The sequence below is a fragment of the Pseudophryne corroboree genome, unplaced genomic scaffold (assembly GCF_028390025.1).
Source record: "Pseudophryne corroboree isolate aPseCor3 unplaced genomic scaffold, aPseCor3.hap2 scaffold_1106, whole genome shotgun sequence".
Taxonomy (NCBI): domain Eukaryota; kingdom Metazoa; phylum Chordata; class Amphibia; order Anura; family Myobatrachidae; genus Pseudophryne; species Pseudophryne corroboree.
Window position 1 is genome coordinate 128,358 of NW_026967732.1, and position 61,491 is coordinate 189,848.

The window sequence follows — 61,491 nt, forward strand, 5'->3', positions numbered from 1 at the left end:
GCACTAACAGGAGGCTTTAAAATGTTCATTCTAGTGTCTTTCGTTTGGGAGAAAAATGCAAAGGTACAATACAGTTTTTCCTTGCCGATATCTCTCTTTTGCAAAGAGATAGGCATTGGAAAATTCAGGGCTATAACGTGTAGATGAAGCACTAACAGGAGGCTTTAAAATTTTCATTCTAGTGTCTTTCGTTTGGGAGAAAACTGCAAAGGTACAATACAGCTTTTCCTTGCCGATATCTCTCTTTTGCAAAGAGATAGGCATTGGAAAATTCAGGGCTATAACGTGTAGATGAAGCACTAATAGGAGGCTTTAAAATTTTCATTCTAGTGTCCTTCGTTTGGGAGAAAAATGCAAAGGTACAATACAGCTTTTCCTTGCCGATATCTCTCTTTTGCAAAGAAATAGGCATTGGAAAATTCAGGGCTATAACGTGTAGATGAAGCACTAATAGGAGGCTTTAAAATTTTTATTCTAGTGTCCTTCGTTTGGGAGAAAAATGCAAAGGTACAATACAGCTTTTCCTTGCCAATATCTCTCTTTTGCAAAGAGCTAGGCATTGGAAAATTCAGGGCTATAACGTGTAGATGAAGCACTAACAGGAGGCTTTAAAATTTTCATTCTAGTGTCTTTCGTTTGGGAAAAAAATGCAAAAGTACAATGCTGCTTTTCCTTGCCGATATCTCTCTTTTGCAAAGAGATAAGCATTGGAAAATTCAGGGCTATAACGTGTAGATGAAGCACTAACAGGAGGCTTTAAAATTTTCATTCTAGTGTCTTTCGTTTGGGAGAAAAATGCAAAGGTACAATACCGCTTTTCCTTGCCGATATCTCTCTTTTGCAAAGAGCTAGGCATTGGAAAATTCAGGGCTATAACGTGTAGATGAAGCACTAATAGGAGGCTTAAAAATTTTCAATCTAGTGTCCTTCGTTTGGGAGAAAAATGCAAAGGTACAATACAGCTTTTCCTTGCCAATATCTCTCTTTTGCAAAGAGCTAGGCATTGGAAAATTCAGGGCTATAACGTGTAGATGAAGCACTAACAGGAGGCTTTAAAATTTTCATTCTAGTGTCTTTCGTTTGGGAAAAAAATGCAAAAGTACAATGCTGCTTTTCCTTGCCGATATCTCTCTTTTGCAAAGAGATAAGCATTGGAAAATTCAGGGCTATAACGTGTAGATGAAGCACTAACAGGAGGCTTTAAAATTTTCATTCTAGTGTCTTTCGTTTGGGAGAAAAATGCAAAGGTACAATACAGCTTTTCCTTGCCAATATCTCTCTTTTGCAAAGAGCTAGGCATTGGAAAATGCAGGGCTATAACGTGTAGATGAAGCACTAACAGGAGGCTTTACAATTTTCATTCTAGTGTCTTTCGTTTGGGAGAAAAATGCAAAGGTACAATGCTGCTTTTCCTTGCCGATATCTCTCTTTTGCAAAGAGATAGGCATTGGAAAATGCAGGGCTATAACGCGTAGATGAAGCACTAACAGGAGGCTTTAAAATTTTCATTCTAGTGTCCTTCGTTTGGGAGAAAAATGCAAAAGTACAATACAGCTTTTCCTTGCCAATATCTCTCTTTTGCAAAGAGCTAGGCATTGGAAAATTCAGGGCTATACCGTGTAGATGAAGCACTAACAGGAGGCTTTTAAATTTTCATTCTAGTGTCCTTCGTTTGGTAGAAAAATGCAAAGGTACAATACAGCTTTTCCTTGCCGATATCTCTCTTTTGCAAAGAGATAGGCATTGGAAAATTCAGGGCTATAACGTGTAGATGAAGCACTAACAGGAGGCTTTAAAATTTTCATTCTAGTGTCCTTCGTTTGGGAGAAAAATGCAAAGGTACAATAAAGCTTTTCCTTGCCGATATCTCTCTTTTGCAAAGAAATAGGCATTGGAAAATTCAGGGCTATAACGTGTAGATGAAGCACTAACAGGAGGCTTTAAAATTTTCATTCTAGTGTCTTTCGTTTGGGAGAAAAATGCAAAGGTACAATACAGCTTTTCCTTGCCGATATCTCTCTTTTGCAAAGAGCTAGGCATTGGAAAATTCAGGGCTATAACGTGTAGATGAAGCACTAACAGTAGGCTTTAAAATTTTCATTCTAGTGTCTTTAGTTTGGGAGAAAAATGCAAAGGTACAATACAGCTTTTCCTTGCCAATATCTCTCTTTTGCAAAGAGCTAGGCATTGGAAAATTCAGGGCTATAACGTGTAGATGAAGCACTAACAGGAGGCTTTAAAATTTTCATTCTAGTGTCTTTCGTTTGGGAGAAAAATGCAAAGGTACAATACAGTTTTTCCTTGCCGATATCTCTCTTTTGCAAAGAGATAGGCATTGGAAAATTCAGGGCTATAACGTGTAGATGAAGCACTAACAGGAGGCTTTAAAATTTTCATTCTAGTGTCCTTCGTTTGGGAGAAAAATGCAAAGGTACAATACAGCTTTTCCTTGCCAATATCTCTCTTTTGCAAAGAGCTAGGCATTGGAAAATTCAGGGCTATACCGTGTAGATGAAGCACTAAACAGGAGGCTTTTAAATTTTCATTCTAGTGTCCTTCGTTTGGGAGAAAAATGCAAAGGTACAATACAGCTTTTCCTTGCCGATATCTCTCTTTTGCAAAGAGATAGGCATTGGAAAATTCAGGGCTATAACGTGTAGATGAAGCACTAACAGGAGGCTTTAAAATTTTCATTCTAGTGTCTTTTGTTTGGGAGAAAAATGCAAAGGTACAATACAGTTTTTCCTTGCCGATATCTCTCTTTTGCAAAGAGATAGGCATTGGAAAATTCAGGGCTATAACGTGTAGATGAAGCACTAACAGGAGGCTTTAAAATTTTCATTCTAGTGTCTTTCGTTTGGGAGAAAACTGCAAAGGTACAATACAGCTTTTCCTTGCCGATATCTCTCTTTTGCAAAGAGCTAGGCATTGGAAAATTCAGGGCTATAACGTGTAGATGAAGCACTAATAGGAGGCTTTAAAATTTTCAATCTAGTGTCCTTCGTTTGGGAGAAAAATGCAAAGGTACAATACAGCTTTTCCTTGCCAATATCTTTCTTTTGCAAAGAGCTAGGCATTGGAAAATTCAGGGCTATAACGTGTAGATGAAGCACTAACAGGAGGCTTTAAAATTTTCATTCTAGTGTCTTTCGTTTGGGAGAAAAATGCAAAAGTACAATGCTGCTTTTCCTTGCCGATATCTCTCTTTTGCAAAGAGATAAGCATTGGAAAATTCAGGGCTATAACGTGTAGATGAAGCACTAACAGGAGGCTTTAAAATTTTCATTCTAGTGTCTTTCGTTTGGGAGAAAAATGCAAAGGTACAATACAGTTTTTCCTTGCCGATATCTCTCTTTTGCAAAGAGATAGGCATTGGAAAATTCAGGGCTATAACGTGTAGATGAAGCACTAACAGGAGGCTTTAAAATTTTCATTCTAGTGTCTTTCGTTTGGGAGAAAACTGCAAAGGTACAATACAGCTTTTCCTTGCCGATATCTCTCTTTTGCAAAGAGATAGGCATTGGAAAATTCAGGGCTATAACGTGTAGATGAAGCACTAATAGGAGGCTTTAAAATTTTCATTCTAGTGTCCTTCGTTTGGGAGAAAAATGCAAAGGTACAATACAGCTTTTCCTTGCCGATATCTCTCTTTTGCAAAGAAATAGGCATTGGAAAATTCAGGGCTATAACGTGTAGATGAAGCACTAATAGGAGGCTTTAAAATTTTCATTCTAGTGTCCTTCGTTTGGGAGAAAAATGCAAAGGTACAATACAGCTTTTCCTTGCCAATATCTCTCTTTTGCAAAGAGATAGGCATTGGAAAATTCAGGGCTATAACGTGTAGATGAAGCACTAACAGGAGGCTTTAAAATTTTCATTCTAGTGTCTTTCGTTTGGGAAAAAAATGCAAAAGTACAATGCTGCTTTTCCTTGCCGATATCTCTCTTTTGCAAAGAGATAAGCATTGGAAAATTCAGGGCTATAACGTGTAGATGAAGCACTAACAGGAGGCTTTAAAATTTTTATTCTAGTGTCTTTCGTTTGGGAGAAAAATGCAAAGGTACAATACAGCTTTTCCTTGCCAATATCTCTCTTTTTCAAAGAGCTAGGCATTGGAAAATGCAGGGCTATAACGTGTAGATGAAGCACTAACAGGAGGCTTACAATTTTCATTCTAGTGTCTTTCGTTTGGGAGAAAAATGCAAAGGTACTATGCTGCTTTTCCTTGCCGATATCTCTCTTTTGCAAAGAGATAGGCATTGGAAAATGCAGGGCTATAACGTGTAGATGAAGCACTAACAGGAGGCTTTAAAATTTTCATTCTAGTGTCCTTCGTTTGGGAGAAAAATGCAAAAGTACAATACAGCTTTTCCTTGCCAATATCTCTCTTTTGCAAAGAGCTAGGCATTGGAAAATTCAGGGCTATACCGTGTAGATGAAGCACTAACAGGAGGCTTTTAAATTTTCATTCTAGTGTCCTTCGTTTGGTAGAAAAATGCAAAGGTACAATACAGATTTTCCTTGCCGATATCTCTCTTTTGCAAAGAGATAGGCATTGGAAAATTCAGGGCTATAACGTGTAGATGAAGCACTAACAGGAGGCTTTAAAATTTTCATTCTAGTGTCTTTCGTTTGGGAGAAAAATGCAAAGGTACAATACAGCTTTTCCTTGCCGATATCTCTCTTTTGCAAAGAGATAGGCATTGGAAAATTCTGGGCTATAACGTGTAGATGAAGCACTAACAGGAGGCTTTAAAATTTTCATTCTAGTGTCCTTCGTTTGGGAGAAAAATGCAAAGGTACAATACAGCTTTTCCTTGCCGATATCTCTCTTTTGCAAAGAAATAGGCATTGGAAAATTCAGGGCTATAACGTGTAGATGAAGCACTAATAGGAGGCTTTAAAATTTTCATTCTAGTGTCCTTCGTTTGGGAGAAAAATGCAAAGGTACAATAAAGCTTTTCCTTGCCGATATCTCTCTTTTGCAAAGAAATAGGCATTGGAAAATTCAGGGCTATAACGTGTAGATGAAGCACTAACAGGAGGCTTTAAAATTTTCATTCTAGTGTCTTTCGTTTGGGAGAAAAATGCAAAGGTACAATACAGCTTTTCCTTGCCGATATCTCTCTTTTGCAAAGAGCTAGGCATTGGAAAATTCAGGGCTATAACGTGTAGATGAAGCACTAACAGTAGGCTTTAAAATTTTCATTCTAGTGTCTTTAGTTTGGGAGAAAAATGCAAAGGTACAATACAGCTTTTCCTTGCCAATATCTCTCTTTTGCAAAGAGCTAGGCATTGGAAAATTCAGGGCTATAACGTGTAGATGAAGCACTAACAGGAGGCTTTAAAATTTTCATTCTAGTGTCTTTCGTTTGGGAGAAAAATGCAAAGGCACAATACAGTTTTTCCTTGCCGATATCTCTCTTTTGCAAAGAGATAGGCATTGGAAAATTCAGGGCTATAACGTGTAGATGAAGCACTAACAGGAGGCTTTAAAATTTTCATTCTAGTGTCCTTCGTTTGGGAGAAAAATGCAAAGGTACAATACAGCTTTTCCTTGCCGATATCTCTCTTTTGCAAAGAGCTAGGCATTGGAAAATTCAGGGCTATACCGTGTAGATGAAGCACTAAACAGGAGGCTTTTAAATTTTCATTCTAGTGTCCTTCGTTTGGGAGAAAAATGCAAAGGTACAATACAGCTTTTCCTTGCCGATATCTCTCTTATGCAAAGAGATAGGCATTGGAAAATTCAGGGCTATAACGTGTAGATGAAGCACTAACAGGAGGCTTTAAAATTTTCATTCTAGTGTCTTTTGTTTGGGAGAAAAATGCAAAGGTACAATACAGTTTTTCCTTGCCGATATCTCTCTTTTGCAAAGAGATAGGCATTGGAAAATTCAGGGCTATAACGTGTAGATGAAGCACTAACAGGAGGCTTTAAAATTTTCATTCTAGTGTCTTTCGTTTGGGAGAAAACTGCAAAGGTACAATACAGCTTTTCCTTGCCGATATCTCTCTTTTGCAAAGAGCTAGGCATTGGAAAATTCAGGGCTATAACGTGTAGATGAAGCACTAATAGGAGGCTTTAAAATTTTCAATCTAGTGTCCTTCGTTTGGGAGAAAAATGCAAAGGTACAATACAGCTTTTCCTTGCCAATATCTTTCTTTTGCAAAGAGCTAGGCATTGGAAAATTCAGGGCTATAACGTGTAGATGAAGCACTAACAGGAGGCTTTAAAATTTTCATTCTAGTGTCTTTCGTTTGGGAGAAAAATGCAAAAGTACAATGCTGCTTTTCCTTGCCGATATCTCTCTTTTGCAAAGAGATAAGCATTGGAAAATTCAGGGCTATAACGTGTAGATGAAGCACTAACAGGAGGCTTTAAAATTTTCATTCTAGTGTCTTTCGTTTGGGAGAAAAATGCAAAGGTACAATACAGTTTTTCCTTGCCGATATCTCTCTTTTGCAAAGAGATAGGCATTGGAAAATTCAGGGCTATAACGTGTAGATGAAGCACTAACAGGAGGCTTTAAAATTTTCATTCTAGTGTCTTTCGTTTGGGAGAAAACTGCAAAGGTACAATACAGCTTTTCCTTGCCGATATCTCTCTTTTGCAAAGAGATAGGCATTGGAAAATTCAGGGCTATAACGTGTAGATGAAGCACTAATAGGAGGCTTTAAAATTTTCATTCTAGTGTCCTTCGTTTGGGAGAAAAATGCAAAGGTACAATACAGCTTTTCCTTGCCAATATCTCTCTTTTGCAAAGAGCTAGGCATTGGAAAATTCAGGGCTATAACGTGTAGATGAAGCACTAACAGGAGGCTTTAAAATTTTCATTCTAGTGTCTTTGGTTTGGGAGAAAAATGCAAAAGTACAATGCTGCTTTTCCTTGCCGATATCTCTCTTTTGCAAAGAGATAAGCATTGGAAAATTCAGGGCTATAACGTGTAGATGAAGCACTAACAGGAGGCTTTAAAATTTTCATTCTAGTGTCTTTCGTTTGGGAGAAAAATGCAAAGGTACAATACAGCTTTTCCTTGCCAATATCTCTCTTTTGCAAAGAGCTAGGCATTGGAAAATGCAGGGCTATAACGTGTAGATGAAGCACTAACAGGAGGCTTTACAATTTTCATTCTAGTGTCTTTCGTTTGGGAGAAAAATGCAAAGGTACAATGCTGCTTTTCCTTGCCGATATCTCTCTTTTGCAAAGAGATAGGCATTGGAAAATGCAGGGCTATAACGTGTAGATGAAGCACTAACAGGAGGCTTTAAAATTTTCATTCTAGTGTCCTTCGTTTGGGAGAAAAATGCAAAGGTACAATACAGCTTTTCCTTGCCAATATCTCTCTTTTGCAAAGAGCTAGGCATTGGAAAATTCAGGGCTATACCGTGTAGATGAAGCACTAACAGGAGGCTTTTAAATTTTCATTCTAGTGTCCTTCGTTTGGTAGAAAAATGCAAAGGTACAATACAGCTTTTCCTTGCCGATATCTCTCTTTTGCAAAGAGATAGGCATTGGAAAATTCAGGGCTATAACGTGTAGATGAAGCACTAACAGGAGGCTTTAAAATTTTCATTCTAGTGTCTTTCGTTTGGGAGAAAAATGCAAAGGTACAATACAGCTTTTCCTTGCCGATATCTCTCTTTTGCAAAGAGATAGGCATTGGAAAATTCTGGGCTATAACGTGTAGATGAAGCACTAACAGGAGGCTTTAAAATTTTCATTCTAGTGTCCTTCGTTTGGGAGAAAAATGCAAAGGTACAATACAGCTTTTCCTTGCCGATATCTCTCTTTTGCAAAGAAATAGGCATTGGAAAATTCAGGGCTATAACGTGTAGATGAAGCACTAATAGGAGGCTTTAAAATTTTCATTCTAGTGTCCTTCGTTTGGGAGAAAAATGCAAAGGTACAATAAAGCTTTTCCTTGCCGATATCTCTCTTTTGCAAAGAAATAGGCATTGGAAAATTCAGGGCTATAACGTGTAGATGAAGCACTAACAGGAGGCTTTAAAATTTTCATTCTAGTGTCTTTCGTTTGGGAGAAAAATGCAAAGGTACAATACAGCTTTTCCTTGCCGATATCTCTCTTTTGCAAAGAGCTAGGCATTGGAAAATTCAGGGCTATAACGTGTAGATGAAGCACTAACAGTAGGCTTTAAAATTTTCATTCTAGTGTCTTTAGTTTGGGAGAAAAATGCAAAGGTACAATACAGCTTTTCCTTGCCAATATCTCTCTTTTGCAAAGAGCTAGGCATTGGAAAATTCAGGGCTATAACGTGTAGATGAAGCACTAACAGGAGGCTTTAAAATTTTCATTCTAGTGTCTTTCGTTTGGGAGAAAAATGCAAAGGTACAATACAGTTTTTCCTTGCCGATATCTCTCTTTTGCAAAGAGATAGGCATTGGAAAATTCAGGGCTATAACGTGTAGATGAAGCACTAACAGGAGGCTTTAAAATTTTCATTCTAGTGTCCTTCGTTTGGGAGAAAAATGCAAAGGTACAATACAGCTTTTCCTTGCCAATATCTCTCTTTTGCAAAGAGCTAGGCATTGGAAAATTCAGGGCTATACCGTGTAGATGAAGCACTAAACAGGAGGCTTTTAAATTTTCATTCTAGTGTCCTTCGTTTGGGAGAAAAATGCAAAGGTACAATACAGCTTTTCCTTGCCGATATCTCTCTTTTGCAAAGAGATAGGCATTGGAAAATTCAGGGCTATAACGTGTAGATGAAGCACTAACAGGAGGCTTTAAAATTTTCATTCTAGTGTCTTTTGTTTGGGAGAAAAATGCAAAGGTACAATACAGTTTTTCCTTGCCGATATCTCTCTTTTGCAAAGAGATAGGCATTGGAAAATTCAGGGCTATAACGTGTAGATGAAGCACTAACAGGAGGCTTTAAAATTTTGTTGCTTGCACTAGTTGTTACATTTGGTTTGTTGTTTGGGGGTGCTTCAGTATTAGGCAGCCTTCTGCCCTCCCATGTTCATCTGAAAATATGTGTTCTCCCTGCAGTTGTTGTCCCCAGATGAGAGTTCCCTTGTGCTGCCTCAGTTGAATCTCCTTTACTTGACAGAGATGTGCCTGAGCAGCGGCCCTCCCCAGCCCTATCCCAAATCATACTTATTTTGCATAGGAGATACCATGGTCATGAAGATTGTTCTCCCAGGGTGAGGTTCATTCATTGCATTCTGGGTATGCTGACCCCTGTGATTTCCCCAAATTGGGAAACTCGACTGCATTATTTGTGGTAGTGGGGGACTGTGTTTGTGCTTTCCTCTGGTCAGCTCTGGTAAAATACAGATTTCTTTGTCTCAGATCTTCCTCTAGCCTTGTTCTTTTTTCGAGAGTTTCCTTGTGCTGCCTCTGTTGGATCTCCTTCACTTGACAGGGGGGTGCCCGAGCAGCGACCCTCCCCAGCTCTAGCCCAACTCCTACTTACCTGCCAGGTGAGATACTATGATCAGGAAGGTGCTTCTCCCAGGGCAAGGCTCACCCATTGCACTCTGGGTGTGCTGCTCCTACGATTTCCCCAAATGTGGGACACTTGACTGCATAATTTGTGTTTCCTCTAGTTGGCTACTCGTATAATTCAGATCTCTTTGTCTCAGGTCTCTCTCCAGCCTAGTTTGCTGTCTGTTTCCACTTCTCTTTTCTTGAGCCCCTGCCTTCTATGCCCTTGTGCACTCTCCTGACTTCTCCTGTCTGCTTACTTTGTGCCTTCCAACGCACAATGCGAACTACAGGTAGTGCTGCAGGGCCCACACCCTTTTACTTGCCTTACAGAGCAGCTCTGGAGCTGTTACAGTGCCCAGCTGCTGCAAGAAATCAGCTTGAATACTTCAGGGGCTGGGGCATAGCCAACATGAGCCCCACACCGAAGGAGAATGGAGGTGTTTAATGCGAACTAGGGGTCATCCAAGCACCGCAAAAGGCCGCCATGCCCTGCATAACCCTTTTCTCTTTTCATATGCAGATGAGGGTTCCAGCCAACTTTGGCCCACTGCTTGGATGACATCACCGTATGCAAATCCGTCTTCTGCAGACCTTCTCCCAGGAATGCTTTTACTAGTTGTTGCATTTGGTTTGTTGTTTGGGGGTGCTTCAGTATTAGGCAGCCTTCTGCCCTCCCATGTTCATCTGAAAATATGTGTTCTCCCTGCAGTTGTTGTCCCCAGATGAGAGTTCCCTTGTGCTGCCTCAGTTGAATCTCCTTTACTTGACAGAGATGTGCCTGAGCAGCGGCCCTCCCCAGCCCTATCCCAAATCATACTTATTTTGCATAGGAGATACCATGGTCATGAAGATTGTTCTCCCAGGGTGAGGTTCATTCATTGCATTCTGGGTATGCTGACCCCTGTGATTTCCCCAAATGTGGGAAACTCGACTGCATTATTTGTTGTAGTGGGGGACTGTGTTTGTGTTTTCCTCTGGTCAGCTCTGGTAAAAGTCAGATTTCTTTGTCTCAGATCTTCCTCTAGCCTTGTTCTTCTTTCGAGAGTTCCCTTGTGCTGCCTCAGTTGGATCTCCTTCACTTGACAGGGGGTGCCCGAGCAGCGACCCTCCCCAGCTCTAGCCCAACTCCTACTTACCTGCCAGGTGAGATACTATGATCATGAAGGTGCTTCTCCCAGGGCAAGGCTCACCCATTGTACTCTGGGTGTGCTGCCCCTGCGATTTCCCCAAATGTGGGAAACTTGACTGCAGAATTTGTGTTTCCCCTGGTCAGCTCTCGTATAATTCAGATCTCTTTGTCTCAGGTCTCTCTCCAGCCTAGTTTGCTGTCTGTTTCCACTTCTTTTTTCTTGAGCCCCTCCCTTTTATACCCTTGTGCACTATCCTGACTTCTCCTCCTGTCTGCTTACTTTGTGCCTTCCAATGCACAATGCAAACTACAGGTAGTGCTGCAGGGCCCACACCCTTTTACTTGCCTTACAGAGCAGCTCTGGAGCTGTTTCAGTGCCAAGCTGCTGTAAGAAATAAGCTTGAATGCTTCAGAGGCTGGGGCATTGTCAACATGAGCCCCACACCAAAGGAGGGTGGAGGTGTTTAATGCGAACTAGGGGTCATCCAAGCGCCGCAAAAGGCCGCCATGCCCTGCACGCCCCTTTTCTCTTTTCATATGCAGATGAGGATTGAAGCCAACTTTGACCCACTGCTTGGATGACATCACCATATGCAAATCCATCTGCTGCAGGCCTTCCCCCCGGAATGCTTGCACTAGTTGTTGCATTTGGTTTGTTGTTTGGGGGTGCTTCAGTATTAGGCAGCCTTCTGCCCTCCCATGTTCATCTGAAAATATGTGTTCTCCCTGCAGTTGTTGTCCCCAGATGAGAGTTCCCTTGTGCTGCCTCAGTTGAATCTCCTTTACTTGACAGAGATGTGCCTGAGCAGCGGCCCTCCCCAGCCCTATCCCAAATCATACTTATTTTGCATAGGAGATACCATGGTCATGAAGATTGTTCTCCCAGGGTGAGGTTCATTCATTGCATTTTGGGTATGCTGACCCCTGTGATTTCCCCAAATGTGGGTAACTCGACTGCATTATTTGTGGTAGTGGGGGACTGTGTTTGTGTTTTCCTCTGGTCAGCTCTGGTAAAAGTCAGATTTCTTTTTGTTTCAGATCTTCCTCTAGCCTTGTTCTTCTTTCGAGAGTTCCCTTGTGCTGTTCAGTTGGATCTCCTTCAGTTGACAGGGCGGTGCCCGAGCAGCGACCCTCCCCAGCTCAAGCCCAACTCCTACTTACCTGCCAGGTGAGATACTATGATCATGAAGGTGCTTCTTCCAGGGCAAGGCTCACCCATTGCACTCTGGGTGTGCTGCCCCTGCGATTTCCCCAAATGTGGGAAACTTGACTGCATAATTTGTGTTTCCCCTGGTCGGCTCTCATATAATTCACATCTCTTTGTCTCAGGTCTCTCTCCAGCCTAGTTTGCTGTCTGTTTCCACTTCTTTTTTCTTGAGCCCCTCCCTTTTATACCCTTGTGCACTATCCTGACTTCTCCTCCTGTCTGCTTACTTTGTGCCTTCCAATGCACAATGCAAACTACACACCCTTTTACTTGCCTTACAGAGCAGCTCTGGAGCTGTTACAGTGCCAAGCTGCTGTAAGAAATCAGCTTGAATGCTTCAGGGGCTGGGGCATTGTCAACATGAGCCCCACACCGAAGGAGGGTGGGGGTGTTTAATGCGAACTAAGGGTCATCCAAGCGCCGCAAAAGGCCGCCATGCCCTGCATGCCCCTTTTCTCTTTTCATATGCAGATGAGGGTTCCAGCCAACTTTGGCCCACTGCTTGGATGACATCACCGTATGCAAATCCGTCTTCTGCAGAACTTCCCCCAGGAATGCTTGTACTAGTTGTTGCATTTGGTTTGTTGTTTGGGGGTGCTTCAGTATTAGGCAGCCTTCTGCCCTCCCATGTTCATCTGAAAATATGTGTTCTCCCTGCAGTTGTTGTCCCCAGATGAGAGTTCCCTTGTGCTGCCTCAGTTGAATCTCCTATACTTGACAGAGATGTGCTTGAGCAGCGGCCCTCCCCAGCCCTATCCCAAATCATACTTATTTTGCATAGGCGATACCATGGTCATGAAGATTGTTCTCCCAGGGTGAGGTTCATTCATTGCATTCTGGGTATGCTGACCCCTGTGATTTCCAAAATGTGGGAAACTCGACTGCATTATTTGTGGTAGTGGGGGACTGTGTTTGTGCTTTCCTCTGGTCAGCTCTGGTAAAAGTCAGATTTCTTTGTCTCAGATCTTCCTCTAGCCTTGTTCTTCTTTCGAGAGTTCCCTTGTGCTGCCTCAGTTGGATCTCCTTCACTTCACAGGGGGTGCCCGAGCAGCAATCCTCCACAGCTCTGGCCCAACTCCTACTTACCTGCCAGGTTAGATACTATGATCTTCACTGTTAGGGCAATCAGGATGTGGAATTCCCTGCCAGGGAAGGTGGTAATGGCGGACTCTGTAATTGGATTTAAAAAAGGAATGGATACATTTCTGAATGAAAAAGCTATCCAAGTTTATAATACTTAAAATATCAACATGGTTAATCCGGGGGTAACATGAGTTGTAGTAGCTAACTAGTCATAATACATTATTAAGCAAGTATGTAGAATCATCACAACTTAAAACAGGTTGAACACGATGGGCAATTTGCCTCTATTCAACCTCAAAAACTATGTTACTATATGTTACTATATTACTATGTTACTGTAGTATACAGAACACCACAATGCAATGAGCAGTGATAGTGAGCACTGATGAGGATACTAGAACTGACACTGAGCAGCAAGATGCAGCACTGGACTATTAGTAATGTACTGTAGTATGCTGAGCACAACAATGCAGCACAAGACAATGAGCAGTGATACTGAGCACTGATGAGGATACTACTGAGAACTGACACTGAGCAGGAGAGACACACTACTAGTATTACTGAGCAGCAATAAGTATCCACTGATACTGAGCACTGATATTGAGATTTCCACTGAGAGAACATAGCCACGTCCTCTCCGCTCTCTCTTCAATGCACGAGTAAAAATGGCGGCAACGCGCAGCTCTTTATATGGAATCCGAATCTCGCGAGAATCCGACAGCGGGATGATGACATTTTCCCTTGTTCATAGAATTTGGGAGTCATTTTGATCCCAAAGTATTATTAACCTCAATAACCATAATTTCCACTCATTTTCAGTCTATTCTTAACACCTTACACCTCACAATATTATTTTTAGTCCTAAAATTTGCACCGAGGTCGCTGGATGACTAAGCTCAGCGACCCAAGTGGCCGACACAAACACCTGGCCCATCTAGGAGTGGCACTGCAGTGTCACGCAGGATAGCACTTCCAAAAAACACTCCCCAAACAGCACATGACGCAAAGAAAAAAAGAGGCGCAATGAGGTAGCTGTGTGACTAAGCTCAGCGACCCAAGTGGCCGACACAAACACCTGGCCCATCTAGGAGTGGCACTGCAGTGTCACGCAGGATGGCCCTTCCAAAAAACACTCCCCAAACAGCACATGACGCAAAGAAAAAAAGAGGCGCAATGAGGTAGCTGTGTGACTAAGCTCAGCGACCCAAGTGGCCGACACAAACACCTGGCCCATCTAGGAGTGGCACTGCAGTGTCACGCAGGATGGCCCTTCCAAAAACACTCCCCAAAGAGCACATGACGCAAAGAAAAAAAGAGGCGCAATGAGGTAGCTGTGTGACTAAGCTCAGCGACCCAAGTGGCCGACACAAACACCTGGCCCATCTAGGAGTGACACTGCAGTGTCACGCAGGATGGCCCTTCCAAAAAACACTCCCCAAACAGCACATGACGCAAAGAAAAAAAGAGGCGCAATGAGGTAGCTGTGTGACTAAGCTCAGCGACCCAAGTGGCCGACACAAACACCTGGCCCATCTAGGAGTGTCACTGCAGTGTCACGCAGGATGGCCCTTCCAAAAAACACTCCCCAAACAGCACATGACGCAAAGATAAAAAGAGGCGCAATTAGGTAGCTGTGTGACTAAGCTCAGCGACCCAAGTGGCCGACACAAACACCTGGCCCATCTAGGAGTGGCACTGCAGTGTCACGCAGGATGGCCCTTCCAAAAAACACTCCCCAAACAGCACATGACGCAAAGAAAAATGAAAGAAAAAAGAGGTGCAAGATGGAATTGTCCTTGGGCACTCCCACCCACCCTTATGTTGTATAAACAGGACATGCACACTTTAACCAACCCATAATTTCAGTGACAGGGTCTGCCACACAACTGTGACTGAAATGACGGGTTGGTTTGGACCCCCACCAAAAAAGAAGCAATTAATCTCTCCTTGCACAAACTGGCTCTACAGAGGCAAGATGTCCACCTCATCATCATCCTCCGATTCATCACCGTGTACATCCCCCTCCTCACAGATTATCAATTCGTCCCCACTGGAATCTACCATCTCAGCTCCCTGTGTACTTTGTGGAGGCAATTGCTGCTGGTCATTGTCTCCACGGAGCAATTGATTATAATTCATTTTAATGAACATCATCTTCTCCACATTTTCTGGAAGTAACCTCGTACGCCGATTGCTGACAAGGTGAGCGGCGGCACTAAACACTCTTTCGGAGTACTACTTGTGGGAGGGCAACTTAGGTAGAATAAAGCCAGTTTGTGCAAGGGCCTCCAAATTGCCTCTTTTTCCTGCCAGTATACGTACGGACTGTCTGACGTGCCTACTTGGATGCGGTCACTCATATAATCCTCCACCATTCTTTCAATGGTGAGAGAATCATATGCAGTGACAGTAGACGTCATGTCGTAATCGTTGGCAGGTCCTTCAGTCCGGACCAGATGTCAGCATCAGCAGTCGCTCCAGACTGCCCTGCATCACCGCCAGCGGGTGGGCTCGGAATTCTGAGCCTTTTCCTCGCACCCCCAATTGCGGGAGAATGTGAAGGAGGAGCTGTTGACCGATCAAGTTCCACTTGACTTGATAATTTTCTCACCAGCAGGTCTTTGAACCCCTGCAGACGTGTGTCTGCCGGAAAGAGAGATACAACGTAGGTTTTAAATCTAGGATCGAGCACGGTGGCCAAAATGTAGTGCTCTGATTTCAACAGATTGACCACCCGTGAATCCTGGTTAAGCGAATGAAGGGCTCCATCCACAAGTCCCACATGCCTAGCGGAATCGCTCTGTCTTAGCTCCTCCTTCAATGTCTCCAGCTTCTTCTGCAAAAGCCTGATGACGGGAATGACCTGACTCAGGCTGGCAGTGTCTGAACTGACTTCACGTGTGGCAAGTGGATCTTGATCTTTCCCTAATTTTGGAACCTCAACATTTTTGTTCTCCATATTTTAATAGGCACAACTAAAAGGCACCTCAGGTAAACAATGGAGATGGATGGATTGGATACTAGTATACAATTATGGACGGGCTGCCGAGTGCCGACACAGAGGTAGCCACAGCCGTGAACTACCGCACTGTACTGTGTCTGCTGCTAATATATAGACTGGTTGATAAAGAGATAGTATACTCGTAACTAGTATGTATGTATAAAGAAAGAAAAAAAAACCACGGTTAGGTGGTATATACAATTATGGACGGGCTGCCGAGTGCCGACACAGAGGTAGCCACAGCCGTGAACTACCGCACTGTACTGTGTCTGCTGCTAATATATAGACTGGTTGATAAAGAGATAGTATACTCGTAACTAGTATGTATGTATAAAGAAAGAAAAAAAAACCACGGTTAGGTGGTATATACAATTATGGACGGGCTGCCGAGTGCCGACACAGAGGTAGCCACAGCCGTGAACTACCGCACTGTACTGTGTCTGCTGCTAATATAGACTGGTTGATAAAGAGATAGTATACTCGTAACTAGTATGTATGTATAAAGAAAGAAAAAAAAACCACGGTTAGGTGGTATATACAATTATGGACGGGCTGCCGAGTGCCGACACAGAGGTAGCCACAGCCGTGAACTACCGCACTGTACTGTGTCTGCTGCTAATATATAGACTGGTTGATAAAGAGATAGTATACTCGTAACTAGTATGTATGTATAAAGAAAGAAAAAAAAACCACGGTTAGGTGGTATATACAATTATGGACGGGCTGCCGAGTGCCGACACAGAGGTAGCCACAGCCGTGAACTACCGCACTGTACTGTGTCTGCTGCTAATATATAGACTGGTTGATAAAGATATAGTATACTTGTAACTAGTATGTATGTATAAAGAAAGAAAAAAAAACCACGGTTAGGTGGTATATACAATTATGGACGGGCTGCCGAGTGCCGACACAGAGGTAGCCACAGCCGTGAACTACCGCACTGTACTGTGTCTGCTGCTAATATAGACTGGTTGATAAAGAGATAGTATACTCGTAACTAGTATGTATGTATAAAGAAAGAAAAAAAAACCACGGTTAGGTGGTATATACAATTATGGACGGGCTGCCGAGTGCCGACACAGAGGTAGCCACAGCCGTGAACTGCCGCACTGTACTGTGTCTGCTGCTAATATAGACTGGTTGATAAAGAGATAGTATACTCGTAACTAGTATGACTATAAAGAAAGAAAAAAAAACCACGGTTAGGTGGTATATACAATTATGGACGGGCTGCCGAGTGCCGACACAGAGGTAGCCACAGCCGTGAACTGCCGCACTGTACTGTGTCTGCTGCTAATATAGACTGGTTGATAAAGAGATAGTATACTCGTAACTAGTATGACTATAAAGAAAGAAAAAAAAACCACGGTTAGGTGGTATATACAATTATGGACGGGCTGCCGAGTGCCGACACAGAGGTAGCCACAGCCGTGAACTACCGCACTGTACTGTGTCTGCTGCTAATATAGATTGGTTGATAAAGAGATAGTATACTACTAATATTATATATACTGGTGGTCAGGTCACTGGTCACTAGTCACACTGGCAGTGGCACTCCTGCAGCAAAAGTGTGCACTGTTTAATTTTAATATAATATTATGTACTCCTGGCTCCTGCTATAACCTATAACTGGCACTGCAGTGCTCCCCAGTCTCCCCCACAATTATAAGCTGTGTGAGCTGAGCACAGTCAGATATATATATATATACATTGATGCAGCACACTGGGCTGAGCAGTGCACACAGATATGGTATGTGACTGAGTCACTGTGTGTATCGTTTTTTTCAGGCAGAGAACGGATATATTAAATAAAACAAACAACTGCACTGTCTGGTGGTCACTGTGGTCGTCAGTCACTAAACTCTGCACTCTCTTCTACAGTATCACAGCCTCGGGTCAATCTCTCTCTCTCTCTCTCAACCCTAATCTAAATGGAGAGGACGCCAGCCACGTCCTCTCCCTATCAATCTCAATGCACGTGTGAAAATGGCGGCGACGCGCGGCTCCTTATATAGAATCCGAGTCTCGCGAGAATCCGACAGCGTCATGATGACGTTCGGGCGCGCTCGGGTTAACCGAGCAAGGCGGGAGGATCCGAGTCTGCTCGGACCCGTGAAAAAAACATGAAGTTCGTGCGGGTTCGGATTCAGAGAAACCGAACCCGCTCATCTCTAGTCCTTTCTACACTTTACCACTCTCCACCGGTATTATTATTTCTCCGCTCTCAAGTTCTACATTTCAGTTCATATTTCATCGCTCCCAAGTTCATTTATTATTTAACTGGTTCCAGCCAGTATCCACTACGTGCTAACAACAGTCAGGTTCCAGCCAGTATCCACAGCAGCTGTTTTATCTTCAGCAACCCAGCTTTTCCTGGAACACCAGCTGGCACAATCCTGGGTTATCTCCATTGCTACAGTCGGGCCTGGTAAGGACTTTCCATCTAGAAGATCATAAGAACTATCTCACACTACCAGTGCCCTGTGGCTCCTGCCATCCTGTAGTACCCAGGAACTGTATTTATTCTTTGCTGACTTTTACGTTTTCTTTTACTGCTGCTGTGTTGCGGAGTTGTCATAATAAACATCATTGACTTTTATCCAAGTTGTCGTGGTCACGCCTTCGGGCATTTATTATTTATGTTACTTACATGTCCAGGGGTCTGACACAACCTCCCAGGTTCCGGTACATCTCAGCCCCTACAACTGAGGCTGCATCCCGTCAGCTCAGGCCCTCAGTTGTGACAGCTTCCCCTTGCTATAAACATGGTTTGTACTCTTTTCCATGTGTTCCCAGATCTTTCAAACAATTAGTGTGGTCAAGAAAGTTCTGTTTGAAAAGAAACAAACATTTACTGTCATTTCTATGCAAATGAGCTTACATTAAAGCACACTCGTTCTATCTTTAAACCGATAAAATAAAACCCCAATAAGATGGGGCATGCAAAAATTGAGATAAAACTCAGTTTTGCTCCTCTCCACGGAAATCTTTAGTAAAAGGCGAAAGATTTGTTCGTTCTGAAGAGAAACCACAGCATGACCAAGATTCTACCTGTCGCCTGAGTGCCATGCCAGCAGTCCTCATTCAGCTCAAAGTGAGCACCAACTTTGAAAGAAAGAAAGCAGATTTCTCACCAGGCTTCCCCTTGCTATAAACATGGTTTGTACTCTTTTCCATGTGCTCCCAGATCTTTCAAGCAATTAGTATAGTCAAGAAAGTTCTGTTTGAAAAGAAACAAACATTTACTGTCATTTCTATGCAAATGAGCTTACATTAAAGCACACTCGTTCTATCTTTAAACTGATAAAAGAAACCCCAATAAGACGGGGCATGCAAAAATTGAGATAAAACTCAGTTTTGCTCCTCTCCACGGAAATCTTTAGTAAAAGGCGAAAGATTTGTTCGTTCTGAAGAGAAACCAGAGCATGACCAAGATTCCACCTGTCGCCTGAGTGCCATGCCAGCAGTCCTCATTCAGCTCAAAGTGAGCACCCAATTTGAAAGAAAGAAAGCAGATTTCTCACCAGGCTTCCCCTTGCTATAAGCATGGTTTGTACTCTTTTCCATGTGCTCCCAGATCTTTCAAGCAATTAGTATGGTCAAGAAAGTTCTGCTTGAAAAGAAACAGGCATTTATTGTCATTGTTATGCAAATAAACTTACATTAAAGCTAACAAGAAAGCACACTCGTTCTGTCTTTAATCCGATAAAAGAAACCCCAATAATATGGGGCATGCAAAAATTGAGATAAAACTCAGTTTTGCTCCTCTCCACGGAAATCTTTAGTAAAAGGCGAAAGATTTGTTCGTTCTGAAGAGAAACCAGAGCATGACCAAGATTCCACCTGTCGCCTGAGTGCCGTGCCAGCAGTCCTCATTCAGATCAAAGTGAGCGCCCAATTTGAAAGAAAGCAGATTTCTCACCTGTCTTCTCCTTGCTATAAGCATGGTTTGTACTGTATTCCATGTGCTCCCAGATCTTTCAAGCAAGTAGCATGGTCAAGAAAGTTCTGTTTGAAAAGAAACAAACATTTACTGTCATTTCTATGCAAATGAGCTTACATTAAAGCACACTCATTCTATCTTTAAACCGATAAAAGAAACCCCAAAAAGATGGGGCATGCAAAAATTGAGATAAAACTCGGTTTTGCTCCTCTCCACGGAAATCTTTAGTAAAAGGCGAAAGATTTGTTCGTTCTGAAGAGAAACCAGAGCATGACCAAGATTTTTATCTGAAAATATGTGTTCTCCCTGCAGTTGTTGTCCCCAGATGAGAGTTCCCTTGTGCTGCCTCAGTTGAATCTCCTTTACTTGACAGGGGGATGCTCGAGCAGCGACCCTCCCCAGCTCTAGCCCAACTCCTACTTACCTGCCAGGTGAGATACTATGATCATGAAGGTGCTTCTCCCAGGGCAAGGCTCACCCATTGCACTCTGGGTGTGCTGCTTCTGCGTTTTCCCCAAATGTGGGAAACTTGACTGCATAATTTGTGTTTCCCCTGGTCGGCTCTCGTATAATTCAGATCTCTTTGTCTCAGGTCTCTCTCCAGCCTAGTTTGCTGTCTGTTTCCACTTCTCTTTTCTTGAGCCGCTCCCTTCTATGCCCTTGCGCACTATCCTGACTTCTCCCGTCTGCTTACTTCGTGCCTTCCAACGCACAATGCAAACTACAGGTAGTGCTGCAGGGCCCACACCCTTTTACTTGCCTTACAGAGCGTCTCTGGAGCAGTTACAGTGCCCAGCTGCTGCAAGAAATCAGCTTGAATGCTTCAGGGGCTGGGGCATAGCCAACATGAGCCCCACACCGAAGGAGGGTGGAGGTGTGTAATGCGAACTAGGGGTCATCCAAGCGCCGCAAAAGGCCGCCATGCCCTGCACGCCCCTTGTCTCTTTTCATATGCAGACGAGGGTTGAAGCCAACTTTGACCCACTGTTTGGATGACATCACCATATGCAAATCCATCTGCTGCAGGCCTTCCCCCAGGAATGCTTGCACTAGTTGTTGCATTTGGTTTGTTGTTTGGGGGTGCTTCAGTATTAGGCAGCCTTCTGCCCTCCCATGTTCATCTGAAAATATGTGTTCTCCCTGCAGTTGTTGTCCCCAGATGAGAGTTCCCTTGTGCTGCCTCAGTTGAATCTCCTTTACTTGACAGAGATGTGCCTGAGCAGCGGCCCTCCCCAGCCCTATCCCAAATCATACTTATTTTGCATAGGCGATACCATGGTCATGAAGATTGTTCTCCCAGGGTGAGGTTCATTCATTGCATTCTGGGTATGCTGACCCCTGTGATTTCCCCAAATGTGGGAAACTCGACTGCATTATTTGTGGTAGTGGGGGACTGTGTTTGTGCTTTCCTCTGGTCAGCTCTGGTAAAAATCAGATTTCTTTATATCAGATCTTCCTCTAGCCTTGTTCTTCTTTCGAGAGTTCCCTTGTGCTGCCTCAGTTGGATCTCTTTCACTTGAGAGGGGGGTGCCCGAGCAGCGACCCTCCCCAGCTCTAGCCCAACTCCTACTTACCTGCCAGGTGAGATACTATGATCATGAAGGTGCTTCTCCCAGGGCAAGGCTCACCCATTGCATTCTGGTTGTGCTGCCCCTGCGATTTCCCCAAATGTGGGAAACTTGACTGCATAATTTGTGTTTCCCTTGGTCATCTCTCGTATAATTCAGATCTCTTTGTCTCAGGTCTCTCTCCAGCCTAGTTTGCTGTCTGTTTCCACTTCTCTTTTCTTGAGCCGCTCCCTTCTATGCCCTTGCGCACTATCCTGACTTCTCCCGTCTGCTTACTTCGTGCCTTCCAATGCACAATGCAAACTACAGGTAGTGCTGCAGGGCCCACACCCTTTTACTTGCCTTACAGAGCAGCTCTGGAGCAGTTACAGTGCCCAGCTGCTGCAAGAAATCAGCTTGAATGCTTCAGGGGCTGGGGCATAGCCAACATGAGCCCCACACCGAAGGAGGGTGGAGGTGTGTAATGCGAACTAGGGGTCATCCAAGCGCCGCAATAGGGCGCCATGCCCTGCACGCCCCTTTTCTCTTTTCATATGCAGACGAGGGTTGAAGCCAACTTTGACCCACTGCTTGGATGGCATCACCATATGCAAATCCATCTGCTGCAGGCCTTCCCCCAGGAATGCTTGCACTAGTTGTTGCATTTGGTTTGTTGTTTGGGGGTGCTTCAGTATTAGGCAGCCTTCTGCCCTCCCATGTTCATCTGAAAATATGTGTTCTCCCTGCAGTTGTTGTCCCCAGATGAGAGTTCCCTTGTGCTGCCTCAGTTGAATCTCCTTTACTTGAAAGAGATGTGCCTGAGCAGCGGCCCTCCCCAGCCCTATCCCAAATCATACTTATTTTGCATAGGAGAGACCATGGTCTTGAAGATTGTTCTCCCAGGGTGAGGTTCATTCATTGCATTCTGGGTATGCTGACCCCTGTGATTTCCCCAAATGTGGGAAACTCAACTGCATTATTTGTGGTAGTGGGGGACTGTGTTTGTGCTTTCCTCTGGTCAGCTCTGGTAAAAGTCAGATTTCTTTGTTTCAGATCTTCCTCTAGCCTTGTTCTTCTTTCGAGAGTTCCCTTGTGCTGCCTCAGTTGGATCTCCTTCACTTGACAGGGGGGTGCCCGTGCAGCGACTCTCCCCAGCTCTAGCCCAACTTCTACTTACCTGCCAGGTGAGATACTATAATCATGAAGGTGCTTCTCCCAGGGCAAGGCTCACCCATTGCACTCTGGATGTGCTGCCCCTGCGATTTCCCCAAATGTGGGAAACTTGACTGCATAATTTGTGTTTCCCCTGGTCGGCTCTCGTATAATTCAGATCTCTTTGTCTCAGGTCTCTCTCCAGCCTAGTTTGCTGTCTGTTTCCACTTCTCTTTTCTTAAGTGCCTTCCAATGCACAATGCAAACTACAGGTAGTGCTGCAGGGCCCACACCCTTTTACTTGCCGTACAGAGCAGCTCTGGAGCTGTTACAGTGCCCAGCTGCTGCAAGAAATCAGCTTGAATGCTTCAGGGGCTGGGGCATAGCAAACATGAGCCCCACACCGAAGGAGGGTGGGGGTGTTTAATGCGAACTAAGGGTCATCCAAGCGCCGCAAAAGGCCGCCATGCCCTGCATACCCCTTTTCTTTTTTCATATGCAGATGAGGGTTCCAGCCAACTTTGGCCCACTGCTTGGATGACATCACCGTATGCAAATCCGTCTTCTGCAGAACTTCCCCCAGGAATGCTTGTACTAGTTGTTGCATTTGGTTTGTTGTTTGGGGGTGCTTCAGTATTAGGCAGCCTTCTGCCCTCCCATGTTCATCTGAAAATAGAGATATCGGCAAGGAAAAGCTGTATTGTACCTTTGCATTTTTCTCCCAAACGAAGGACACTAGAATGAAAATTTTAAAGCCTCCTATTAGTGCTTCATCTACACGTTATAGCCCTTAATTTTCCAATGCCTATCTCTTTGCAAAAGAGAGATATCGGCAAGGAAAAGCTGTATTGTACCTTTGCAGTTTTCTCCCAAACGAAGGACACTAGAATGAAAATTTTAAAGCCTCCTGTTAGTGCTTCATCTACACGTTATAGCCCTGAATTTTCCAATGCCTATCTCTTTGCAAAAGAGAGATATCGGCAAGGAAAAGCTGTATTGTACCTTTGCATTTTTCTCCCAAACGAAAGACACTAGAATGAAAATTTTAAAGCCTCCTGTTAGTGCTTCATCTACACGTTATAGCCCTGAATTTTCCAATGCCTATCTCTTTGCAAAAGAGAGATATCGGCATGGAAAAGCTGTATTGTACCTTTGCATTTTTCTCCCAAACGAAGGACACTAGAATGAAAATTTAAAAGCCTCCTGTTAGTGCTTCATCTACACGGTATAGCCCTGAATTTTCCAATGCCTAGCTCTTTGCAAAAGAGAGATATTGGCAAGGAAAAGCTGTATTGTACCTTTGCTTTTTTCTCCCAAACGAAGGACACTAGAATGAAAATTGTAAAGACTCCTCTTAGTGCTTCATCTACACGTTATAGCCCTGAATTTTCCAATGCCTATCTCTTTGCAAAAGAGAGATATCGGCAAGGAAAAGCTGTATTGTACCTTTGCATTTTTCTCCCAAACGAAGGACACTAGAATGAAAATTTTAAAGCCTCCTGTTAGTGCTTCATCTACACGTTATAGCCCTGAATTTTCCAATGCCTATCTCTTTGCAAAAGAGAGATATCGGCAAGGAAAAGCTGTATTGTACCTTTGCATTTTTCTCCCAAACGAAAGACACTAGAATGAAAATTTTAAAGCCTCCTGTTAGTGCTTCATCTACACGTTATAGCCCTGAATTTTCCAATGCCTATCTCTTTGCAAAAGAGAGATATCGGCAAGGAAATGCTGTATTGTACCTTTGCATTTTTCTCCCAAACGAAAGACACTAGAATGAAAATTTTAAAGCCTCCTGTTAGTGCTTCATCTACACGTTATAGCCCTGCATTTTCCAATGCCTATCTCTTTGCAAAAGAGAGATATCGGCAAGGAAAAGCTGCATTGTACTTTTGCATTTTTCTCCCAAACGAAGGACACTAGAATGAAAATTTTAAAGCCTCCTTTTAGTGCTTCATCTACACGTAATAGCCCTGAATTTTCCAATGCCTATCTCTTTGCAAAAGAGAGATATCGGCAAGGAAATGCTGTATTGTACCTTTGCATTTTTCTCCCAAACGAAAGACACTAGAATGAAAATTTTAAAGCCTCCTGTTAGTGCTTCATCTACACGTTATAGCCCTGCAATAGAAACACCTTGGCTGGCGAAAATACATCACATATAGCCCCCAGGGCTATATGGATGAATTTTAACCCCTGGCAGATTCCACAGAAAAACGGGAGAAAAGGCCGCCGAGAAGGGGGCGGAGCCTATCTCCTCAGCACACTGGCGCCATTTTCTCTCACAGCTCCGTTGGAGGGAAACTCCCTGGCTCTCCCCTGCATTTACTACACTACAGAAAGGGGTTAAAAAAGAGAGGGGGGCACTAATTAGGCGTAGTATAACAATACAGCAGCTATAAGGGGAAAAACACTTATATAAGGTTATCCCTGTATATATATATATATATATATATAGCGCTCTGGTGTGTGCTGGCATACTCTCCCTCTGTCTCCCCAAAGGGCTAGTGGGGTCCTGTCCTCTATCAGAGCATTCCCTGTGTGTGTGTGTGTGTCGGTACGATTGTGTCGACATGTATGAGGAGGAAAATGGTGTGGAGGCGGAGCAATTGCCTGTAATGGAGTTGTCACCCCCTAGGGAGTCGACACCTGAGTGGCTGAGCTTATGGAAGGAATTACGTGACAGTGTCAGCTCTTTACAAAAGATTGATGACATGAGACAGCCGGCTACTCAGCCTGTGCCTGTCCAGGTGTCTCAAAAGCCATCAGGGGCTCTAAAACGCCCGTTACCGCAGATGGCAGATACAGACGCCGACACGGATACTGATTCCAGTGTCGACGATTAAGAGACGAATGTGACTTCCAGTAGGGCCACACGTTACATGATTGAGGCTATGGAAAATGTTTTTACACATTTCTGATAATACCAGTACCACTAAAAAGGGTATTATGTTGGGTGAGAAAAAACTGCCTGTAGTTTTTCCTGCATCTGAGGAATTAAATGAAGTGTGTGATGATGCGTGGGTTTCCCCCGATAAAAACTGTTAATTCCTAAAAAGTTATTAGCATCATACCCCTTCCCGCCAGAGGATAGGGCACATTGGGAAACACCCCCTAGGGTGAATAAAGCCCTCACACGCTTGTCTAAACAGGTGGCACTACCGTCCCCGGATACGGCCGCCCTTAAGGAACCTGCTGACAGAAAGCAGTAAAATATCCTAAAATGTATATACACTCACACGGGTGTGATACTGCGACCAGCAATCGCCTCAGCCTGGATGTGCAGTGCTGGGGTGGCTTGGTCGGATTCCCTGACTGACAATATTGATACCCTAGATAGGGACAGTATATTACTGACTATAGAGCATTTAAAAGATGCTTTCTATATATGCGTGATGCACAGAGGGATATTTGCCGACTGGCATCAAGAGTAAGTGCGCTGTCCATTTCTGCCAGAAGAGGGTTATGGACAAGACAGTGGTCATGTGATGCTGATTCCAAAAGGCATATGGAAGTATCGCCTTATAAAAGGGAGGAGTTATTTGGGGTAGGTCTAACAGACCTGGTGGCCACGGCAACGGCTGGGAAATCCACATTTTTACCCCAGGTAGCCTCTCAACATAAGAAGACGCCGTATTATCAGGCGCAGTCCTTTGGGCCCCATAAGGGCAAGCGGGCAAAAGGCTCCTCATTTCTGCCCCGTGGCAGAGGGAGAGGAAAAAGGCTGCAGCAAACAGCCAGTTCCCAGGAACAGAAACGGTGGGGGCCCGTCTCATAAATTTCAGCGTGCAGTGGGCTCACTCACAGGTGGACCCCTGGATCCTTCAGGTGGTATCTCAGGGGTACAAATTGGAATTCGAGACGTCTCCCCTTCGCCGTTTTCCTAAAGTCTGCTTTACCGACGTCTCCCTCCGACAGGGAGGCGGTATGGGAAGCCATTCACAAGCTGTATTCCCAGCAGGTGATAATCAAGGTACCCCTCCTACAACAGGGAAAGGGGTATTATTCCACGCTGTTTGTGGTACCGAAGCCGGACGGCTCGGTGAGACCTAATTTAAATCTGAAATCCTTGAACACTTACATACAAAGGTTCAAATTCAAGATGGAGTCACTCAGAGCGGTGATGGCAAACCGGGAAGAAGGGGATTATATGGTGTCTCTGGACATCAAGGATGCTTATCTCCATGTCCCAAATTACCCTTCTCACCAAGGGTACCTCAGGTTTGTGGTACAGAACTGTCACTATCAGTTTCAGACGCTGCCGTTTGGTTTGTCCACGGCACCCCGGGTCTTTACCAAAGTAATGGCCGAAATGATGATACTCCTTCGAAGGAAGGGAGTTTTAATTATCCCTTACTTGGACGATCTCCGGATAAGGGCAAGATCCAGGGAACAGTTGGTAGTCGGGGTAGCACTATCTCAAGTAGTGTTGCGGCAGCACGGTTGGATTCTTAATATTCCAAAATCGCAGCTGATTCCGACGACACGTCTTCTATTCCTAAGGATGATCCTGGACACAGTCCAGAAAATAAGAATTTACTTACCGATAATTCTATTTCTCATAGTCCGTAGTGGATGCTGGGGACTCCGAAAGGACCATGGGGAATAGCGGCTCCGCAGGAGACTGGGCACAAAGTAAAAGCTTTAGGACTAGCTGGTGTGCACTGGCTCCTCCCCCTATGACCCTCCTCCAAGCCTCAGTTAGGATACTGTGCCCGGACGAGCGTACACAATAAGGAAGGATTTTGAATCCCGGGTAAGACTCATACCAGCCACACCAATCACACCGTACAACTTGTGATCTGAACCCAGTTAACAGCATGATAACAGAAGGAGCCTCTGAAAAGATGGCTCACAACAACAATAACCCGATTTTTGTAACAATAACTATGTACAAGTAATGCAGACAATCCGCACTTGGGATGGGCGCCCAGCATCCACTATGGACTATGAGAAATAGAATTATCGGTAAGTAAATTCTTATTTTCTCTAACGTCCTAGTGGATGCTGGGGACTCCGAAAGGACCATGGGGATTATACCAAAGCTCCCAACCGGGTGGGAGAGTGCGGATGACTCTGCAGCACCGAATGAGAGAACTCCAGGTCCTCCTCAGCCAGGGTATCAAATTTGTAGAATTTAGCAAACATGTTTTCCCCTGACCAAGTAGCTGCTCGGCAAAGTTGTAAAGCCGAGACCCCTCGGGCAGCCGCCCAAGATGAGCCCACTTTCCGTGTGGAATGGGCTTTTACAGATTTTGGCTGTGGCAGGCCTGCCACAGAATGTGCAAGCTGAATTGTACTACAAATCCAACGAGCAATCGTCTGCTTAGAAGCAGGAGCACCCAGCTTGCTGGGTGCATACAGGATAAACAGCGAATCAGATTTTCTGACTCCAGCCGTCCTGGAAACATATATTTTCAGGGCCCTGACTACGTCCAGCAACTTGGAATCCTCCAAGTCCCTAGTAGCCGCAGGCACCACATATGAAAAATTAGGTAAGGGCTTTTATAGGATAAAGCCGCCAATTCTGAGACACGATGTACAGAGAGCCAACGTAAAAAATAACAATGTTTATTAATAAAACATATAAAAAGATTAATTGTCAAATAACCGGTGAAAAATATATATAAATATATATAAGAACATTCTACCTTTGAGAAAGTCACGTGAACGTGACGAAACGCGTCAGGACCCGCCCCTATCCACACTCAGCTCAGGTGAAATCTTCCAGGTGTTCCTTGGTCCCCGCTGCACCCTCCTTCTACAGCATCCGACATCAGCGGCTTCAGCGCACACGCCGCCACGACCGGGTTGTGAGAGAGACGGTCCATTCCTTTCCGCTGCACAGCGTATATGGGCATTGCAGGACATTGAAGCCGAGGACGCTCGGCTCTTACCAGCCCATTTTGGAAAGGTATTGAATATCAATTTCAACTGAGGGACTTTTTTATTCATTAGGATCCTACCAACACACCTGGTATTTATCAACTATCTAACAAGTGAATCACTGAACTTTTCACCCCAATAAGCTGAGTCATTACAATATACCACTAGTTCACGTCTAGTGACTGTTCTTATATATATTTGTATATATTTTTCACCGGTTATTTGACAATTAATCTTTTTATATGTTTTATTAATAAACATTGTTATTTTTTACGTTGGCTCTCTGTACATCATGTTTCGTTCCTGATATTCAGCGCAGCCGTTTGTTCTTTTTCTATGCTATCACCACAATACTACACATAGTATTCCGGCAAGCGCAGACTATCAGGAACATAAAATTGTGATTATTTAATTCTATGAAACACGTATTGGTTTTCACTTTTTATTTTGATGATTAGGCGCTCGTTTGTTGCAGTTTTTTGTTTTGGTCAATTCTGAGACACGCCTGGCTGAAGCCAGGGCTAACAGCATTACCACTTTCCATGTGAGATATTTTAAGTCCACAGTGGTGAGTGGTTCAAACCAATGTGATTTTAGGAATCCCAAAACTACATTGAGATCCCAAGGTGCCACTGGAGGCACAAAAGGAGGCTGTATATGCAGTACTCCCTTGACAAACGTCTGAACTTCAGGAACAGAAGCCAGTTCTTTTTGGAAGAATATTGACAGGGCCGAAATTTGAACCTTAATGGACCCTAATTTGAGGCCCATAGACAGTCCTGTTTGCAGGAAATGCAGGAAACGACCCAGTTGAAATTCCTCTGTAGGGGCCTTCCTGGCCTCGCACCACGCAACATATTTACGCCAAATACGGTGATAATGTTGTATGGTTACATCCTTCCTGGCTTTGATCAGGGTAGGGATGACTTCATCCGGAATGCCTTTTTCCTTCAGGATCCGGCGTTCAACCGCCATGCCGTCAAACGCAGCCGCGGTAAGTCTTGGAACAGACATGGTCCCTGCTGGAGCAGGTCCTTTCTTAGAGGTAGAGGCCACGGGTCTTCCGTGAGCATCTCTTGAATTTCCGGGTACCAAGTCCTTCTTGGCCAATCCGGAGCCACGAGTATAGTCTTTACTCCTCTCCTTCTTATGATTCTCAGTACTTTTGGTATGAGAGGAAGAGGAGGGAACACATACACTGACTGGTACACCCACGGTGTTACCAGAGAGTCCACAGCTATTGCCTGAGGGTCCCTTGACCTGGCGCAATATCTGTCCAGCTTTTTGTTGAGGCGGGACGCCATCATGTCCACCCTTTGGTTTTTCCCAACGGTTCACAATCATGTGGAAGACTTCTGGGTGAAGTCCCCACTCCCCCGGGTGAAGATCGTGTCTGCTGAGGAAGTCTGCTTCCCAGTTGTCCACTCCCGGAATGAACACTGCTGACAGTGCTATCACATGATTCTCCGCCCAGCGAAGAATCCTTGCCACTTCCATCATTGCCCTCCTGCTTCTTGTGCCGCCCTGTCTGTTTACGTGGGCGACTGCCGTGATGTTGTCCGACTGGATCAACACCGGCTGACCCTGAAGCAGAGGTCTTGCCTGACTTAGGGCATTGTAAATGGCCCTTAGTTCCAGGATATTTATGTGAAGTGACGTTTCCATGCTTGACCACAAGCCCAGGAAATTTCTTCCCTGTGTGACTGCTCCCCAGCCTCTCAGGCTGGCATCCGTGGTCACCAGGACCCAATCCTGAATGCCGAATCTGCGGCCCTCTAGGAGATGAGCACTCTGTAACCACCACAGGAGAGACATCCTTGTCCTTGGAGACAGGGTTATCCGCTGATGCATTTGAAGATGCGATCCGGACCATTTGTCCAGCAGATCCCACTGAAAAGTTCTTGCATGGAATCTGCCGAATGGAATCGCTTCGTAAGAAGCCACCATCTTTCCCAGGACCATTGTGCATTGTACTGACACTTGGCCTGGTCTTAGGAGGTTCCTGACTATGTCGGATAACTCCTTGGCTTTCTCCTCCGGGAGAAACACCTTTTTCTGTACTGTGTCCAGAATCATCCCTAGGAACAGCAGACGTGTCGTCGGAATCAGCTGCGATTTTGGAATATTTAGAATCCATCCGTGCTGTCGTAGTACTACTTGAGATAGTGCTACTCCGACCTCTAACTGTTCTCTGGACCTTGCCTGCTTACTTTGTGCCTTCCAATGCACAATGCAAACTACAGGTAGTGCTGCAGGGCCCACACCCTTTTACTTGCCGTACAGAGTAGCTCTGGAGCTGTTACAGTGCCCAGCTGCTGCAAGAAATCAGCTTGAATGCTTCAGGGGCTGGGGCATAGCCAACATGAGCCCCACACCGAAGGAGGGTGGAGGTGTTTAATGCGAACTAGGGGTCATCCAAGCGCCGCAAAAGGCCGCCATGCCCTGCACGCCCCTTTTCTCTTTTCATATGCAGACGAGGGTTGAAGCCAACTTTGACCCACTGCTTGGATGACATCACCGTATGCAAATCCATCTGCTGCAGGCCTTCCCCCAGGAATGCTTGCACTAGTTGTTGCATTTGGTTTGTTGTTTGACCCACTGCTTGGATGACATCACCGTATGCAAATCCATCTGCTGCAGGCCTTCCCCCAGGAATGCTTGCACTAGTTGTTGCATTTGGTTTGTTGTTTGGGGGTGCTTCATTATTAGGCAGCCTTCTGCCCTCCCATGTTCATCTGAAAATTTGTGTTCTCCCTGCAGTTGTTGTCCCCAGATGAGAGTTCCCTTGTGTTGCCTCAGTTGAATCTCCTTTACTTGACAGAGATGTGCCTGAGCAGCGGCCCTCCCCAGCCCTATCCCAAATCATACTTATTTTGCATAGGAGATACCATGGTCATGAAGATTGTTCTCCCAGGGTGAGGTTCATTCATTGCATTCTGGGTATGCTGACCCCTGTGATTTCCCCAAATGTGGGAAACTCGACTGCATTATTTGTGGTAGTGGGGGACTGTGTTTGTGCTTTCCTCTGGTCAGCTCTGGTAAAAGTCAGATTTATTTGTCTCAGATCTTCCTCTAGCCTTGTTCTTCTTTCGAGAGTTCCCTTGTGCTGCCTCAGTTGGATCTCCTTCACTTGACAGGGGGGTACCCGAGCAGCGACCCTCCCCAGCTCTAGCCCAACTTCTACTTACCTGGCAGGTGAGATACTATGATCATGTAGGTGCTTCTCCCAGGGCAAGGCTCACCCATTGCACTCTGGGTGTGCTGCTCCTGCGATTTCCCCAAATGTGGGAAACTTGACTGCATAATTTGTGTTTCCCCTGGTCGGCTCTCATATAATTCAGATCTCTTTGTCTCAGGTCTCTCTCCAGCCTAGTTTGCTGTCTGTTTCAACTTCTCTTTTCTTGAGCCGCTCCCTTCTATGCCCTTGCGCACTATCCTGACTTCTCCCGTCTGCTTACTTTGTGCCTTCCAATGCACAATGCAAACTACAGGTAGTGCTGCAGGGCCCACACCCTTTTACTTGCCGTTCAGAGCAGCTCTGGAGCTGTTACAGTGCCCAGCTGCTGCAAGAAATCAGCTTGAATGCTTCAGGGGCTGGGGCATAGCCAACATGAGCCCCACACCGAAGGAGGGTGGAGGTGTTTAATGCGAACTAGGGGTCATCCAAGCGCCGCAAAAGGCCGCCATGCCCTGCACGCCCCTTTTCTCTTTTCATATGCAGACGAGGGTTGAAGCTAACTTTGACCCACTGCTTGGATGACATCACCGTATGCATATCCATCTGCTGCAGGCCTTCCCCCAGGAATGCTTGTACTAGTTGTTGCATTTGGTTTGTTGTTTGGGGGTGCTTCAGTATTAGGCAGCCTTCTGCCCTCCCATGTTTATCTGGAAATATGTGTTCTCCCTGCAGTTGTTGTCCCCAGATGAGAGTTCCCTTGTGCTGCCTCAGTTGAATCTCCTTTACTTGACAGAGATGTGCCTGAGCAGCGGCCCTCCCCAGCCCTATCCAAAATCATACTTATTTTGCATAGGCGATACCATGGTCATGAAGATTGTTCTCCCAGGGTGAGGTTCATTCATTGCATTCTGGGTATGCTGACCCCTGTGATTTCCCCAAATGTGGGAAACTCGACTGCATTATTTGTGGTAGTGGGGGACTGTGTTTGTGCTTTCCTCTGGACAGCTCTGGTAAAAGTCAGATTTATTTGTCTCAGATCTTCCTCTAGCCTTGTTCTTCTTTCGAGAGTTCCCTTGTGCTGCCTCAGTTGGATCTCTTTCACTTGACAGGGGGGTGCCAGAGCAGCGACCCTCCTCAGCTCTAGCCCAACTCCTACTTACCTGCCAGGTGAGATACTTTGATCATGAAGGTGCTTCTCCCAGGGCAAGGCTCACCCATTGCACTCTGGGTGTGGTGCCCCTGCGATTTCCCCAAATGTGGGAAGCTTGACTGCATAATTTGTGTTTCCCCTGGTCAGCTCTCGTATAATTCAGATCTCTTTGTCTCAGGTCTCTCTCCAGCCTAGTTTGCTGTCTGTTTCCACTTCTTTTTTCATGAGCCCCTCCCTTTTATACCCTTGTGCACTATCCTGACTTCTCCTCCTGTCTGCTTACTTTGTGCCTTCCAATGCACAATGCAAACTACAGGTAGTGCTGCAGGGCCCACACCCTTTTACTTGCCGTACAGAGCAGCTCTGGAGCTGTTACAGTGCCCAGCTGCTGCAAGAAATCAGCTTGAATGCTTCAGGGGCTGGGGCATAGCCAACATGAGCCCCACACCGAAGGAGGGTGGAGGTGTTTAATGTGAACTAGGGGTCATCCAAGCGCCGCAAAAGGCCGCCATGCCCTGCACGCCCCTTTTCTCTTTTCATATGCAGACGAGGGTTGAAGCCAACTTTGACCCACTGCTTGGATGACATCACCGTATGCAAATCCATCTGCTGCAGGCCTTCCCCCAGGAATGCTTGCACTAGTTGTTGCATTTGGTTTGTTGTTTGGGGGTGCTTCAGTATTAAGCAGCCTTCTGCCCTCCCATGTTCATCTGAAAATATGTGTTCTCCCTGCAGTTGTTGTCCCCAGATGAGAGTTCCCTTGTGCTGCCTCAGTTGAATCTCCTTTACTTGACAGAGATGTGCCTGAGCAGCGGCCCTCCCCAGCCCTATCCCAAATCATACTTATTTTGCATAGGAGATACCATGGTCATGAAGATTGTTCTCCCAGGGTGAGGTTCATTCATTGTATTCTGGGTATGCTGACCCCTGTGATTTCCCCAAATGTGGGAAACTCGACTGCATTATTTGTGGTAGTGGGGGACTGTGTTTGTGCTTTCCTCTGGTCAGCTCTGGTAAAAGTCAGATTTATTTGTCTCAGATCTTCCTCTAGCCTTGTTCTTCTTTCGAGAGTTCCCTTGTGCTGCCTCAGTTGGATCTCTTTCACTTGACAGGGGGGTGCCCGAGCAGCGACCCTCCCCAGCTCTAGCCCAACTCCTACTTACCTGCCAGGTGAGATACTATGATCATGAAGGTGCTTCTCCCAGGGCAAGGCTCACCCATTGCACTCTGATTTCCCCAAATGTGGGAAGCTTGACTGCATAATTTGTGTTTCCCCTGGTCGGCTCTCGTATAATTCAGATCTCTTTGTCTCAGGTCTCTCTCCAGCCTAATTTGCTGTCTGTTTCCACTTCTTTTTTCATGAGCCCCTCCCTTTTATACCCTTGTGCAATATCCTGACTTCTCCTCCTGTCTGCTTTCTTTGTGCCTTCCAATGCACAATGCAAACTACAGGTAGTGCTGCAGGGCCCACACCCTTTTACTTGCCTTACAGAGCAGCTCTGGAGCTGTTACAGTGCCCAGCTGCTGCAAGAAATCAGCTTGAATGCTTCAGGGGCTGGGGCATAGCCAACATGAGCCCCACACCGAAGGAGGGTGGAGGTGTTTAATGCGAACTAGGGGTCATCCAAGCGTCGCAAAAGGCCGCCATGCCCTGCACGCCCCTTTTCTCTTTTCATATGCAGACGAGGGTTGAAGCCAACTTTGACCCACTGCTTGGATGACATCACCGTATGCAAATCCATCTGCTGCAGGCCTTCCCCCAGGAATGCTTGCACTAGTTGTTGCATTTGGTTTGTTGTTTGGGGGTGCTTCAGTATTAGGCAGCCTTCTGCCCTCCCATGTTCATCTGAAAATATGTGTTCTCCCTGCAGTTGTTGTCCCCAGATGAGAGTTCCCTTGTGCTGCCTCAGTTGAATCTCCTTTACTTGACAGAGATGTGCCTGAGCAGCGGCCCTCCCCAGCCCTATCCCAAATCATACTTATTTTGCATAGGAGATACCATGGTCATGAAGATTACTCTCCCAGGGTGAGGTTCATTCATTGCATTCTGGGTATGCTGACCCCTGTGATTTCCCCAAATGTGGGAAACGCGACTGCTTTATTTGTTGGTAGTGGGGGGACTGTGTTTGTGCTTTCTTCTGGTCAGCTCTGGTAAAAGTCAGATTTCTTTGTCTCAGATCTTCCTCTAGCCTTGTTCTTCTTTCGAGAGTTCCCTTGTGCTGCCTCAGTTGGATCTCCTTCACTTAACAGGGGGGTGCCCGAGCAGCGACCCTCCCCAGCTCTAGCCCAACTCCTACTTACCTGCCAGGTGAGATACTATGATCATGAAGGTGCTTCTCCCAGGGCAAGGCTCACCCATTGCACTCTGGGTGTGCTGCCCCTGCGATTTCCCCAAATGTGGGAAACTTGACTGCATAATTTGTGTTTCCCCTGGTCGGCTCTCGTATAATTCACATCTCTTTGTCTCAGGTCTCTCTCCAGCCTAGTTTGCTGTCTGTTTCCACTTCTCTTTTCTTGAGCCGCTCCCTTCTATGCCCTTGCGCACTATCCTGACTTCTCCCGTCTGCTTACTTTGTGCCTTCCTACGCACAATGCGAACTACAGGTAGTGCTGCAGGGCCCACACCCTTTTAGTTGCCTTACAGAGCAGCTCTGGAGCTGTTACAGTGCCCAGCTGCTGCAAGAAATTAGCTTGAATGCTTCAGGGGCTGGGGCATAGCCAACATGAGCCCCACACCGAAGGAGGGTGGAGGTGTTTAATGCGAACTAGGGGTCATCCAAGCGCCGCAAAAGGCCGCCATGCCCTGCATAACCCTTTTCTCTTTTCATATGCAGATGAGGGTTCCAGCCAACTTTGGCCCACTGCTTGGATGACATCACCGTATGCAAATCCGTCTTCTGCAGACCTTCACCCAGGAATGCTTTTACTAGTTGTTGCATTTGGTTTGTTGTTTGGGGGTGCTTCAGTATTAGGCAGCCTTCTGTCCTCCCATGTTCATCTGAAAATATGTGTTCTCCCTGCAGTTGTTGTCCCCAGATGAGAGTTCCCTTGTGCTGCCTCAGTTGAATCTCCTTTACTTGACAGAGATGTGCCTGAGCAGCGGCCCTCCCCAGCCCTATCCCAAATCATACTTATTTTGCATAGGAGATACCATGGTCATGAAGATTGTTCTCCCAGGGTGAGGTTCATTCATTGCATTCTGGGTATGCTGACCCCTGTGAATTTCCCAAATTTGGGAAACTCGACTGCATTATTTGTGGTAGTGGGGGACTGTGTTTGTGCTTTCCTCTGGTCAGCTCTGGTAAAAGTCAGATTTCTTTGTCTCAGATCTTCCTCTAGCCTTGTTCTTCTTTCGAGAGTTTCCTTGTGCTGCCTCAGTTGGATCTCCTTCACTTGACAGGGGGGTGCCCGAGCAGCGACCCTCCCAAGCTCTAGCCCAACTCCTACTTACCTGCCAGGTGAGATACTATAATCAGGAAGGTGCTTCTCCCAGGGCAAGGCTCACCCATTGCACTCTGGGTGTGCTGCTCCTGCGATTTCCCCAAATGTGGGAAACTTGACTGCATAATTTGTGTTTCCCCTGGTCGGCTCTCGTATAATTCAGATCTCTTTGTCTCAGGTCTCTCTCCAGCCTAGTTTGCTGTCTGTTTCAACTTCTCTTTTCTTGAGCTGCTCCCTTCTATGCCCTTGCGCACTATCCTGACTTCTCCCGTCTGCTTACTTTGTGCCTTCCAATGCACAATGCAAACTACAGGTAGTGCTGCAGGGCCCACACCCTTTTACTTGCCGTTCAGAGCAGCTCTGGAGCTGTTACAGTGCCCAGCTGCTGCAATAAATCAGCTTGAATGCTTCAGGGGATGGGGCATGGCCAACATGAGCCCCACACCAAAGGAGGGTGGGGGTGTTTAATGCGAACTAGGGGTCATCCAAGCACCGCAAAAGGCCGCCATGCCCTGCACGCCCCTTTTCTCTTTTCATATGCAGATGAGGGTTGAAGCCAACTTTGACCCACTGCTTGGATGACATCACCGTATGCAAATCCGTCTTCTGCAGAACTTACCCCAGGAATGCTTGCACTAGTTGTTGCATTTGGTTTGTTGTTTGGGGGTGCTTCAGTATTAGGCAGCCTTCTGCCCTCCCATGTTCATCTGAAAATATGTGTTCTCCCTGCAGTTGTTGTCCCCAGATGAGAGTTCCCTTGTGCTGCCTCAGTTGAATCTCCTTTACTTGACAGAGATGTGCATGAGCAGCGGCCCTCCCCAGCCCTATCCCAAATCATACTTATTTTGCATAGGAGATACCATGGTCATGAAGATTACTCTCCCAGGGTGAGGTTCATTCATTGCATTCTGGGTATGCTGACCCCTGTGATTTCCCCAAATGTGGGAAACGCGACTGCTTTATTTGTTGGTAGTGGGGGACTGTGTTTGTGTTTTCCTCTGGTCAGCTCTGGTAAAAGTCAAATTTCTTTGTCTCAGATCTTCCTCTAGCCTTGTTCTTCTTTCGAGAGTTTCCTTGTGCTGCCTCAGTTGGATCTCCTTCACTTGACAGGGGGGTGCCCGAGCAGCGACCCTCCCCAGCTCTAGCCCAACTCCTACTTACCTGCCAGGTGAGATACTATGATCATGAAGGTGCTTCTCCCAGGGCAAGGCTCACCCATTGCACTCTGGGTGTGCTGCCCCTGCGATTTCCCCAAATGTGGGAAACTTGACTGCATAATTTGTGTTTCCCCTGGTCAGGTCTCGTATAATTCAGATCTCTTTGTCTCAGGTCTCTCTCCAGCCTAGTTTGCTGTCTTTTTCAACTTCTCTTTTCTTGAGCTGCTCCCTTTTATACCCTTGTGCACTATCCTGACTTCTCCTCCTGTCTGCTTACTTTGTGCCTTCCAATGCGCAATGCAAACTACAGGTAGTGCTGCAGGGCCCACACCCTTTTACTTGCCTAACAGAACAGCTCTGGAGCTGTTACAGTGCCAAGCTGCTGCAAGAAATCAGCTTGAATGCTTCAGGGGATGGGGCATGGCCAACATGAGCCCCACACCGAAGGAGGGTGGGGGTGTTTAATGCGAACTAAGGGTCATCCAAGCGCCGCAAAAGGCCGCCATGCCCTGCATACCCCTTTTCTCTTTTCATATGCAGATGAGGGTTCCAGCCAACTTTGGCCCACTGCTTGGATGACATCACCGTATGCAATTCCGTCTTCTGCAGAACTTCCCCCAGGAATGCTTGTACTAGTTGTTGCATTTGGTTTGTTGTTTGGGGGTGCTTCAGTATTAGGCAGCCTTCTGCCCTCCCATGTTCATCTGAAAATATGTGTTCTCCCTGCAGTTGTTGTCCCCAGATGAGAGTTTCCTTGTGCTGCCTCAGTTGAATCTCCTTTACTTGACAGAGATGTGCATGAGCAGCGGCCCTCCCCAGCCCTATCCCAAATCATACTTATTTTGCATAGGAGATACCATGGTCATGAAGATTGTTCTCCCAGGGTGAGGTTCATTCATTGCATTTTGGGTATGCTGACCCCTGTGATTTCCCCAAATGTGGGAAACTCGACTGCATTATTTGTGGTAGTGGGGGACTGTGTTTGTGCTTTCCTCTGGTCAGCTCTGGAAAAAGTCAGATTTCTTTGTCTCAGATCTTCCTCTAGCCTTGTTCTTCTTTCGAGAGTTCCCTTGTGCTGCCTCAGTTGGATCTCTTTCACTTGACAGGGGGGTGCCCGAACAGCGACTTTCCCCAGCTCTAGCCCAACTCCTACTTACCTGCCAGGTGAGATACTATGATCATGAAGGTGCTTCTCCCAGGGCAAGGCTCACCCATTGCACTCTGGGTGTGCTGCCCCTGCGATTTCCCCAAATGTGGGAAACTTGACTGCATAATTTGTGTTTCCCCTGGTCGGCTCTCGTATAATTCAGATCTCTTTGTCTCAGGTCTCTCTCCAGCCTAGTTTGCTGTCTGTTTCCACTTCTCTTTTCTTCAGCCGCTCCCTTCTATACCCTTGTGCACTATCCTGACTTCTCCTCCCATCTGCTTACTTTGTGCCTTCCAATGCACAATGCAAACTACAGGTAGTGCTGCAGGGCCCACACCCTTTTACTTGCCTTACAGAGCAGCTCTGGAGCTGTTACAGTGCCCAGCTGCTGCAAGAAATCAGCTTGAATGCTTCAGGGGATGGGCATGGCCAACATGAGCCCCACACCAAAGGAGGGTGGAGGTGTTTAATGCGAACTAGGGGTCATCCAAGCACCGCAAAAGGCCGCCATGCCCTGCACGCCCCTTTTCTCTTTTCATATGCAGATGAGGGTTGAAGCCAACTTTGACCCACTGCTTGGATGACATCACCGTATGCAAATCCGTCTTCTGCAGAACTTCCCCCAGGAATGCTTGGACTAGTTGTTGCATTTGGTTTGTTGTTTGGGGGTGCTTCAGTATTAGGCAGCCTTCTGCCCTCCCATGTTCATCTGAAAATATGTGTTCTCCCTGCAGTTGTTGTCCCCAGATGAAAGTTCCCTTGTGCTGCCTCAGTTGAATCTCCTTTACTTGACAGAGATGTGCATGAGCAGCGGCCCTCCCCAGCCCTATTCCAAATCATACTTATTTTGCATAGGAGATACCATGGTCATGAAGATTTTTCTCCCAGGGTGAGGTTCATTCATTGCATTTTGGGTATGCTGACCCCTGTGATTTCCCCAAATGTGGGAAACTTGACTGCATTATTTGTGGTAGTGGGAGACTGTGTTTGTGCTTTCCTCTGGTCAGCTCTGGTAAAAGTCAGATTTCTTTGTCTCAGATTTTCCTTTAGCCTTGTTCTTCTTTCGAGAGTTCCCTTGTGCTGCCTCAGTTGGATCTCCTTCACTTTACAGGGGGGTACCCGAGCAGCGACCCTCCCCAGCTCTAGCCCAACTCCTACTTACCTGCCAGGTGAGATACTATGATCATGAAGGTGCTTCTCCCAGGGCAAGGCTCACCCATTGTACTCTGGGTGTGCTGCTCCTGCGATTTCCCCAAATGTGGGAAACTTGACTGCATAATTTGTGTTTCCCCTGGTCGGCTCTCGTATAATTCAGATCTCTTTGTCACAGGTCTCTCTCCAGCCTAGTTTGCTGTCTGTTTCCACTTCTCTTTTCTTCAGCCGCTCCCTTCTATACCCTTGTGCACTATCCTGACTTCTCCTCCCGTCTGCTTACTTTGTGCCTTCCAATGCACAATGCAAACTACAGGTAGTGCTGCAGGGCCCACACCCTTTTACTTGCCTTACAGAGCAGCTCTGGAGCTGTTACAGTGCCCAGCTGCTGCAAGAAATCAGCTTGAATGCTTCAGGGGATGGGGCATGGCCAACATGAGCCCCACACCAAAGGAGGGTGGAGGTGTTTAATGCGAACTAGGGGTCATCCAAGCACCGCAAAAGGCCGCCATGCCCTGCACGCCCCTTTTCTCTTTTCATATGCAGATGAGGGTTGAAGCCAACTTTGACCCACTACTTGGATGACATCACCGTATGCAAATCCGTCTTCTGCAGAACTTCCCCCAGGAATGCTTGCACTAGTTGTTGCATTTGGTTTGTTGTTTGGGGGTGCTTCAGTATTAGGCAGCCTTCTGCCCTCCCATGTTCATCTGAAAATATGTGTTCTCCCTGCAGTTGTTGTCCCAAGATGAGAGTTCCCTTGTGCTGCCTCAGTTGAATCTCCTTTACTTGACAGAGATGTGCATGAGCAGCGGCCCTCCCCAGCCCTATTCCAAATCATACTTATTTTGCATAGGAGATACCATGGTCATGAAGATTTTTCTCCCAGGGTGAGGTTCATTCATTGCATTTTGGGTATGCTGACCCCTGTGATTTCCCCAAATGTGGGAAACTTGACTGCATTATTTGTGGTAGTGGGAGACTGTGTTTGTGCTTTCCTCTGGTCAGCTCTGGTAAAAGTCAGATTTCTTTGTCTCAGATTTTCCTTTAGCCTTGTTCTTCTTTCGAGAGTTCCCTTGTGCTGCCTCAGTTGGATCTCCTTCACTTTACAGGGGGGTACCCGAGCAGCGACCCTCCCCAGCTCTAGCCCAACTCCTACTTACCTGCCAGGTGAGATACTATGATCATGAAGGTGCTTCTCCCAGGGCAAGGCTCACCCATTGTACTCTGGGTGTGCTGCTCCTGCAATTTCCCCAAATGTGGGAAACTTGACTGCATAATTTGTGTTTCCCCTGGTCGGCTCTCGTATAATTCAGATCTCTTTGTCTCAGGTCTCTCTCCAGCCTAGTTTGCTGTCTGTTTCAACTTCTCTTTTCTTGAGCCGCTCCCTTCTATGCCCTTGCGCACTATCCTGACTTCTCCTCCCGTCTGCTTACTTTGTGCCTTCCAATGCACAATGCAAACTACAGGTAGTGCTGCAGGGCCCACACCCTATTACTTGCCTTACAGAGCAGCTCTGGAGCTGTTACAGTGCCCAGCTGCTGCAAGAAATCAGCTTGAATGCTTCAGGGGCTGGGGCATAGCCAACATGAGCCCCACACCGAAGGAGGGTGGAGGTGTTTAATGCAAACTAGGGGTCAGACAAGCGCCGCAAAAGGCCACCATGCCCTGCACGCCCCTTTTCTGTTTTCATATGCAGACGAGGGTTGAAGCCAACTTTGACCCACTGCTTGGATGACATCACCATATGCAAATCCATCTGCGGCAGGCCTTCCCCCAGGAATGCTTGCACTAGTTGTTGCATTTGGTTTGTTGTTTGGGGGTGCTTCAGTATTAGGCAGCCTTCTGCCCTCCCATGTTCATCTGAAAATATGTGTTCTCCCTGCAGTTGTTGTCCCAAGATGAGAGTTCCCTTTTGCTGCCTCAGTTGAATCTCCTTTACTTGACAGAGATGTGCATGAGCAGCGGCCCTCCCCAGCCCTATTCCAAATCATACTTATTTTGCATAGGAGATACCATGGTCATGAAGATTTTTCTCCCAGGGTGAGGTTCATTCATTGCATTTTGGGTATGCTGACCCCTGTGATTTCCCCAAATGTGGGAAACTTGACTGCATTATTTGTGGTAGTGGGAGACTGTGTTTGTGCTTTCCTCTGGTCAGCTCTGGTAAAAGTCAGATTTCTTTGTCTCAGATTTTCCTTTAGCCTTGTTCTTCTTTCGAGAGTTCCCTTGTGCTGCCTCAGTTGGATCTCCTTCACTTTACAGGGGGGTACCCGAGCAGCGACCCTCCCCAGCTCTAGCCCAACTCCTACTTACCTGCCAGGTGAGATACTATGATCATGAAGGTGCTTCTCCCAGGGCAAGGCTCACCCATTGTACTCTGGGTGTGCTGCTCCTGCGATTTCCCCAAATGTGGGAAACTTGACTGCATAATTTGTGTTTCCCCTGGTCGGCTCTCGTATAATTCAGATCTCTCTGTCTCAGGTCTCTCTCCAGCCTAGTTTGCTGTCTGTTTCCACTTCTCTTTTCTTCAGCCGCTCCCTTCTATACCCTTGTGCACTATCCTTGCAATGGTACAAGACAGCTTTTCCTTGCCAATATCTCTCTTTTGCAAAGAGCTGCGCATTGGAAAATTCAGGGCTATGTCGTGTAGATTATGGCCTAACAGGAGGCTTTAAAATTTTCTTTCTAGTGACCTTCGTTTGGGAGAAAAATGCAAAGGTACAAGACAGCTTTTCCTTGCCAATATCTCTCTTTTGCAAAGAGCTGCGCATTGGAAAATTCAGGGCTATGTCGTGGATTTTTGAAAGAAAACAATACTGTCAATATACTATTAAAACAAATTAAAATGGTAAAAGTTATTGTACTTTAAGTAAAAATAAAAGCTAAAATATCAATCCCAGTTTTGGATTACTTTAATGAACAAAAAAAAATGCATATAGCAAAGGATAGTTTCAATCTGCCTACCTCTGGGTTATGGGCCCAGCATGCTTCCATTGCAGTACTCTGCTGCACATGTAAGTGCAAGAGATCCTGAAGCACTCACTCATCATGCGAAAGTACCAATGTGTTTCTTCATTGGTTGCTGGAAGAAACATCTTACAAACACTCTCCAGATTATTGACTTTTTAAAGTTTTTCTAGGAAACGTTCTAGATGAATGCTTATTAGTCTTTGTCAGTATATACTTTTTGCAAAGTGTCTCTGTGGCGCAATCGGTTAGTGTGTTCAGCTATTAATCAAAAGGTTGGTGGTTCAATCCCACCCAGGGACGTAATTGACCTTGTGATCAGATTTTGGTGATATTTAAGTAGACAAGTCAAAATTGCAAACCCCCTCTTATGGTGTAGGGTACCTGGCCTTCTCTGATGTAATCAGAGTTAGATTTGATTCAGTGATTTTATAAAAACAGCTAGGAAGCACAATTTAGCAGTGGGTTGCAGAGAAAAAGAAATATGCTGGCAGAAAAATCCAATTGAGTGATTAAACAGCTCTTCATTTTCTGGCTTTATTTTTATGCTAACTAATTTGTTCTCTGAAAAGTGTCCACAAAGCCAAGTATCTGATTAACATATTTGTAGTGATGGTTTTTCACCTATTACTAAATTAAACTTGCTTCATTGGAAAGGCAGCAAGATGCATCCTCATTTCAATATCTACTGAAATAATACAGGTTGACACCAGGAAACATTAACGCCACTGCATCCTTGCTGCTTTCTCATGTGGAAGTCTGTTTAATGTGAAAACAAGGTGATATCTAATTAGCACACAGGTAAGGAATTAAGAAAATCTTTATTTAAGGGTGAAGATGTTTCTCACAAAATCGTTGCCCCAATGCATCATTGAAATTCAAGCTGGAAAGATGATTTTAATATATCACTTGTACATTTTGTATTGCTCTTCTGGTGACAATGTAGTTTGTTTTTGTCAATTACCATTTTAATAATCGGGTAAAGAAAATTAATTGGATTTTTGAAAGAAAACAATACTGTCAATATACTATTAAAAAAAATTAAAATGGTAAAAGTTATTGTACTTTAAGTAAAAATAAAAGCTAAAATATCAATCCCAGTTTTGGATTACTTTAATGAACAAAAAAAAATGCATATAGCAAAGGATAGTTTCAATCTGCCTACCTCTGGGTTATGGGCCCAGCATGCTTCCAGTGCAGTACTCTGCTGCACATGTAAGTGCAAGAGATCCTGAAGCACTCACTCATCATGCGAAAGTACCAATGTGTTTCTTCATTGGTTGCTGGAAGAAACATCTTACAAAAACTCTCCAGATTATTGACTTTTTAAAGTTTTTCTAGGAAACGTTCTAGATGAATGCTTATTAGTCTTTGTCAGTATGTACTTTTTGCAAAGTGTCTCTGTGGCGCAATCGGTTAGTGTGTTCAGCTATTAATCGAAAGGTTGGTGGTTCAATCCCACCCAGGGACGTAATTGACCTTGTGATCAGATTTTGGTGATATTTAAGTAGACAAGTCAAAATTTCGAAAACCCCTGTTATGGTGTAGGGTACCTGGCCTTCTCTGATGTAATCAGAGTTAGATTTGATTCAGTGATTTTATAAAAACAGCTAGGAAGCACAATTTAGCAGTGGGTTGCAGAGAAAAAGAAATATGCTGGCAAAAAAATCCAATTGACTGATTAAACAGCTCTTCATTTTCTGGCTTTATTTTTATGCTAACAAATTTGTTCTCTGAAAAGTGTCCACAAAGCCAAGTATCTGATTAACATCTTTGTAGGGATTGTTTTTCACCTATTACTAAATTAAACTTGCTTCATTGGAAAGGCAGCAAGATGCATCCTCATTTCAATATCTACTGAAATAATACAGGTTGACACCAGGAAACATTAACGCCACTGCATCCTTGCTGCTTTCTCATGTGGAAGTCTGTTTAATGTGAAAACAAGGTGATATCTAATTAGCACACAGGTAAGGAATTAAGAAAATCTTTATTTAAGGGTGAAGATGTTTCTCACAAAATCGTTGCCCCAATGCATCATTGAAATTCAAGCTGGAAAGATGATTTTAATATATCACTTGTACATTTTGTATTGCTCTTCTGGTGACAATGTAGTTTGCTTTTGTCAATTACCATCAGGGCTATGTCGTGTAGATGATGGCCTAACAGGAGGCTTTAAAATTTTCTTTCTAGTGCCCTTCGTTTGGGAGAAAAATGCAATGGTACAAGACAGCTTTTCCTTGCCAATATCTCTCTTTTGCAAAGAGCTGCGCATTGGAAAATTCAGGGCTATGTCGTGTAGATGATGGCCTAACAGGAGGCTTTAAAATTTTCTTTCTAGTGTCCTTCGTTTGGGAGAAAAATGCAAAGGTACAAGACAGCTTTTCCTTGCAAATATCTCTCTTTTGCAAAGAGCTGCGCATTAAAAAATTCAGGGCTATGTCGTGTAGATGATGGCCTAACAGGAGGCTTTAAAATTTTCTTTCTAGTGCCCTTCGTTTGGGAGAAAAATGCAATGGTACAAGACAGCTTTTCCTTGCCAATATCTCTCTTTTGCAAAGAGCTGCGCATTGGAAAATTCAGGGCTATGTCGTGTAGATGATGGCCTAACAGGAGGCTTTAAAAAAATTTTTCTAGTGTCCTTCGTTTGGGAGAAAAATGCAATGGTACAAGACAGCTTTTCCTTGCCAATATCTCTCTTTTGCAAAGAGCTGCGCATTGGAAAATTCAGGGCTATGTCGTGTAGATGATGGCCTAACAGGAGGCTTTAAAATTTTCTTTCTAGTGTCCTTCGTTTGGGAGAAAAATGCAAAGGTACAAGACAGCTTTTCCTTGCCAATATCTCTCTTTTGCAAAGAGCTGCGCATTGGAAAATTCAGGGCTATGTCGTGTAGATGATGGCCTAACAGGAGGCTTTAAAATGTTCTTTCTAGTGTCCTTCGTTTGGGAGAAAAATGCAATGGTACAAGACAGCTTTTCCTTGCCAATATCTCTCTTTTGCAAAGAGCTGCGCATTGGAAAATTTAGGGCTATGTCGTGTAGATGATGGCCTAACAGGAGGCTTTAAAATTTTCTTTCTAGTGTCCTTCGTTTGGGAGAAAAATGCAAAGGTACAAGACAGCTTTTCCTTGCCAATATCTCTCTTTTGCAAAGAGCTGCGCATTGGAAAATTCAGGGCTATGTCGTGTAGATGATGGCCTAACAGGAGGCTTTAAAATTTTCTTTCTAGTGTCCTTCGTTTGGGAGAAAAATGCAAAGGTACAAGACAGCTTTTCCTTGCCAATATCTCTCTTTTGCAAAGAGCTACGCATTGGAAAATTCAGGGCTATGTCGTGTAGATGATGGCCTAACAGGAGGCTTTAAAATTTTCTTTCTAGTGTCCTTCGTTTGGGAGAAAAATGCAAAGGTACAAGACAGCTTTTCCTTGCCAATATCTCTCTTTTGCAAAGAGCTACTCATTGGAAAATTCAGGGCTATGTCGTGTAGATGATGGCCTAACAGGAGGCTTTAAAATTTTCTTTCTAGTGCCCTTCGTTTGGGAGAAAAATGCAAAGGTACAAGACAGCTTTTCCTTGCCAATATCTCTCTTTTGCAAAGAGCTGCGCATTAAAAAATTCAGGGCTATGTCGTGTAGATGATGGCCTAACAGGAGGCTTTAAAATTTTCTTTCTAGTGCCCTTCGTTTGGGAGAAAAATGCAATGGTACAAGACAGCTTTTCCTTGCCAATATCTCTCTTTTGCAAAGAGCTGCGCATTGGAAAATTCAGGGCTATGTCGTGTAGATGATGGCCTAACAGGAGGCTTTAAAATTTTCTTTCTAGTGTCCTTCGTTTGGGAGAAAAATGCAATGGTACAAGACAGCTTTTCCTTGCCAATATCTCTCTTTTGCAAAGAGCTGCGCATTGGAAAATTCAGGGCTATGTCGTGTAGATGATGGCCTAACAGGAGGCTTTAAAATTTTCTTTCTAGTGTCCTTCGTTTGGGAGAAAAATGCAAAGGTACAAGACAGCTTTTCCTTGCCAATATCTCTCTTTTGCAAAGATCTGCGCATTGGAAAATTCAGGGCTATGTCGTGTAGATGATGGCCTAACAGGAGGCTTTAAAATGTTCTTTCTAGTGTCCTTCGTTTGGGAGAAAAATGCAATGGTACAAGACAGCTTTTCCTTGCCAATATCTCTCTTTTGCAAAGAGCTGCGCATTGGAAAATTTAGGGCTATGTCGTGTAGATGATGGCCTAACAGGAGGCTTTAAAATGTTCTTTCTAGTGTCCTTCGTTTGGGAGAAAAATGCAATGGTACAAGACAGCTTTTCCTTGCCAATATCTCTCTTTTGCAAAGAGCTGCGCATTGGAAAATTCAGGGCTATGTCGTGTAGATGATGGCCTAACAGGAGGCTTTAAAATGTTCTTTCTAGTGTCCTTCGTTTGGGAGAAAAATGCAAAGGTACAAGACAGCTTTTCCTTGCCAATATCTCTCTTTTGCAAAGATCTGCGCATTGGAAAATTCAGGGCTATGTCGTGTAGATGATGGCCTAACAGGAGGCTTTAAAATGTTCTTTCTAGTGTCCTTCGTTTGGGAGAAAAATGCAATGGTACAAGACAACTTTTCCTTGCCAATATCTCTCTTTTGCAAAGAGCTGCGCATTGGAAAATTTAGGGCTATGTCGTGTAGATGATGGCCTAACAGGAGGCTTTAAAATGTTCTTTCTAGTGTCCTTCGTTTGGGAGAAAAATGCAATGGTACAAGACAGCTTTTCCTTGCCAATATCTCTCTTTTGCAAAGAGCTGCGCATTGGAAAATTCAGGGCTATGTCGTGTAGATGATGGCCTAACAGGAGGCTTTAAAATGTTCTTTCTAGTGTCCTTCGTTTGGGAGAAAAATGCAATGGTACAAGACAGCTTTTCCTTGCCAATATCTCTCTTTTGCAAAGAGCTGCGCATTGGAAAATTCAGGGCTATGTCGTGTAGATGATGGCCTAACAGGAGGCTTTAAAATTTTCTTTCTAGTGTCCTTCATTTGGGAGAAAAATGCAAAGGTACAAGACAGCTTTTCCTTGCCAATATCTCTCTTTTGCAAAGAGCTACGCATTGGAAAATTCAGGGCTATGTCGTGTAGATGATGGCCTAACAGGAGGCTTTAAAATTTTCTTTCTAGTGACCTTCGTTTGGGAGAAAAATGCAATGGTACAAGACAGCTTTTCCTTGCCAATATCTCTCTTTTGCAAAGAGCTGCGCATTGGAAAATTCAGGGCTATGTCGTGTAGATGATGGCCTAACAGGAGGCTTTAAAATTTTCTTTCTAGTGCCCTTCGTTTGGGAGAAAAATGCAATGGTACAAGACAGCTTTTCCTTGCCAATATCTCTCTTTTGCAAAGAGCTGCGCATTGGAAAATTCAGGGCTATGTCGTGTAGATGATGGCCTAACAGGAGGCTTTAAAATTTTCTTTCTAGTGTCCTTCGTTTGGGAGAAAAATGCAAAGGTACAAGACAGCTTTTCCTTGCCAATATCTCTCTTTTGCAAAGAGCTACGCATTGGAAAATTCAGGGCTATGTCGTGTAGATGATGGCCTAACAGGAGGCTTTAAAATTTTCTTTCTAGTGACCTTCGTTTGGGAGAAAAATGTAAAGGTACAAGACAGCTTTTCCTTGCCAATATCTCTCTTTTGCAAAGAGCTGCGCATTGGAAAATTCAGGGCTATGTCGTGTAGATGATGGCCTAACAGGAGGCTTTAAAATTTTCTTTCTAGTGACCTTCGTTTGGGAGAAAAATGCAAAGGTACAAGACAGCTTTTCCTTGCCAATATCTCTCTTTTGCAAAGAGATGCGCATTGGAAAATTCAGGGCTATGTCGTGTAGATGATGGCCTAACAGGAGGCTTTAAAATTTTCTTTCTAGTGACCTTCGTTTGGGAGAAAAATGCAAAGGTACAAGACAGCTTTTCCTTGCCAATATCTCTCTTTTGCAAAGAGCTGCGCATTGGAAAATTCAGGGCTATGTCGTGTAGATGATGGCCTAACAGGAGGCTTTAAAATTTTCTTTCTAGTGCCCTTCGTTTGGGAGAAAAATGCAATGGTACAAGACAGCTTTTCCTTGCCAATATCTCTCTTTTGCAAAGAGCTGCGCATTGGAAAATTCAGGGCTATGTCGTGTAGATGATGGCCTAAAAGGAGGCTTTAAAATTTTCTTTCTAGTGTCCTTCGTTTGGGAGAAAAATGCAAAGGTACAAGACAGCTTTTCCTTGCCAATATCTCTCTTTTGCAAAGAGCTACGCATTGGAAAATTCAGGGCTATGTCGTGTAGATGATGGCCTAACAGGAGGCTTTAAAATTTTCTTTCTAGTGTCCTTCGTTTGGGAGAAAAATGCAAAGGTACAAGACAGCTTTTCCTTGCCAATATCTCTCTTTTGCAAAGAGCTACGCATTGGAAAATTCAGGGCTATGTCGTGTAGATGATGGCCTAACAGGAGGCTTTAAAATTTTCTTTCTAGTGACCTTCGTTTGGGAGAAAAATGCAAAGGTACAAGACAGCTTTTCCTTGCCAATATCTCTCTTTTGCAAAGAGCTGCGCATTGGAAAATTCAGGGCTATGTCGTGTAGATGATGGCCTAACAGGAGGCTTTAAAATGTTCTTTCTAGTGTCCTTCGTTTGGGAGAAAAATGCAATGGTACAAGACAGCTTTTCCTTGCCAATATCTCTCTTTTGCAAAGAGCTGCGCATTGGAAAATTCAGGGCTATGTCGTGTAGATGATGGCCTAACAGGAGGCTTTAAAATTTTCTTTCTAGTGTCCTTCGTTTGGGAGAAAAATGCAAAGGTACAAGACAGCTTTTCCTTGCCAATATCTCTCTTTTGCAAAGAGCTACTCATTGGAAAATTCAGGGCTATGTCGTGTAGATGATGGCCTAACAGGAGGCTTTAAAATTTTCTTTCTAGTGCCCTTCGTTTGGGAGAAAAATGCAAAGGTACAAGACAGCTTTTCCTTGCAAATATCTCTCTTTTGCAAAGAGCTGCGCATTAAAAAATTCAGGGCTATGTCGTGTAGATGATGGCCTAACAGGAGGCTTTAAAATTTTCTTTCTAGTGCCCTTCGTTTGGGAGAAAAATGCAATGGTACAAGACAGCTTTTCCTTGCCAATATCTCTCTTTTGCAAAGAGCTGCGCATTGGAAAATTCAGGGCTATGTCGTGTAGATGATGGCCTAACAGGAGGCTTTAAAAAATTTTTTCTAGTGTCCTTCGTTTGGGAGAAAAATGCAATGGTACAAGACAGCTTTTCCTTGCCAATATCTCTCTTTTGCAAAGAGCTGCGCATTGGAAAATTCAGGGCTATGTCGTGTAGATGATGGCCTAACAGGAGGCTTTAAAATGTTCTTTCTAGTGTCCTTCGTTTGGGAGAAAAATGCAATGGTACAAGACAGCTTTTCCTTGCCAATATCTCTCTTTTGCAAAGAGCTGCGCATTGGAAAATTTAGGGCTATGTCGTGTAGATGATGGCCTAACAGGAGGCTTTAAAATTTTCTTTCTAGTGTCCTTCGTTTGGGAGAAAAATGCAATGGTACAAGACAGCTTTTCCTTGCCAATATCTCTCTTTTGCAAAGAGCTGCGCATTGGAAAATTCAGGGCTATGTCGTGTAGATGATGGCCTAACAGGAGGCTTTAAAATTTTCTTTCTAGTGTCCTTCGTTTGGGAGAAAAATGCAAAGGTACAAGACAGCTTTTCCTTGCCAATATCTCTCTTTTGCAAAGAGCTACGCATTGGAAAATTCAGGGCTATGTCGTGTAGATGATGGCCTAACAGGAGGCTTTAAAATTTTCTTTCTAGTGTCCTTCGTTTGGGAGAAAAATGCAAAGGTACAAGACAGCTTTTCCTTGCCAATATCTCTCTTTTGCAAAGAGCTACTCATTGGAAAATTCAGGGCTATGTCGTGTAGATGATGGCCTAACAGGAGGCTTTAAAATTTTCTTTCTAGTGCCCTTCGTTTGGGAGAAAAATGCAAAGGTACAAGACAGCTTTTCCTTGCCAATATCTCTCTTTTGCAAAGAGCTGCGCATTAAAAAATTCAGGGCTATGTCGTGTAGATGATGGCCTAACAGGAGGCTTTAAAATTTTCTTTCTAGTGCCCTTCGTTTGGGAGAAAAATGCAATGGTACAAGACAGCTTTTCCTTGCCAATATCTCTCTTTTGCAAAGAGCTGCGCATTGGAAAATTCAGGGCTATGTCGTGTAGATGATGGCCTAACAGGAGGCTTTAAAATTTTCTTTCTAGTGTCCTTCGTTTGGGAGAAAAATGCAATGGTACAAGACAGCTTTTCCTTGCCAATATCTCTCTTTTGCAAAGAGCTGCGCATTGGAAAATTCAGGGCTATGTCGTGTAGATGATGGCCTAACAGGAGGCTTTAAAATTTTCTTTCTAGTGTCCTTCGTTTGGGAGAAAAATGCAAAGGTACAAGACAGCTTTTCCTTGCCAATATCTCTCTTTTGCAAAGATCTGCGCATTGGAAAATTCAGGGCTATGTCGTGTAGATGATGGCCTAACAGGAGGCTTTAAAATGTTCTTTCTAGTGTCCTTCGTTTGGGAGAAAAATGCAATGGTACAAGACAGCTTTTCCTTGCCAATATCTCTCTTTTGCAAAGAGCTGCGCATTGGAAAATTTAGGGCTATGTCGTGTAGATGATGGCCTAACAGGAGGCTTTAAAATGTTCTTTCTAGTGTCCTTCGTTTGGGAGAAAAATGCAATGGTACAAGACAGCTTTTCCTTGCCAATATCTCTCTTTTGCAAAGAGCTGCGCATTGGAAAATTCAGGGCTATGTCGTGTAGATGATGGCCTAACAGGAGGCTTTAAAATGTTCTTTCTAGTGTCCTTCGTTTGGGAGAAAAATGCAATGGTACAAGACAGCTTTTCCTTGCCAATATCTCTCTTTTGCAAAGAGCTGCGCATTGGAAAATTCAGGGCTATGTCGTGTAGATGATGGCCTAACAGGAGGCTTTAAAATTTTCTTTCTAGTGTCCTTCATTTGGGAGAAAAATGCAAAGGTACAAGACAGCTTTTCCTTGCCAATATCTCTCTTTTGCAAAGAGCTACGCATTGGAAAATTCAGGGCTATGTCGTGTAGATGATGGCCTAACAGGAGGCTTTAAAATTTTCTTTCTAGTGACCTTCGTTTGGGAGAAAAATGCAATGGTACAAGACAGCTTTTCCTTGCCAATATCTCTCTTTTGCAAAGAGCTGCGCATTGGAAAATCCAGGGCTATGTCGTGTAGATGATGGCCTAACAGGAGGCTTTAAAATTTTCTTTCTAGTGTCCTTCGTTTGGGAGAAAAATGCAAAGGTACAAGACAGCTTTTCCTTGCCAATATCTCTCTTTTGCAAAGAGCTACGCATTGGAAAATTCAGGGCTATGTCGTGTAGATGATGGCCTAACAGGAGGCTTTAAAATTTTCTTTCTAGTGACCTTCGTTTGGGAGAAAAATGCAAAGGTACAAGACAGCTTTTCCTTGCCAATATCTCTCTTTTGCAAAGAGCTGCGCATTGGAAAATTCAGGGCTATGTCGTGTAGATGATGGCCTAACAGGAGGCTTTAAAATGTTCTTTCTAGTGTCCTTCGTTTGGGAGAAAAATGCAATGGTACAAGACAGCTTTTCCTTGCCAATATCTCTCTTTTGCAAAGAGCTGCGCATTGGAAAATTCAGGGCTATGTCGTGTAGATGATGGCCTAACAGGAGGCTTTAAAATTTTCTTTCTAGTGACCTTCGTTTGGGAGAAAAATGCAAAGGTACAAGACAGCTTTTCCTTGCCAATATCTCTCTTTTGCAAAGAGCTGCGCATTGGAAAATTCAGGGCTATGTCGTGTAGATGATGGCCTAACAGGAGGCTTTAAAATTTTCTTTCTAGTGTCCTTCGTTTGGGAGAAAAATGCAAAGGTACAAGACAGCTTTTCCTTGCCAATATCTCTCTTTTGCAAAGAGCTGCGCATTGGAAAATTCAGGGCTATGTCGTGTAGATGATGGCCTAACAGGAGGCTTTAAAATTTTCTTTCTAGTGTCCTTCGTTTGGGAGAAAAATGCAATGGTACAAGACAGCTTTTCCTTGCCAATATCTCTCTTTTGCAAAGAGCTGCGCATTGGAAAATTCAGGGCTATGTCGTGTAGATGATGGCCTAACAGGAGGCTTTAAAATTTTCTTTCTAGTGACCTTCGTTTGGGAGAAAAATGCAAAGGTACAAGACAGCTTTTCCTTGCCAATATCTCTCTTTTGCAAAGAGCTGCGCATTGGAAAATTCAGGGCTATGTCGTGTAGATGATGGCCTAACAGGAGGCTTTAAAATTTTCTTTCTAGTGACCTTCGTTTGGGAGAAAAATGCAAAGGTACAAGACAGCTTTTCCTTGCCAATATCTCTCTTTTGCAAAGAGCTGCGCATTGGAAAATTCAGGGCTATGTCGTGTAGATGATGGCCTAACAGGAGGCTTTAAAATTTTCTTTCTAGTGCCCTTCGTTTGGGAGAAAAATGCAATGGTACAAGACAGCTTTTCCTTGCCAATATCTCTCTTTTGCAAAGAGCTGCGCATTGGAAAATTCAGGGCTATGTCGTGTAGATGATGGCCTAACAGGAGGCTTTAAAATTTTCTTTCTAGTGTCCTTCGTTTGGGAGAAAAATGCAAAGGTACAAGACAGCTTTTCCTTTCCAATATCTCTCTTTTGCAAAGAGCTACGCATTGGAAAATTCAGGGCTATGTCGTGTAGATGATGGCCTAACAGGAGGCTTTAAAATTTTCTTTCTAGTGACCTTCGTTTGGTAGAAAAATGCAAAGGTACAAGACAGCTTTTCCTTGCCAATATCTCTCTTTTGCAAAGAGCTGCGCATTGGAAAATTCAGGGCTATGTCGTGTAGATGATGGCCTAACAGGAGGCTTTAAAATTTTCTTTCTAGTGTCCTTCGTTTGGGAGAAAAATGCAATGGAACAAGACAGCTTTTCCTTGCCAATATCTCTCTTTTGCAAAGAGCTGCGCATTGGAAAATTCAGGGTTATGTCGTGTAGATGATGGCCTAACAGGAGGCTTTAAAATTTTCTTTCTAGTGTCCTTCGTTTGGGAGAAAAATGCAATGGTACAAGACAGCTTTTCCTTGCCAATATCTCTCTTTTGCAAAGAGCTGCGCATTGGAAAATTCAGGGCTATGTCGTGTAGATGATGGCCTAACAGGAGGCTTTAAAATTTTCTTTCTAGTGTCCTTCGTTTGGGAGAAAAATGCAAAGGTACAAGACAGCTTTTCCTTGCCAATATCTCTCTTTTGCAAAGAGCTGCGCATTGGAAAATTCAGGGCTATGTCGTGTAGATGATGGCCTAACAGGAGGCTTTAAAATTTTCTTTCTAGTGTCCTTCGTTTGGGAGAAAAATGCAATGGTACAAGACAGCTTTTCCTTGCCAATATCTCTCTTTTGCAAAGAGCTGCGCATTGGAAAATTCAGGGCTATGTCGTGTAGATGATGGCCTAACAGGAGGCTTTAAAATTTTCTTTCTAGTGACCTTCGTTTGGGAGAAAAATGCAAAGGTACAAGACAGCTTTTCCTTGCCAATATCTCTCTTTTGCAAAGAGCTGCGCATTGGAAAATTCAGGGCTATGTCGTGTAGATGATGGCCTAACAGGAGGCTTTAAAATTTTCTTTCTAGTGACCTTCGTTTGGGAGAAAAATGCAAAGGTACAAGACAGCTTTTCCTTGCCAATATCTCTCTTTTGCAAAGAGCTGCGCATTGGAAAATTCAGGGCTATGTCGTGTAGATGATGGCCTAACAGGAGGCTTTAAAATTTTCTTTCTAGTGCCCTTCGTTTGGGAGAAAAATGCAATGGTACAAGACAGCTTTTCCTTGCCAATATCTCTCTTTTGCAAAGAGCTGCGCATTGGAAAATTCAGGGCTATGTCGTGTAGATGATGGCCTAACAGGAGGCTTTAAAATTTTCTTTCTAGTGTCCTTCGTTTGGGAGAAAAATGCAAAGGTACAAGACAGCTTTTCCTTGCCAATATCTCTCTTTTGCAAAGAGCTACGCATTGGAAAATTCAGGGCTATGTCGTGTAGATGATGGCCTAACAGTAGGCTTTAAAATTTTCTTTCTAGTGTCCTTCGTTTGGGAGAAAAATGCAAAGGTACAAGACAGCTTTTCCTTGCCAATATCTCTCTTTTGCAAAGAGCTGCGCATTGGAAAATTCAGGGCTATGTCGTGTAGATGATGGCCTAACAGGAGGCTTTAAAATTTTCTTTCTAGTGTCCTTCGTTTGGGAGAAAAATGCAATGGTACAAGACAGCTTTTCCTTGCCAATATCTCTCTTTTGCAAAGAGCTGCGCATTGGAAAATTCAGGGCTATGTCGTGTAGATGATGGCCTAACAGGAGGCTTTAAAATTTTCTTTCTAGTGTCCTTCGTTTGGGAGAAAAATGCAATGGTACAAGACAGCTTTTCCTTGCCAATATCTCTCTTTTGCAAAGAGCTGCGCATTGGAAAATTCAGGGCTATGTCGTGTAGATGATGGCCTAAAAGGAGGCTTTAAAATTTTCTTTCTAGTGTCCTTCGTTTGGGAGAAAAATGCAATGGTACAAGACAGCTTTTCCTTGCCAATATCTCTCTTTTGCAAAGAGCTGCGCATTGGAAAATTCAGGGCTATGTCGTGTAGATGATGGCCTAACAGGAGGCTTTAAAATTTTCTTTCTAGTGTCCTTCGTTTGGGAGAAAAATGCAAAGGTACAAGACAGCTTTTCCTTGCCAATATCTCTCTTTTGCAAAGAGCTGCGCATTGGAAAATTCAGGGCTATGTCGTGTAGATGATGGCCTAACAGGAGGCTTTAAAATTTTCTTTCTAGTGTCCTTCGTTTGGGAGAAAAACGCAATGGTACAAGACAGCTTTTCCTTGCCAATATCTCTCTTTTGCAAAGAGCTGCGCATTGGAAAATTCAGGGCTATGTCGTGTAGATGATGGCCTAACAGGAGGCTTTAAAATTTTCTTTCTAGTGACCTTCGTTTGGGAGAAAAATGCAAAGGTACAAGACAGCTTTTCCTTACCAATATCTCTCTTTTGCAAAGAGCTGCGCATTGGAAAATTTAGGGCTATGTCGTGTAGATGATGGCCTAACAGGAGGCTTTAAAATTTTCTTTCTAGTGTCCTTCGTTTGGGAGAAAAATGCAATGGTACAAGACAGCTTTTCCTTGCCAATATTTCTCTTTTGCAAAGAGCTGCGCATTGGAAAATTCAGGGCTATGTCGTGTAGATGATGGCCTAACAGGAGGCTTTAAAATTTTCTTTCTAGTGACCTTCGTTTGGGAGAAAAATGCAAAGGTACAAGACAGCTTTTCCTTGCCAATATCTCTCTTTTGCAAAGAGCTGCGCATTGGAAAATTCAGGGCTATGTCGTGTAGATGATGGCCTAACAGGAGGCTTTAAAATTTTCTTTCTAGTGTCCTTCGTTTGGGAGAAAAATGCAATGGTACAAGACAGCTTTTCCTTGCCAATATCTCTCTTTTGCAAAGAGCTGCGCATTGGAAAATTCAGGGCTATGTCGTGTAGATGATGGCCTAACAGGAGGCTTTAAAATTTTCTTTCTAGTGACCTTCGTTTGGGAGAAAAATGCAAAGGTACAAGACAGCTTTTCCTTGCCAATATCTCTCTTTTGCAAAGAGCTGCGCATTGGAAAATTCAGGGCTATGTCGTGTAGATGATGGCCTAACAGGAGGCTTTAAAATTTTCTTTCTAGTGACCTTCGTTTGGGAGAAAAATGCAAAGGTACAAGACAGCTTTTCCTTGCCAATATCTCTCTTTTGCAAAGAGCTGCGCATTGGAAAATTCAGGGCTATGTCGTGTAGATGATGGCCTAACAGGAGGCTTTAAAATTTTCTTTCTAGTGCCCTTCGTTTGGGAGAAAAATGCAATGGTACAAGACAGCTTTTCCTTGCCAATATCTCTCTTTTGCAAAGAGCTGCGCATTGGAAAATTCAGGGCTATGTCGTGTAGATGATGGCCTAACAGGAGGCTTTAAAATTTTCTTTCTAGTGTCCTTCGTTTGGGAGAAAAATGCAAAGGTACAAGACAGCTTTTCCTTTCCAATATCTCTCTTTTGCAAAGAGCTACGCATTGGAAAATTCAGGGCTATGTCGTGTAGATGATGGCCTAACAGGAGGCTTTAAAATTTTCTTTCTAGTGACCTTCGTTTGGTAGAAAAATGCAAAGGTACAAGACAGCTTTTCCTTGCCAATATCTCTCTTTTGCAAAGAGCTGCGCATTGGAAAATTCAGGGCTATGTCGTGTAGATGATGGCCTAACAGGAGGCTTTAAAATTTTCTTTCTAGTGTCCTTCGTTTGGGAGAAAAATGCAATGGAACAAGACAGCTTTTCCTTGCCAATATCTCTCTTTTGCAAAGAGCTGCGCATTGGAAAATTCAGGGTTATGTCGTGTAGATGATGGCCTAACAGGAGGCTTTAAAATTTTCTTTCTAGTGTCCTTCGTTTGGGAGAAAAATGCAATGGTACAAGACAGCTTTTCCTTGCCAATATCTCTCTTTTGCAAAGAGCTGCGCATTGGTAAATTCAGGGCTATGTCGTGTAGATGATGGCCTAACAGGAGGCTTTAAAATTTTCTTTCTAGTGTCCTTCGTTTGGGAGAAAAATGCAAAGGTACAAGACAGCTTTTCCTTGCCAATATCTCTCTTTTGCAAAGAGCTGCGCATTGGAAAATTCAGGGCTATGTCGTGTAGATGATGGCCTAACAGGAGGCTTTAAAATTTTCTTTCTAGTGTCCTTCGTTTGGGAGAAAAATGCAATGGTACAAGACAGCTTTTCCTTGCCAATATCTCTCTTTTGCAAAGAGCTGCGCATTGGAAAATTCAGGGCTATGTCGTGTAGATCATGGCCTAACAGGAGGCTTTAAAATTTTCTTTCTAGTGACCTTCGTTTGGGAGAAAAATGCAAAGGTACAAGACAGCTTTTCCTTGCCAATATCTCTCTTTTGCAAAGAGCTGCGCATTGGAAAATTCAGGGCTATGTCGTGTAGATGATGGCCTAACAGGAGGCTTTAAAATTTTCTTTCTAGTGACCTTCGTTTGGGAGAAAAATGCAAAGGTACAAGACAGCTTTTCCTTGCCAATATCTCTCTTTTGCAAAGAGCTGCGCATTGGAAAATTCAGGGCTATGTCGTGTAGATGATGGCCTAACAGGAGGCTTTAAAATTTTCTTTCTAGTGCCCTTCGTTTGGGAGAAAAATGCAATGGTACAAGACAGCTTTTCCTTGCCAATATCTCTCTTTTGCAAAGAGCTGCGCATTGGAAAATTCAGGGCTATGTCGTGTAGATGATGGCCTAACAGGAGGCTTTAAAATTTTCTTTCTAGTGTCCTTCGTTTGGGAGAAAAATGCAAAGGTACAAGACAGCTTTTCCTTGCCAATATCTCTCTTTTGCAAAGAGCTACGCATTGGAAAATTCAGGGCTATGTCGTGTAGATGATGGCCTAACAGTAGGCTTTAAAATTTTCTTTCTAGTGTCCTTCGTTTGGGAGAAAAATGCAAAGGTACAAGACAGCTTTTCCTTGCCAATATCTCTCTTTTGCAAAGAGCTGCGCATTGGAAAATTCAGGGCTATGTCGTGTAGATGATGGCCTAACAGGAGGCTTTAAAATTTTCTTTCTAGTGTCCTTCGTTTGGGAGAAAAATGCAATGGTACAAGACAGCTTTTCCTTGCCAATATCTCTCTTTTGCAAAGAGCTGCGCATTGGAAAATTCAGGGCTATGTCGTGTAGATGATGGCCTAACAGGAGGCTTTAAAATTTTCTTTCTAGTGTCCTTCGTTTGGGAGAAAAATGCAATGGTACAAGACAGCTTTTCCTTGCCAATATCTCTCTTTTGCAAAGAGCTGCGCATTGGAAAATTCAGGGCTATGTCGTGTAGATGATGGCCTAAAAGGAGGCTTTAAAATTTTCTTTCTAGTGTCCTTCGTTTGGGAGAAAAATGCAATGGTACAAGACAGCTTTTCCTTGCCAATATCTCTCTTTTGCAAAGAGCTGCGCATTGGAAAATTCAGGGCTATGTCGTGTAGATGATGGCCTAACAGGAGGCTTTAAAATTTTCTTTCTAGTGTCCTTCGTTTGGGAGAAAAATGCAAAGGTACAAGAAAGCTTTTCCTTGCCAATATCTCTCTTTTGCAAAGAGCTGCGCATTGGAAAATTCAGGGCTATGTCGTGTAGATGATGGCCTAACAGGAGGCTTTAAAATTTTCTTTCTAGTGTCCTTCGTTTGGGAGAAAAACGCAATGGTACAAGACAGCTTTTCCTTGCCAATATCTCTCTTTTGCAAAGAGCTGCGCATTGGAAAATTCAGGGCTATGTCGTGTAGATGATGGCCTAACAGGAGGCTTTAAAATTTTCTTTCTATTGACCTTCGTTTGGGAGAAAAATGCAAAGGTACAAGACAGCTTTTCCTTGCCAATATCTCTCTTTTGCAAAGAGCTGCGCATTGGAAAATTTAGGGCTATGTCGTGTAGATGATGGCCTAACAGGAGGCTTTAAAATTTTCTTTCTAGTGTCCTTCGTTTGGGAGAAAAATGCAATGGTACAAGACAGCTTTTCCTTGCCAATATTTCTCTTTTGCAAAGAGCTGCGCATTGGAAAATTCAGGGCTATGTCGTGTAGATGATGGCCTAACAGGAGGCTTTAAAATTTTCTTTCTAGTGACCTTCGTTTGGGAGAAAAATGCAAAGGTACAAGACAGCTTTTCCTTGCCAATATCTCTCTTTTGCAAAGAGCTGCGCATTGGAAAATTCAGGGCTATGTCGTGTAGATGATGGCCTAACAGGAGGCTTTAAAATTTTCTTTCTAGTGACCTTCGTTTGGGAGAAAAATGCAAAGGTACAAGACAGCTTTTCCTTGCCAATATCTCTCTTTTGCAAAGAGCTGCGCATTGGAAAATTCAGGGCTATGTCGTGTAGATGATGGCCTAACAGGAGGCTTTAAAATTTTCTTTCTAGTGTCCTTCGTTTGGGAGAAAAATGCAAAGGTACAAGACAGCTTTTCCTTGCCAATATCTCTCTTTTGCAAAGAGCTGCGCATTGGAAAATTCAGGGCTATGTCGTGTAGATGATGGCCTAACAGGAGGCTTTAAAATTTTCTTTCTAGTGTCCTTCGTTTGGGAGAAAAATGCAATGGTACAAGACAGCTTTTCCTTGCCAATATCTCTCTTTTGCAAAGAGCTGCGCATTGGAAAATTCAGGGCTATGTCGTGTAGATGATGGCCTAACAGGAGGCTTTAAAATTTTCTTTCTAGTGACCTTCGTTTGGGAGAAAAATGCAAAGGTACAAGACAGCTTTTCCTTGCCAATATCTCTCTTTTGCAAAGAGCTGCGCATTGGAAAATTCAGGGCTATGTCGTGTAGATGATGGCCTAACAGGAGGCTTTAAAATTTTCTTTCTAGTGACCTTCGTTTGGGAGAAAAATGCAAAGGTACAAGACAGCTTTTCCTTGCCAATATCTCTCTTTTGCAAAGAGCTGCGCATTGGAAAATTCAGGGCTATGTCGTGTAGATGATGGCCTAACAGGAGGCTTTAAAATTTTCTTTCTAGTGCCCTTCGTTTGGGAGAAAAATGCAATGGTACAAGACAGCTTTTCCTTGCCAATATCTCTCTTTTGCAAAGAGCTGCGCATTGGAAAATTCAGGGCTATGTCGTGTAGATGATGGCCTAACAGGAGGCTTTAAAATTTTCTTTCTAGTGTCCTTCGTTTGGGAGAAAAATGCAAAGGTACAAGACAGCTTTTCCTTTCCAATATCTCTCTTTTGCAAAGAGCTACGCATTGGAAAATTCAGGGCTATGTCGTGTAGATGATGGCCTAACAGGAGGCTTTAAAATTTTCTTTCTAGTGACCTTCGTTTGGTAGAAAAATGCAAAGGTACAAGACAGCTTTTCCTTGCCAATATCTCTCTTTTGCAAAGAGCTGCGCATTGGAAAATTCAGGGCTATGTCGTGTAGATGATGGCCTAACAGGAGGCTTTAAAATTTTCTTTCTAGTGTCCTTCGTTTGGGAGAAAAATGCAATGGAACAAGACAGCTTTTCCTTGCCAATATCTCTCTTTTGCAAAGAGCTGCGCATTGGAAAATTCAGGGTTATGTCGTGTAGATGATGGCCTAACAGGAGGCTTTAAAATTTTCTTTCTAGTGTCCTTCGTTTGGGAGAAAAATGCAATGGTACAAGACAGCTTTTCCTTGCCAATATCTCTCTTTTGCAAAGAGCTGCGCATTGGAAAATTCAGGGCTATGTCGTGTAGATGATGGCCTAACAGGAGGCTTTAAAATTTTATTTCTAGTGTCCTTCGTTTGGGAGAAAAATGCAAAGGTACAAGACAGCTTTTCCTTGCCAATATCTCTCTTTTGCAAAGAGCTGCGCATTGGAAAATTCAGGGCTATGTCGTGTAGATGATGGCCTAACAGGAGGCTTTAAAATTTTCTTTCTAGTGTCCTTCGTTTGGGAGAAAAATGCAATGGTACAAGACAGCTTTTCCTTGCCAATATCTCTCTTTTGCAAAGAGCTGCGCATTGGAAAATTCAGGGCTATGTCGTGTAGATGATGGCCTAACAGGAGGCTTTAAAATTTTCTTTCTAGTGACCTTCGTTTGGGAGAAAAATGCAAAGGTACAAGACAGCTTTTCCTTGCCAATATCTCTCTTTTGCAAAGAGCTGCGCATTGGAAAATTCAGGGCTATGTCGTGTAGATGATGGCCTAACAGGAGGCTTTAAAATTTTCTTTCTAGTGACCTTCGTTTGGGAGAAAAATGCAAAGGTACAAGACAGCTTTTCCTTGCCAATATCTCTCTTTTGCAAAGAGCTGCGCATTGGAAAATTCAGGGCTATGTCGTGTAGATGATGGCCTAACA

The 61,491-nt window shown here is 44.0% G+C and overlaps 31 non-coding genes and 4 pseudogenes across 31 annotated transcripts; 31 read left to right on the forward strand and 4 right to left on the reverse strand.

Moving 5' to 3' along the window:
* The first annotated feature begins 9,119 nt into the window (after window positions 1-9,119).
* Window positions 9,120-9,282, forward strand: LOC134989312 (U1 spliceosomal RNA). The gene has a single exon (XR_010194591.1). It is a non-coding gene; the product is annotated as a U1 spliceosomal RNA (small nuclear RNA).
* Window positions 9,283-9,434: 152 nt separating this feature from the next.
* LOC134989296 (U1 spliceosomal RNA) lies at window positions 9,435-9,586 on the forward strand (annotated as a pseudogene).
* Window positions 9,587-10,269: 683 nt separating this feature from the next.
* Window positions 10,270-10,433, forward strand: LOC134989351 (U1 spliceosomal RNA). The gene has a single exon (XR_010194626.1). It is a non-coding gene; the product is annotated as a U1 spliceosomal RNA (small nuclear RNA).
* A 151-nt stretch (window positions 10,434-10,584) lies between these two features.
* LOC134989308 (U1 spliceosomal RNA) lies at window positions 10,585-10,747 on the forward strand. The gene has a single exon (XR_010194588.1). It is a non-coding gene; the product is annotated as a U1 spliceosomal RNA (small nuclear RNA).
* Window positions 10,748-11,421: 674 nt separating this feature from the next.
* Window positions 11,422-11,585, forward strand: LOC134989348 (U1 spliceosomal RNA). Its single transcript, XR_010194623.1, has one exon. It is a non-coding gene; the product is annotated as a U1 spliceosomal RNA (small nuclear RNA).
* A 153-nt stretch (window positions 11,586-11,738) lies between these two features.
* Window positions 11,739-11,880, forward strand: LOC134989303 (U1 spliceosomal RNA; annotated as a pseudogene).
* A 676-nt stretch (window positions 11,881-12,556) lies between these two features.
* On the forward strand, window positions 12,557-12,719 carry LOC134989365 (U1 spliceosomal RNA). The gene has a single exon (XR_010194639.1). It is a non-coding gene; the product is annotated as a U1 spliceosomal RNA (small nuclear RNA).
* A 6,078-nt stretch (window positions 12,720-18,797) lies between these two features.
* On the reverse strand, window positions 18,798-18,913 carry LOC134989329 (U5 spliceosomal RNA). Its single transcript, XR_010194605.1, has one exon. It is a non-coding gene; the product is annotated as a U5 spliceosomal RNA (small nuclear RNA).
* Window positions 18,914-19,187: 274 nt separating this feature from the next.
* On the reverse strand, window positions 19,188-19,303 carry LOC134989328 (U5 spliceosomal RNA). The gene has a single exon (XR_010194604.1). It is a non-coding gene; the product is annotated as a U5 spliceosomal RNA (small nuclear RNA).
* Window positions 19,304-19,589: 286 nt separating this feature from the next.
* On the reverse strand, window positions 19,590-19,705 carry LOC134989325 (U5 spliceosomal RNA). Its single transcript, XR_010194601.1, has one exon. It is a non-coding gene; the product is annotated as a U5 spliceosomal RNA (small nuclear RNA).
* A 270-nt stretch (window positions 19,706-19,975) lies between these two features.
* On the reverse strand, window positions 19,976-20,091 carry LOC134989327 (U5 spliceosomal RNA). Its single transcript, XR_010194603.1, has one exon. It is a non-coding gene; the product is annotated as a U5 spliceosomal RNA (small nuclear RNA).
* A 144-nt stretch (window positions 20,092-20,235) lies between these two features.
* Window positions 20,236-20,398, forward strand: LOC134989314 (U1 spliceosomal RNA). The gene has a single exon (XR_010194593.1). It is a non-coding gene; the product is annotated as a U1 spliceosomal RNA (small nuclear RNA).
* A 671-nt stretch (window positions 20,399-21,069) lies between these two features.
* LOC134989346 (U1 spliceosomal RNA) lies at window positions 21,070-21,233 on the forward strand. Its single transcript, XR_010194621.1, has one exon. It is a non-coding gene; the product is annotated as a U1 spliceosomal RNA (small nuclear RNA).
* Window positions 21,234-21,385: 152 nt separating this feature from the next.
* LOC134989313 (U1 spliceosomal RNA) lies at window positions 21,386-21,548 on the forward strand. Its single transcript, XR_010194592.1, has one exon. It is a non-coding gene; the product is annotated as a U1 spliceosomal RNA (small nuclear RNA).
* A 671-nt stretch (window positions 21,549-22,219) lies between these two features.
* On the forward strand, window positions 22,220-22,383 carry LOC134989338 (U1 spliceosomal RNA). Its single transcript, XR_010194613.1, has one exon. It is a non-coding gene; the product is annotated as a U1 spliceosomal RNA (small nuclear RNA).
* A 152-nt stretch (window positions 22,384-22,535) lies between these two features.
* Window positions 22,536-22,698, forward strand: LOC134989309 (U1 spliceosomal RNA). The gene has a single exon (XR_010194589.1). It is a non-coding gene; the product is annotated as a U1 spliceosomal RNA (small nuclear RNA).
* An 8,570-nt stretch (window positions 22,699-31,268) lies between these two features.
* On the forward strand, window positions 31,269-31,432 carry LOC134989300 (U1 spliceosomal RNA). The gene has a single exon (XR_010194583.1). It is a non-coding gene; the product is annotated as a U1 spliceosomal RNA (small nuclear RNA).
* A 152-nt stretch (window positions 31,433-31,584) lies between these two features.
* LOC134989372 (U1 spliceosomal RNA) lies at window positions 31,585-31,726 on the forward strand (annotated as a pseudogene).
* A 692-nt stretch (window positions 31,727-32,418) lies between these two features.
* Window positions 32,419-32,582, forward strand: LOC134989347 (U1 spliceosomal RNA). The gene has a single exon (XR_010194622.1). It is a non-coding gene; the product is annotated as a U1 spliceosomal RNA (small nuclear RNA).
* Window positions 32,583-32,734: 152 nt separating this feature from the next.
* LOC134989317 (U1 spliceosomal RNA) lies at window positions 32,735-32,897 on the forward strand. The gene has a single exon (XR_010194595.1). It is a non-coding gene; the product is annotated as a U1 spliceosomal RNA (small nuclear RNA).
* Window positions 32,898-33,571: 674 nt separating this feature from the next.
* LOC134989339 (U1 spliceosomal RNA) lies at window positions 33,572-33,735 on the forward strand. Its single transcript, XR_010194614.1, has one exon. It is a non-coding gene; the product is annotated as a U1 spliceosomal RNA (small nuclear RNA).
* Window positions 33,736-34,707: 972 nt separating this feature from the next.
* Window positions 34,708-34,873, forward strand: LOC134989374 (U1 spliceosomal RNA). The gene has a single exon (XR_010194646.1). It is a non-coding gene; the product is annotated as a U1 spliceosomal RNA (small nuclear RNA).
* A 152-nt stretch (window positions 34,874-35,025) lies between these two features.
* Window positions 35,026-35,167, forward strand: LOC134989286 (U1 spliceosomal RNA; annotated as a pseudogene).
* Window positions 35,168-35,859: 692 nt separating this feature from the next.
* LOC134989355 (U1 spliceosomal RNA) lies at window positions 35,860-36,023 on the forward strand. Its single transcript, XR_010194629.1, has one exon. It is a non-coding gene; the product is annotated as a U1 spliceosomal RNA (small nuclear RNA).
* A 152-nt stretch (window positions 36,024-36,175) lies between these two features.
* LOC134989301 (U1 spliceosomal RNA) lies at window positions 36,176-36,338 on the forward strand. The gene has a single exon (XR_010194584.1). It is a non-coding gene; the product is annotated as a U1 spliceosomal RNA (small nuclear RNA).
* A 671-nt stretch (window positions 36,339-37,009) lies between these two features.
* Window positions 37,010-37,174, forward strand: LOC134989380 (U1 spliceosomal RNA). Its single transcript, XR_010194652.1, has one exon. It is a non-coding gene; the product is annotated as a U1 spliceosomal RNA (small nuclear RNA).
* A 152-nt stretch (window positions 37,175-37,326) lies between these two features.
* On the forward strand, window positions 37,327-37,489 carry LOC134989378 (U1 spliceosomal RNA). The gene has a single exon (XR_010194650.1). It is a non-coding gene; the product is annotated as a U1 spliceosomal RNA (small nuclear RNA).
* Window positions 37,490-38,163: 674 nt separating this feature from the next.
* LOC134989352 (U1 spliceosomal RNA) lies at window positions 38,164-38,327 on the forward strand. Its single transcript, XR_010194627.1, has one exon. It is a non-coding gene; the product is annotated as a U1 spliceosomal RNA (small nuclear RNA).
* Window positions 38,328-38,479: 152 nt separating this feature from the next.
* Window positions 38,480-38,642, forward strand: LOC134989377 (U1 spliceosomal RNA). Its single transcript, XR_010194649.1, has one exon. It is a non-coding gene; the product is annotated as a U1 spliceosomal RNA (small nuclear RNA).
* Window positions 38,643-39,315: 673 nt separating this feature from the next.
* LOC134989366 (U1 spliceosomal RNA) lies at window positions 39,316-39,479 on the forward strand. Its single transcript, XR_010194640.1, has one exon. It is a non-coding gene; the product is annotated as a U1 spliceosomal RNA (small nuclear RNA).
* Window positions 39,480-39,631: 152 nt separating this feature from the next.
* Window positions 39,632-39,794, forward strand: LOC134989294 (U1 spliceosomal RNA). Its single transcript, XR_010194578.1, has one exon. It is a non-coding gene; the product is annotated as a U1 spliceosomal RNA (small nuclear RNA).
* A 674-nt stretch (window positions 39,795-40,468) lies between these two features.
* Window positions 40,469-40,632, forward strand: LOC134989367 (U1 spliceosomal RNA). The gene has a single exon (XR_010194641.1). It is a non-coding gene; the product is annotated as a U1 spliceosomal RNA (small nuclear RNA).
* Window positions 40,633-40,784: 152 nt separating this feature from the next.
* LOC134989284 (U1 spliceosomal RNA) lies at window positions 40,785-40,947 on the forward strand. Its single transcript, XR_010194574.1, has one exon. It is a non-coding gene; the product is annotated as a U1 spliceosomal RNA (small nuclear RNA).
* Window positions 40,948-41,621: 674 nt separating this feature from the next.
* LOC134989368 (U1 spliceosomal RNA) lies at window positions 41,622-41,785 on the forward strand. The gene has a single exon (XR_010194642.1). It is a non-coding gene; the product is annotated as a U1 spliceosomal RNA (small nuclear RNA).
* A 152-nt stretch (window positions 41,786-41,937) lies between these two features.
* LOC134989293 (U1 spliceosomal RNA) lies at window positions 41,938-42,100 on the forward strand. Its single transcript, XR_010194577.1, has one exon. It is a non-coding gene; the product is annotated as a U1 spliceosomal RNA (small nuclear RNA).
* The last annotated feature ends 19,391 nt before the right edge of the window (window positions 42,101-61,491 follow it).